At 40.2% G+C, this 58,881-nt stretch overlaps 1 protein-coding gene and 1 long non-coding RNA gene across 2 annotated transcripts; both read left to right on the plus strand.

The window, feature by feature from the left end:
* Nucleotides 1-800: 800 nt before the first annotated feature.
* Nucleotides 801-58,615, plus strand: soat1 (sterol O-acyltransferase 1). The gene is made up of 16 exons (XM_073063318.1): nt 801-1,028; nt 1,495-1,622; nt 20,538-20,596; nt 26,216-26,361; nt 26,905-26,964; nt 27,166-27,273; nt 27,916-28,198; nt 34,469-34,544; nt 35,229-35,313; nt 36,152-36,197; nt 37,849-37,978; nt 39,437-39,534; nt 40,143-40,241; nt 55,357-55,492; nt 56,714-56,859; nt 57,129-58,615. The coding sequence occupies exons 2-16, from the start codon at nt 1,520-1,522 to the stop codon at nt 57,183-57,185; spliced, it is 1,632 nt and encodes a 543-aa protein (XP_072919419.1). The 5' UTR covers nt 801-1,028; nt 1,495-1,519; the 3' UTR covers nt 57,186-58,615.
* LOC140737127 (uncharacterized) lies at nt 20,614-23,802 on the plus strand. The gene is made up of 2 exons (XR_012101062.1): nt 20,614-22,697; nt 22,989-23,802. It is a non-coding gene; the product is annotated as an uncharacterized lncRNA (long non-coding RNA).
* Nucleotides 58,616-58,881: the final 266 nt, after the last annotated feature.

Here is a 58,881-nt window from a genome sequence, read left to right on the forward strand (position 1 = left end):
AAAGAACATGATTTTAAGTGATTGAAGGAAATTAAAGCGGGAGTGTCACAAGTGGAATTTTTTTAACACCGTGTTTTAAGCGAATGGAACACACTGCAGAGGGTAATTATTGGTCTTGGCAGCGATATCCACATACTGTGAATCTCTGAGGTGAAACTCGGGGAAAAATGCTGTCTACGTCCCACCAAAAATTATGAAAGAATTGAGGGGGCGCTATGGTAGCTTTGTGCCGGCCGCTCCGCTGCGGGGCATTAGAATTCAAACCAGCGACTTCATTTATACGTGTGGGGTTTCACTGGGTGCTCCGGTTTCCTCCCAAAGACTCACCGGGTAGATTAATTAAATAGTCGTTGTAAATTGTCCCATGATTAAGTTAGGCTTAAATCGGGGTTGTCGGGGATTGTTGAGGTGAAAAGGCCTACTCCGTGCTGTATCACTAAATAAAAAAAATATACCCAACAAGTCTAGTTGTTTATAGACAAACAACAAAAATGGAGTAAACTTTCAGGGGTAAAGGCAAAATGCGATTGATCGAATGATTTAATGGCATTTTCCCCACACGAAACCGTGTCCGCTGTTAAATATATAAAATTATTTAGGAACAAATATAATAATTATGCCGATAGGACACTTTGTATTAATACCAGTTTTTAAGTTATTCTTTTGTATCCTTCTCCGCGCTGTTCGCACCCGACAGACAATGAAGGACGCGATTAAACAAAGGTGCAAACCCCGTGCTGAGACGGGGTTACTAGCGGACACGGAGAAACACCAGATTGATCTCCACCCCGCGCAATCTCGTTTCTGAGCGTCTCTGCGTCGGCACACAGACGCCGTGAGTCATGTCCTGTCGGAGCGCCGACACCGGGAACAGCTACATAGTATCGGCGGCGGCGGCGGCAGCAGACGGCGAACAGCCCGAGTAACCTTGCGAGGCCGCCCGCTCCTCTCCTTGCTTACGGGCTCTGTGCGTGGCGGGCGTTCGTACCGGGCCAAACGAGGAGCCGGGCAATTGTTGCCGGTTTCAGGTGCTGTATCCCTTCCTGTTCCTAACTTCTCTCCCTTCCATCCCAATGTACGCTGGCTCCAGATCACGTGTTATACCTTCTGAATCCATGGACCAGACTCCTCGTATGTAGGGAAAATGGCCCGACGACGGGAACCTGGCCCAGTAGCTGTTTTCTTCCCTCTTTACCAATTTCCGTCTCAAATAATGCCCTATTGAGCCATCTGACTCATGGAACCTCTTTTAAAAACTGACCTCTGACCCGTTTAAATTTTCGAGATGTTACTAGTTAACGTGTTACTTGTTTTGGATTAGACATAATGCTCTAGGGAACATCCTTCACTAACTTGTCTGACGGTGAAAGCAAAAGTTTTGATGTGAAGTGGCTCGGTGTAAGCTTATTTCAGCTGCAACGTTGAGCTCAGTTGTCCGGCCTCCAATTCATTGCTTTCGGTTATTTTAAGTGTCTTTCCCCCCACTTTCGACAGGAAGCTGGTGGCGAGCGGGGCGACAATGACGCTGAGAAGCCGCCGTGTTTCTGCTAAGTGTTTGGATGAGGGTGAGATGAGATCTTCAGAGGTACCTGGGGCGGACTGCGCCCGATTGCTCAGTAATGGTGAGTTTATCTTCCTCCCTCGTGCTCGGCTGCATTCCGTTTCATGTCAGAAGGAAACGATGAAGGTAGCTTTGTTCGATTCTATAATTTTAAAAAAATGCTGGAGATTGCTCCTTTGGTCAGGAAGCATGGAAATTAGAGAAACTGCAGGGTCTCGACCATTCATTTTCCTCTACAAAAAGTTGCCTGATCTTTTCCCTTTCCCCGACCCACGAGTTCCTCCAACAGTTTTTTTTAAAATTTTGCTTTAGTCGGGTAGCTTGTAGGGCGAAAGTAATGCAACTAAACCGATGACTTTTGATCAGACAATGAATCTATTGTCACCAAGTTTACAAGGTTCAGGCAGTTTTGTATTTGTATGAAAAAGCTGCGAAGTCCCAAGTCAATGTACGTAGTCCAGTATGTGTAGTTAATGGCCATTCATAACAATTGTTTTGTCCCATTGCGGTAAAAGTGATTGGTTAAAACAAAACACTACTGTGGACTGGTGTTCACTGGAAAATGCTGAGGTGACTGCTTCAAGATGTATTGATTTTGGTAGAGAGTTAACAGGTAAAATATGATCTGTGAATTTTCGTGTGTCATTGGGCATCTGCTTGTCAGGCGGTCCTAATGACTATCCTTCCATATGGATGTTGAGCTTTTAATGCTCGGATAGTAATGATATCGGATGACTGATGTTGATGACTGCCTCTAACAGTGTATCTTGAATTTTGGTGAAAATTCAGTTCCGTAAGGGTAGCGTAGCGTGTAGACTTTGTTTTAGCCGCTTGACTGATTCCAAATCACTTGAAAGTTGCATGAATTTTTTAATAGATAAGTGTGAGGGGGTTCATTTTGGTAGGTCAAATATGATGGCAGAATATAGTATTAATGGTAAGACTCTTGGCAGTGTGGAGGATCAGAGGGATCTTGGAGTCAGAGTCCATAGGACACTCAAAGCTGCTGCACAGGTTGACTCTGTGGTTAAGAAGGCATATGGTGCATTGGCCTTCATCAACTGTTACAGCTGTATAGGATCCTGGTCAGACCCCACTTGGAGTACTGTGCTCAGTTCTGGTCACCTCACTACAGGAAGGATGTGGAAACAATAGAAAGGGTGCAGAGGAGATTTACAAGGATGTGGCCTGGATCAGGGAGCTTGTCCTTTGAGAATAGGTTGAGTGAATTTAACCTTTTCTCCTTGGAGAGATGGAGGATGAGAGGTGACCTGATAGAGGTGTATAAGATGATGAGAGGCATTGATCGTGTGGATAGTCAGAGGCTGTTTCCCAGGGCTGAAATGGCTAGCATGAGAGGACACAGTTTTAAAGTGCTTGGAAGTAGGTACAGAGGAGATGTCAGAGTTAAGTTTTTTATGCAGAGAGTGGTGAGTGCATGGATAGCTACATGAAGCTTAGAAAAATTGAAGGCTATGGGTAACCCTAGGTAATTTCTAAAGTAAGTACATGTTCGGCACAGCATTGTGGGCTAAAGGGCCTGTATTATGCAGTAGGTTTTCTATGTTTCTATTTTTAGTTCTATTTTCCTTCCAGAAGAGATCCAACAGTTGAAGAAGATATACCTTCACTATGAAGGAAGACTGTAGGAGTTAATGGAAGCTTCTGGAGGAAATTGTTTTTTTAGCCAATTGCTATTTCTGCTTCTTAAGTATGAGGCCCAGCAGATGAGCAGTTATAAAATTGCAAGAGTGAGGAGAGTGTAAAGGAAGTTAACATGCAATAGTTCCTTTAACATATTCCTGTATTGCACAAGTCTTGGAAGTATGAGATTATTGATTATCGCATGTGGGCCCAGAGTGTTCTGAGGCATAGTCATGATGATGGTTTTCATGAATCAGGGGGGAGGAGCTGCCCATTCAGCCACTTAAACATTAAGTGAGGTAATACTTTCATGTGTTGCAGAAGCAGATGAGAGGAAATTATCAGCCTTTTTCCATTGCTTTCTTAAGTAAATGCCCAAATCCTACCCCTGGATTTGTTTATACCAATGCTTTGCGAGGACAAAATTAAACGCTGTGTACTTGTTTAAGCAGCTGGTTGTAAGAGACGAGTAACTAAGAAGAGATTCTAGAAGTTTGAAAGAATGTGCAGAGAAGATTTAACTGAATGAGGGAATTGAGCAGATCAGCAAAAAATGTTTTCTCTCTGCTTATGGTAAAAAGATTGAGTGACAGTTTGGTGTCCAAGACTGATGAGTGTAATGGGTGGTTGATTGAATCTCTTCCTTTGATCAAGATTATGCTTAGACTGCGCAATTAGCATAAAACTTTATCCATTAGCATACATCTCAGGAGGCAAATGATGTGGGGAAAGTCTCCAAGTGAAAAGCAGTTAGGGTTTGGAACCTGTCACGTACGTGGGTGGAGGAGTTTGGGGTTTAGGTACGCATGGCAGAGAAGAACTTGCCAGGTTTAAGTCAAACTATGAGAAATGGATGAGGTAGATGGGCATTTGAATGAGTTGGGTATGGAGGGATATGCAACTGGCATATGGGTAGAGTGCTTGGAGTGGGCATGTTGGGCTGAAGGACTGCTGAATGGTGAGTCAATAGATAGATACTTTATTCATCCCCATGGGGAAATTCAACATTTATCCAGCCTCTCGATAACCTAAAACCTTCAGTGCAGGCAGCATCCTTGTGAATCTTTTCTGTACCTGCTGCTGGTTTTTGCAAAAGAAAAAGCAATGGCAGAAGTATTTGTTATATGTTTAGGAAGAAAGAACATATAATCTGAAGTTAGATAAATTGATAATAGTTGCAAGATGAGTTGTTGTTCATTACAGTGCAGTAGGCCTGAGGCAAAAAACAATTGGGATGGGTATCAGGTAGTGAATGAAAATGGCAGGCAGCTGGAAACCCAGGTCATTCCTGTGAGCTGAGCACAGCTGCTCCTCAGACCAGTCACACAACCTATGTTTAGTTCCTCCAGTGTAGAGGAGACATTACAAGCACCAATCTGCAATATACTTAGTACAGCTAATAGACCCATTTTCCCCCTCTGCCTGAGACATGGGTTAAATGCTGACCTTGGATGGCTATCTGCGTGCAGTTAGCAAGTTCTCCCTGTGACACCATGGGTTTCCCCTGCACGTTCTGGTTTCCATCCACTTCATGAAGGTTTGCGAGTTGTTGGGTTAATTTACCTCTAAATTGTCCCTAATAAAAATGGGATTCAAAGAAGATTAGTGTAAATGAATGGTTTATATGGATTTGGTGGGTTGAAGGAACTGGGATGGACGATGGGCTGAATCCCTGTATAATGGTATTTTAATTCTGTGATATTCAATAGCTGTCTTGTACTTATTTAGTGTTCACTAACTTTTCTGCCAGATCTATTTGTAAACTTACTGAACTAGATGCAGAAAACGCAGTTTTGTAAATTGGCAAGACTAGGGCATCTTAGGTGAGTGGGGGGGGGGGGGGGGGGGGAAGAAGAGATTTGTACGATATTTCATCCAAACAATTTTTGGAAGTTCAGTGTGATTTGGAAACTCTAATGTGATTAGAGAGTTGAGCATCTCTGAGCATTGGGCATTTTGTCCTGTTTGGTTTCTCATGAATAGCAGCTATTATGTGACTTGTTCATGCTCAGTTATTCCACAGAGTCAGTGCTGGAACATTTTATCCCTTGAGCCAAACCCCTGAACAGGACTGATTTATGATATTAAAGCTGAATTTTTTTTTCCTGGTCCCTTTGGGCAGCTTCAGCTGATCGATTATTTTATTTTGTAGTTCTCAATGTACGCTTGTGCATTTGTTAAAGCTGTGAAGTAAGTTGCAGATTCAGCCAGCACCTGAAATATAAAGTGGGGCTGGGTGGTAGGGTTGTTATTTTGGAACAGATTTTCATCAAATTCTGCTTAACCTTTTAATATTTGCACTGAAAACAAGACCAACTAGGTCATTTATTTTCAATACTTCACAAAGCTCAGCAAAATTCTGTAGTAGTTTGAACCAAGTATTTGAGTTGTGTTAGACTTCACTTGTGCTTATTGCAAAACAGTGACTAGAGTACATTGTGTAAACTGCAGATTTTTCTCTGCTTTTGATCTGTTTATATGGGGAATTATATGTAATGTTTCATGTTGAATCTTGTTTAATTAACTGATTTGGTTACTGAGGCTATCCTTCAGCTTTGCCAAGTATTTCAAAATTTTTTTTTACGTGAAGGTGGGTTATGTGAGTTATACAATTGTCATCTAAAGGGATCTTGATAATATCAGCATTTTTCCTTTGGACTTGCTCAAGTTTGCCTGCTAATCAGAATCAGGTTTATTATCACCGGCATGTGACGTGAAATTTGCTAACTTAGCAGCAGCAGTTCAATGCAATACCTATAGCAGAGAGGAAAAAAAATAATAAATAGTAAATCAATTACAGTATATACATATTAAATAGATTAAAAAACATGCAAAAAACAAGTGCTGTATATTTTCAAAAAAAAGTGAGGTGGTGTCCAAGGGTTCAATGTCCATTTAGGAATCGGATGGCAGAGGGGAAGAAGCTGTCCCTGAATAGCTGAGTGTGTGCCTTCAGGTTTCTGTACCTCCTACCTGATGGTAAGAGTGAGAAAAGGACATGGCCTGGGTGCTGGAGGTCCTTAATAATGGACGCTGCCTTTCTGAAACACCACTCCCTGTAGATGTCCTGGGTACCTTGTAGGCTAGTGTCAAGATGGAGCTGACTAGATTTACAATCCTCTGCAGCTTCTTTCGGTCCATACCAGACAGTGATGCAGCCTGTCAGAATGCTCTCCACAGTACCCATCTATAGAAGTTTTTGACTATATTTGTTGACATGCCAAATCTCTTCAAACTTCTAACTGCCCTAAGGTTAATAAGACTTCAAATGTAACTCTCATCAACAATTAAGTTATCAGGTTTTTTTTGACTTAAACGGTTTAAGTATGGAAGCTTAAGGTTTGGAGATTTTCATAAATTTTTCCTTTGTTTCCTTTCATCTGTCTTTTATCTCCTGTGTAAGCCAGTGTTTCCCTCTTTACTGTCATTCATTGTCTTTGGCCTTTCCTTTTTTTTATTAATGTATTCTTAAATTAACAAGGAATTGATATGCCCTGCTAGAACAAAATTTGACAGAACATTGTTGAAAATTCAAAGTTTTATTATCAAACTTTCTATATGTCACCATATAATGCTGTGAGATTGATTTTCTTGTGGGCATTCAAAGCAAACACAAAGAGAAGCAGTGGAATCCATGGAAAAACTACACGCACAGATTGACAAGCAGCCAATGTGCAAATGACCACATTGTGCAAATACAGGAAGGAAAAATACCAAATACTGAGAACATGAGTTGCAGTGTCCTTGAAAGTGAGTCCATAGGTTGTGGAATCAGCTGAGTAATGGAGTGAGTGAGTGAAGTTGTCCAGTCTGATGGTTGAGGGGTAATAACTGTCCCTGAACCTGGTTTTGTGAGTCCTACGGTACTTTCTGATGGCAGTGAGAAGAGAGCATGACCTGGGTGGTAGGGACCCTTTATGGGTGCTGCTTTACTGTGACAGCATTCCTTGTAGATGTACTCAATGGTGTTGAGGGCTTTACCTGCGGTGGTCTGGGCTTAATTCACCATCTCTTGTAGGCTTTTCCATTCAAGGGCATTGGTTTCTATAACAGACTGTGATGCAACCACTCAACGTCCTCTCCTCCACACATCTATAGAAGTTTGTCAAAGTTTTCGGTGGTATGCCAAATCTTCTCAAACTTCCAAGAAAGTAAAGTGTTGATGTGGCTTCTTTGTAGTGGCACTTGCACGCTGGGCCCAGGACAGATCCTCTGACCGAAGCAGTTAAAATGACTGATCCTGTCCACCTCTGGTCCCCTAATGAGGAGTGGCTCATAGGCCTCCTGGATTCCTCCTCCTGATGTCAGTCATCAGCTCTTCTGTTCTTGTTTAGTAACCTCCTTTGATTTGACCAACAACAGAGATGTTGTCAGTAAACTTAAAAATGGCTTTGGAGCTGTTCTTAGCCTCTTGCTCATAAGTGAGTAAAACCGAGCTAAGCACACAGCCTGGTGGTTCTCCTGTGCGTCTGCGGCCTTCTGCTGCAGTGCAGCCCAGGGTTGTTTGTTTTTGATATTTAAATTGATGAATGCAACAGCGTCATCAAATAACAGCCAATATCGTTGGTGGTCTGCTTTTTCACTGCTGCATTTTTATTTTAACTGGACTTACTTTTTTGTTCCTTTTTTAAAAATTAAATAGTTTTTGTAGAGTGTGTTTTGTTCTTTCACCACTCTTTTCTCCACAAGGTGTTGCCTCAGATATGAAGTATGTTATGAACTGTATTTTGAATGCCTTTAATTCTTTTCCTCTGGACTAATTGTGTTTTATTCGCTCCATCCTCTGAGTTACACTTGTTGGAGGTAGTGGACTTTACTCAGGTGTTTATATGCTTTTATGTTAAGGTTTTAAACTGATGACATTGTGAGCTTTCTTCAGTCCTTTTAATATCAGGTGTCCTTTGTGTAATCCAGAGTAAATCACTGATTTAACAGGGCTGAATCAATTGCTATTCTGTTCACATCAAGCAATTTTTAATGCTATTTGCTCAAGAATTGGAATTTAAACTGATTTAAATTCTCACATGTGCTGAGGTGTAGTGGGGAAAAGTTGTCTTGCATACCATTCATACAGACCTGTTCAGTATAATAGTGCATAGAGGTCACACAAGGAATAATAGTGCAGAATGAAGAATTGCAGCTTAAGAGAAAGTGCAATGCAGTTAAATAATAAAGTGCAAAGGCATAACGAAGTAGGTTGCGAGGTCAAGAGTCAACAGTTCTACGGAACTGTTCAGTATTCCCAACGGTGGGATGGAAGCTGTACTTGAGCCTGATGGTATATGCTTTCAGCCTTTTGTATTTTATGTCTGATGGGAGGAGGAGGGAGAAACGAGAATGTTCTTGAGGCTGGGGTCTTTGTCTATGTTTCTTGCTGCCTCAGTAAAGCAACCAGCGTAATCAGAGTCCGTGGAGGGGAGGCTGGTCTCCATGATGTGTTGAGTTGAGAGCAAGGAAATCCTCTTGCATTTGTACAGAGCCCTGGTGAGACCACACCTGGAGTATTGTGTACAGTTTTGGTCTCCAGGGTTAAGGAAGGACATCCTGGCTGTAGAGGAAGTGCAGCGTAGAATCACGAGGTTAATTCCTGGGATGTCTGGACTGTCTTACGCAGAGAGGTTAGAGAGACTGGGCTTGTACACGCTGGAATTAAGGAGATTGAGAGGGGATCTGATTGAAACATATAAGATTATTAAGAGATTGGACAAGATAGAGGCAGGAAATATGTTCCAGATGCTGGGAGAGTCCAGTACCAGAGGGCATGATTTAAGAATAAGGGGTAGATCATTTAGGACAGAGTTAAGGAAAAACTTCTTCTCCCAGAGAGTTGTGGGGGTCTGGAATGCACTGCCTCGGAAGGTAGTGGAGGCCAATTCTCTGGATGCTTTCAAGAAGGAGCTAGATAGGTATCTTATGGATAGGGGAATCAAGGGATATGGGGACAAGGCAGGAACCGGGTATTGATAGTAGTTGATCAGCCATGATCTCAAAATGGCGGGTACTGGCTTGAAGGGCCGAATGGTCTACTTCTGCACCTATTGTCTATTGTTTCTTGTGGTAGCAGGCACTGCTGTTGGCATATCATGTTGTGGTACATCTGGATAGCATGCTTTCTGTAGTGCTTTTTGATTTTGAACATGTCCTCAATGCTATGGAGGTTAATGATGCAACTGGCTGAATTGACAACTTTCTGCAGCTTTTTCCGACCCTGTGCCCCTCCATATCAGATGATGATGCAACCAGCTAGAATGCTGTCCATGGTACACCTTCGGTGATGTGCCAAGTCTCTTCAAACTCCTAATGAAATATGGCTGTTGTCCTGCCTTCTTTGTAATTGCATCAATATGTTGGGCCTAGGATAGATCCTCAGATGTTGACACCCAGGAACATGAAACTGCTCACTCTTTCCACTGCTGATCTCTCAACGAGGAGTGGTGTGTGCTCCTTCCTGAAGTCTACTATAAATTACTCAGTCTTGCAGACATTGAGTGCCAGGTTGTTGTTTTGACAGCATCTGGAGCTTGTTAATTGGAACTGAGGGTATGACTGTGTGGAATGCTGAGCTGTTATCAAGCAGCAGCCCGATAATGCTATTGTCCAGGTGACTGAAGGGTAAAGTGGGAGCCGGTAAGATTGCATCTGCTGCAGACCTATTGTGATGATAGGCAAATCGCAGCAGGTCCAGATCCTTGTTTAGATAGGAGTTGATTCTGGTCATGACCAACCTCTCAAAGTACTTCATTGTAGTAGATGTGAGTGCGATCGGGCAATAGTCATAGAGGCAGGTCTGCCTGCTATCAGGCAGTACTATGATTGTCACTCTTTTGAAGCAGTTGGGAACCTCTGATTGCAGCAGTGAGAGTAATTATGTCCTTGACTACTCCCGCCAGTTGGTTAGCACAGGTTTTTAGTGCCCTTCTAATTACACCACTGGGGCATTTTACGCCTCGTGTGGGTTCATTTTCTTCAGAATCAGAATCACTTTATTGCCAGTATGTGACACATACCACGATTGAAGGTGATTCAATAAAACAGGAGAATACCATAACAAATAACACAATGCCAACAACAATCTACAAGACAATAGTGCAAACAGCCTTCAGCAATCAACAATTAGCAGTATGGTCATGTGCAAAATATCAATAATCAAATGTAAGGATATGAGCAGATTAAATAATTATCAACAGAGAGCAGGAAAGGCAAGGATGTAGTGTAGGGATAGTTAGGGTATTACACCTGAGTGAGTTTTTTTTCAGTAGCTAAATAGCTACAGGAAAGAAGCTTTGGAGATGATGTGTAGTCCTGATGGCAATTTGGTGAATTGGTGACTGCTAGGGTTGGCGGAGTCAGCAGAAAGTTTTTCAGCTCTTCACTCTGGCAATGTCTTCTAACGTTGGTTACTGACAGCCAGTGATCTCCGTTGAGTGGTGGGGGGTTGGGGGGGGCGGAGAGAGAGGAGGCTGTGGGAAATCAAAAAGTGTTGCTTTCAATGATGGCTGAGTAAAAGTTCAGGATACACCCAGAGATTTTAAGTTGAAAGAAGTTCTGACATTATCCTGTAGGACAGATCACAGGGTCACTAGATACTGAAGGGATTAGCACAGGTGTACTTTTATTCTCTGTTTCAAAGCATGCATTGAAGGCATTGAGCTCATCTGGGAGGGAAGCATCACAGCCGTTCATGGTGTTAAGTTTCACTTCGTTGGTATGCCTGGAAACCCTGCCAGATCCGATGTGCATCCAATTCTGTCCTTAACTTCAAATGGGATTGTTTACTCACTCTTAAAATGACCATCCGCCCGTCATAGCTGGACTTTTTAGTATACTTCTGGATCACTGGCCTTGAATACCACAGATCTTGCCCTCAGCAGAATTAGTATGAGGGCAAGATGAAAACTGCACACAATAGTCCAAGTGTGTACTCACCAACACCTGTATAGCTGTTTTTAAAAGAAAGTAATGTTACTGTACTTGCATTAAGTCAAGTCAACTTTTATTGTCATTTCGACCATAACTGCTGGTACAGTACATCTTAAAAATGAGACAATGTTTTTCAGGACCATGGTGTTACGTGACACAGTACAAAAAAGCTAGACTGAACTACGTAATTTAAAAAAACACAGAGAAAGCTGCATTAGACTACAGACCTACACTGGACTGCATAAAGTGCACAAAAACAGTGCAGGCATTACAATAAATAATAAACAGGACAGTAGGGCAAGGTGTCAGTCCAGGCTTCGGGTATTGAGGAATCTGATAGCTTGGGGGAAGAAACTGTTACATGGTCTGGTCGTGAGAGCCCGAATGCTTCGGAGCCTTTTCCCAGACGGCAGGAGGGAGAAGAGATTGTATGAGGGGTGCATGGGGTCCTTCATAATGCTGTTTCCTTTGCGGATGCAGCGTGTAGTGTAAATGTCCGTGATGGCAGGAAGAAAGACCCTGATGATCTTCTCAGCTGGCCTCACTATCCGCTGCAGGGTCTTGTGATCGGAGATGGTGCAATTTCCGAACCAGGCAGTGATGCAGTTCCTCAGGATGCTCTCAATACAACCCCTGTAGAATGTGATGAGGATGGGGGGTGAGAGATGGACTTTTCTCAGCCTTCGCAAAAAGTAGAGATGCTGCTGGGCTTTCTTTGCTATGGAGCTGGTGTTGAAGGACCAGGTGAGATTCTCCGTCAGGTGAACACCAAGAAATTTGGTGCTCTTTACGATCTCTACCGAGGAGCCGTCGATGTTCAGCAGGGAGTGGTCACTCCGTGCCCTCCTGAAGTCAACAACCATCTCTTTTGTTCACATTCAGAGACAGGTTGTTGGCTCTACACCAGTCCGTTAGCTGCTGCACCTCCTCTCTGTAAGCTGACTCGTCGTTCTTGCTGATGAGACCCACCACAGTTGTGCTATCGGCGAACTTGATGATATGGTTCGAGCTGTGTGTTGCAGCACAGTCGTGGGTCAGCAGAGTGAACAGCAGTGGACTGAGCACGCAACCCTGGGAATGATAGACTATGCACCACACTGAAACCAAACAAATCTTTCTTTTTATTTCTTTCCAAAATGCCAGTTTTTCCAAATCTGTATCCTGGTTAATTGGAGCAGCCACTTAATTGGGATATCCCTTGAAGAACAAAAACTAATTGAGAAGATAGCTGGGATTCCCTTCACTTATTTGAGACACAATGCTCCCTTTGACTGTAAAGGAACAAAATCAGTGCAGACATCAAGTGCCCACTATCCGCACAAGGTTCATTTACAGTCATCAATTAGGAAGTAATACATAGTTTTAGAGTATGTCATGGTATTGATAGTGTTGTAATTTCTTCTGTGTTTCATTTAAAAACGTAATTTGCTACTCCATTAAATGGTAGTTTGTCTTTTTTATATACTTAACTATTTCCATGAAATATCAGCTAATTGAGGCAGCTGCTTGAATTGGGCCAAAATGTCCCAATGTGTCCCAATTAACCAGAATCCACCGTATCTACCTTGTTGTTTTTCCATCCAAAGTGCATGACTTCAGAGTTATCCATTGAAGTTTCTTTTGCTTATTCATTCCATTTATGTAAGTCGACTTGAGTCCTCTTTGTATCTGATCATTGTTCAATATCTCACACAGGCTAGTGTCCCATATCCTAGTTATTGATCTTATTGATAGCTGAGGCCCAAACACAGTCTGCAGTTATAGTTACTGGACTAAGCCTACTGGGTGCAATTTGTGGTGGATGTTTACTGTTGGATTGCTGCTTCTCCTGAGGAATGGTTGGAAAGTGTATTTGAGTTGTTCCTCACAAGTACCGTAGATGTCGGATTATAAGCCGCTACTTTTTTCCCACATTTTGAACAGCTTTGAACACTGCGGCCTTTAATACGGTGCGGCTAATGCATGATTTTTTTCATGCCGCCAAAAACATTTTGCCTCGTAACAGTAGACCAATAAAATTGATGAGTAGTTCAGAGGTCCAATGAAATTGTACGATAAATCAAGCGCACTTTCACAATTAAATTATTGTAAATCAGTCATTTGTACTCACCCTCATCAACATGGAAAACACTCGAAGAAAAGCATTGTGCTGCCTTTATGGCAGTTATTTAGTTTATAATATTTTTGCTTAGTAATTCATTTTCTAGTTAAAGTTAGAAGTGTTTTAACTATATTTGTTTTCTGTACTACATCGCGGGATGCTATGACGTCACACCCGGTTTCGCTGCGTCTTGTGGGAAATATACCAGTTTGCGATAAACGGGAAGGAGGGGGGCGAGCGGCATTACGCGAGCGGCATTGGATCTGAGCGAACGCTGCTTTTAAGTTAAAGGCGATCAATAACTTTTCCTGGTAGGCTGCAGTATATATATTTTTTACCAGTCGTTAGGAGATATTGGAATGTTGTTCAGTAAAAAAGTATACGCAACGTATATTTAAAAGTAGCCACGTTACAGGCACGGTTCGAAAAAAAGCATTTGCAATATGTATTTGTTTATGTTACCATATGGATTTAATTAAAAGTTAAAAAATCCTCACGTGTAATATCTTTCTGTGTAAATATCTCATATTACAACGTGGGACACCTGCGGCCAAAAATCCGGTGCGGCCTAAAATCAGGTGCGGCCTAAAATCCGGTGCGGCCTGTACAAGTAAAAAAATTGATTTTCTTTCTAAAATTAGAGCCAGCGGCTTTTAATCAGGTGCGCTCTGTAGTCCGGAATCTACGGTAATCAACAGAGCTGACCTAAGCTAAAGTTGCAGGCTGCGTTAGCAGCTAGGCAGGAGTTGTTTCTTTCCAATACTTGAATATTGTGATGGTTTCATCAAAACTCAAGCATGAAAATGTATCCAAATGCTAAACAGGAAGTTTCTTTTAGTTTCCTTTTATGTTGTACAGTAGTGTAAGCAAGAGTGGTGGTAACTTCATTAGTTAGGATAATCATGTAGAAATCTAATTTGGGCAAGGTGGCAAGTTATTATTCTTATTGTTCATAGGTTTTGGACAGTAGTAGCACAGATGTGCTCTTGATTTCTATGGACCTCAACCTCCAGTTCAATGGTCAAGTTAGAACTTATAGCAAGTAGTGATTTTCCTTACTCTGTATGTTGTAATTTGAAGCAGAAGTCACAAATCAGGTATGTAAAAGAATAAATATATTGCCTTGTGTCTGGACTAGTTTGCTTGATTGGCATCTTGCCCATCCTGTCCTCTAGATTACATATCCACCTATTTCGTGAAACACAGACTGCAAAATTTAGTCCACAGAACCTACTGTAACAGTTTCCAATTATTCTTTAAATTTAGTCTTCTAAACCTGTGACTTCCTTCACTTGGAAAAGTAAGGGTGAACAGTTCTATCTAAATTGCATATACCATTCAGGTTGTTGTTTACCTGCAGCCTCTGCTAGATGGGTTGAAAGGCTACCCTGGTGCTGCAAGTTCCTCTGATTGTGTGAACTTAGATCTAGGTCCTGCAGCTCTGAATTCCCTGTCCTGTAAAACAGCACAAAATTAGTAGAAGAAAGTGTTGCCTTTTATGAGAGTAATTAATAGGGACGGCGAGCTTGATCTTATTAGATATTCCCAAATTTGACAAATTAAAAATGTGGGTAAAATTCATAACCTGGTGATTGAATTTGCAGCTTCCCTTTAAGTACATGTGTCAGCTATTTGAGCTTTGCAGTTCTTTAGAGAACTAGGAGGTCAAGCCCATGGAGTTCTGTGGAAGAGGGGAAAGTATTTTTAGAGTACTGCTTTAAAGGGATCAAATACTAGTTTATCTTGAACTCTATCTCTGAAGTCACTTAGTTTGGAACAATAGGAAAATCTGTTGTTTGTCTTGATACTGAATTTATCCATTTACATCTTTGGCCATAGTACTGTGATAACAAATTATCCCTTGGTCAACAGTAAGATGGATTTTGTCATCCTGAAATTTGCAAAACAATTGAGGAGGAGTCCAGTTCTTGCTCTTTTTCACAACAATTGTTTATAAGGTTAGATAGGATTACTTGAAACTGCAGACTTTTTTCTCTTTGATTTGAGGCATCAAAGTTGAGAGTCCATTTGTGCTTTTCTCAAGAATTTTACCAGTAGAAATTCTCCTAATATTGGTGTCATATCCTTGTCAGATTCTGTGAAAGCTGACAGGTTTTTCTTTGAAGATCTCACAGGATTGTATATGTCTGTCTTTTTGTGGGATGAGTGAAGTCTTTGTTTTAGTTCTAATCAAGCGTATTCCTCCAATCTTTTACTGTACATAGTGCAACTTCCACAATTTTGTGCAGGACTTGTACTTCAGCACTCATGCCTCAGCTCCACCTGGTCCATTGATACTTCCCTTGCATTTCTGAAATCTAGTTCCATATTAAACCTCCAACAAACTCATAGCCAGAGCTATCTTGAATATGCTTCTTCCCCCTCTCCCGCCTCTAGAAAGGACTCCATTCCATTCTGTCTCTATCAATTTGCTCCAAAAGTGAAACTTTCTATGCAGGTGCCTCTAAAACTTCTTTCTTTCATAATAGTGGTTTCTCCTCTACCATAATGGATAGTGTCCTTGAGCACATCTCATCTATTTCCACACCTCTGCTTTCACCCCGTCTTCCTCAGAACAGAACCAAAACAACTTTGTCCTTGCCTTCTGCCTACCAGCCTAAGCATTCAACAATTACTGTCAACTTGAGGAAGCTTTCACTACCAAATGCAGATTATCATGCCCTTTCAGCATCTTTCAGAAGGGATTTCTTTTTTTTTGTGACAACACAGTCCCTCTTCATTCCCCACACACGACTCTGTGAAGTTTTCACATCTAGATGTAGGAGCAATATAGGGCTTTTCACTGCTTCCTTTCCCACCTCCAGGGTAAAGTTGTAGTACATGATTAGAAACGCAGACCTTCGCCTGCATTTAGTTAAATTAAATAAGTAGTACAAGAATAGAAATAAAGTAATGAAGTAGTATTCAGGGATTCAATGTCCATTCAGAATCAGATGGCAGATGAAAAGAAGCTGTTCCTGATCTGTTGAGGGTGTACCTTCATGCTTCTGTACCTCCTTCCTGATGGTAGCAATGAGAACAAGGCATGGCCTGAGTGATGGGGCTACTTAATGATAGATGCTGCCTTTGAGACATCGCTCAAAACTTTCTGAATGTTTAGCAGGGTACTCTTTCTTACATGGTTTTGAAAAGAATCTCTTGGCTTTTTTAAAATTTTGAGTTAAGAACTTTAATCTGATATTGCCTCCAACCTCGTTCAAAATTGTCTCTTCGCCCTTGAAATAGCCCTCCGCAAATCACACCTGGTTTTCTAGTACAGGCCTGGGTTGCCAGACTTGAATGTCACAGATCTAGCCTTCAGCAGACGACGTATCTCCTGATTCATCCACGACATTTGGTTTGGGAATGTACAGTAAGTTTTTGTAGGCACACACTCATCCACACAGGTTTTAATGAAGTCGGTAACAACTGCCGCATACTCATTCAGAGTCAAAGATGAATCCCTGAATACAATAGCAGTCCTGTAGGCACTCTGGGATCGAATGAGTCAATGAAACAGAATCTGAGGCCAAGAAAAGGCAAGAGTCATTTTACTTATTACTCAGTGTCATTTCTTCAGTATTTCTTTCTGTCTGCCTGGTTCAAAGCCCCCAAGAAATTTCCTTTATTACTGAACTCTTTGCGAGAATGTTTAGGTCCTAATGCGAGGCACTATCTGCTATTTGGACAATTTAATTGCCAGCCCAGATAGGCCAGAAAGGCAGCGTGTTGAGAATCGGGTGAGGATTGCTCTGGGCTCCGAGCCGATTTGACGAGGTCGAGAATGGCTTTGACAGCAAAATGTAAACCCGGAGCAGAGTCTGGGTCTGAATGCAAGGTATGATCCGCTGTTCAGACAATCTAAATGCCAGCCTAGTTGGACTGGGGGCTCCTTACTCAGACTGTCCCCAGCTGCTGAGCCTCGTGTCTGCGAACTTTGTTGCGATTTGCCCCGCTAGTTTGATGAACTGAATGCTGGGGTCTACTTTCGGCTGCTCCGGAGATTTGAATCTAAGGATTCTGACTCAGTTTGGTTCGGAATGCTCTTGTTGTTGCTGGCTTCTATTTGCATAATTAGAAAATTATGGGATCTGTGAGCGTGGCTGCTGGAATCTGGTGAGTGAGGTTGGTGATAACGAGAACCATTAGGAGAGAAGTGAAAGGCAGATGGGGAAGAGATTGAAAGGGGACAAGGAGAGTTGACGGGCAGAGTGCCTGGGTAATCGTTTGAAACCATGTGGAGAATAAACTGGGTGATGGTGGGTGGCAGAAAGTAGCGTACACTTGCATCTTTGTCTCCTCTGGAAGGGCTGTTTTGGGTCATGGTTCGTATTGAGGAAGGAGTTTTGAGAACAAGTGTACATTTGCTGTGACTTACAGGGAAAGTGCTAGGGGTCAGGAAGTGAGAGGTGGTTAGGAATGGTTGAATGGACTTTGGAGGGAATGTGCTGTGGAAGGCAGGCAGGGTGGGGAGGAGATGATGTGGCTGGTAGTGGGATATCGTTGCACCTGATGGAAATACCAAAGGATGCTGTGCTCTGTGGAGGGTGGTAGGGTGAAAACCGGATGAGGGGAGCTCAATCTCTAGTGTGTCTGGAAGGAGATGGGGTGAGTGCAGGTCTGATAAATAGAGGAATTGAGTGATATTGCTCCATCAGCTGCAGGTCCCTACTATATGAACACTTTTTAATAGGAATTTCCCTTAAATCTTTTTGATTTCTGTGCACTTTGTAAGGCATTGCCTTTAAGGCACTGTCCTTTGTTTTGTTAGTGCAGAAAACGGTGACTTTTTGTTGTGTCCATGTATAGTGACCTATGTAGTAAGTTTTTCTTATTCCCATTTAAGTTCCAAAATGATATGCTGTTCAGTAATGTTAATTCCATGATATAAACACAAAACAAAGCGTAAGGTGAGCATTGGTGGGTGAGGAAAAATAATCTTTGTCAAGGTTGGATCATAATCAGCATTTGAAGTTTGTATATCAAATTCAGATGTTGGTGATGATCTGAATTCCCAAACATAAATGAGTCTCATGAAATCCCGTTCCATTTGTTTGTATGTAGACTGCTTTGGCCCACTCTTTGCCAGCCATCCAGTGTCCACTGATACCAGCCCTTGGTCTATAGCTTGTTAGACCATTGCATTTCCAATACTCAACTAAATATCTGAATGTGCCATCTCTTCGAACAATAAGTTCAAGATATCAGCTGTCCTCTGGGTGAAAAATTCTTCTAACTCTCTGTGCAGACCCAAGACCAATTCACTCTAGTGTTAGATGCCTCAACTCTGAGGGGGGAAGGGGAACTTTCCAGCTATCTGCACTCACTGTTGGATCCAACTTTAGTCCTCTCTGCTCTAAGGAAAACAAACCAGCCTATCAGCCTCTTCTTATTAATGCTCCATCCCAGGCAGTTTCCTAGGGTGAATCTTCTCCTGCTGTCCACCACTGTAATCACATCTTCTTTTAGTGTGTTAACCAGAACTGCACACAGTAATCTAGCTGTAGCCCAGCTAATGTTTTGTGCTATCATGCATTCTGCTTCAACATTTATGTACCAACAGAAGAAATTTCTATTTACCGATAGGCTAACTAAAGCTGCAATAATCTCTTTAATTATTCGTTTGTTGCCCTTCATTAAAATCATACTGGCCTAACAAATATGTAGTCTTGCCATTACAGTAACTCGTAATCACGAGGAATTCTTGTTCATTCAAATGTTCTAATTGGAGGACATTTCTCTTCAGTTTTTAAAACCAGAGTGACTGGTTGAGAATTGACCTGCTTCAAAATTTAAAATGACAGCCACCCACAAGTTAATTTCCTATCTCTTTTTCTGTTACATCACGTAACACCAAATATTAGCAAATAAAGATTAATTTTGCAATTTTAATATTAAGGATTCCGAAAAAAAAATCTTGCTTCAAATTATTTGTTAACTGATTTGTGGACTAAGATGCTTTAAATTTCCTGATGACCCATTGTGTCATACTTGGATATTATATAGCATGGGGGCAATTCAGCCCTTGTGTAATCCTGTCAGAGTTCTAATGCCAGAAGGACCCTACTGTCTGAATATTAATAAAATTAATTAGTGGCTATTTTCTTTAAGCCTTTAAAGAAACAGTCTTAATTTTGTTGTATAACTGCATGGAATTGGCCCTTTTGACCCACTGAGCCTGCACTGGTTGAAGACCCTATTATGCATTCTCTCCACATTTCCATCATTTCACTCCAGATTCTACCAATCTCTAACGTACCAGGGCAGGAGTGTGTGTGCCTGAATTGGTGACCATTTGCTTAAAAAAATTCTTTCTCATTCCATGATCATTTTGAGCATAATAATTATGGATTTTTTTTAAAGGAAAAAGCCTGAGTCCTGTTGCTTATTTACATGTATTCATTATTTTATTAATAGAAGTGTAACAGACAGATTGAAGGAAATGAAGCATTTTAGAAAACCTGTTAAATTATTCATCTTTTAAAAGGATAATGGAAAAAAAATTCTACATAGAATTGTTATTGTGCCTTATAACAAATATGAATGTAAAAATTGTAAGCTGTAGTGTATATTCATAAAAGATCAAGGAGAGAGAAACAAACACACTTTACTCTCAGTGGAGACTTTTGTTTATTTAGTGACATGTTTAACAATGACAAATATTTATATCTAACTTGTGTTTGGTTGTTTTGAGAGTTGCGCATGTATTTCATCATTAAATATACTACTATAATTAGACCTGGCCATATTCATTACTGAAAACAATGACTCACATGAATGTTCATGGAGACGCTAAACTACATACAGTATGGACCACTATAATATCCAGTGCTCACTCTCGTGCAGCTACTAAAACAAAAGCAGAGTGAAGCTAATGGTAACTGGCCCAGCTGCTTACTTTCCAATGCAGATCTGTATGGCAGGGTGCGTGAGGATTTCACAAGTATCATCCATTGTCAGCTGATCTGAACCACCTAGCTGACGTCAAGCTGACATCAGAATATTTTTTTGAAATCAAACAGTGACGCTGCATGCCACATGCAAAGAAAGTTTTTATGTATGCCATAGTTTCACCATCTCTGTACTAGGGAGTTTAGAGTGGTCGATGAGCTATCAGGTTGCCATCTTGCCTAGAAACATCTTCACTCATAATTTAGAAATCGTAGGATTTTAACTGGAGTAGCTATTTTGTGGACATGTTTTTTCTTTTTTTTGTTTCCTTGCCCCCTCACCCCCCAAAAGAGGTTATCCTAATTGCTTCAAGTACACCTCATTCTGTTTGAGTTTACGTGAGTCTTTGTTTTCTTTCAGGAAAAGTAGATGCTGACTATGCAATCAATAAAAAGATGCAACTGAAGCTGAAGGCTGAGGTAACGTTTTGAATAATTGTTTGATTTATAAACTTTTCCTGCCCAGGCTTTATAATCTGATGCTCCTGTGCCTGTTCACCTAGAGTGGGATCGGGGTAGGTTGTCACTCACAAGGCAACATTTCTTGTCTTTGAAATAGTGTAGAACCAAAACAGTCACTTAGTGAAGGTACTTGAATTGCCCCATGGAATCATTTTTTTTAGATTGGCTTTATTTGTCATGCATTAAAATATTGTTTTTGTCAATGACCAATACAGTCAGAGGATGAGCCAGGTACAGACTGCAAGTGTCGCCATGATTCTGGTGCCAACATAGCATGGCCTCAACTAACTAACCCTAGCCCATACATCTTTCAACTGTGCGAAGAAGCCCATGAGGTCACGGGGAGAACTTTTCCAGTGTCTTACAAACAGCAGCAGGAATTCAGTCCCAATCGTCCTATGCTATAAAGCATTCTGTTAACTGCTACACTATCTTTCTGCCCTACCTTGGATTTTGTTCCAGTAATCATGGAGAAATGATAACGTACCAAGTCCACATAGACCTGCAGGTGCATTGTCCAATGACAGTGAATGCATTTTAAAGTATCTAATTGGCTGTAAAATGCTTCAGGGTAAGAACACTTCTAATGTAAGTCTTTTATCAGTTTAAAACCCTCATTTAATGAATTGTGTTTTAGCTTTTCCAGTGATTTGTAAACTGTTCAAGATCAGCCATAACCTGGTAAACCAAGTTTGACGTGTTATTAGATTTTTAACAAAAAAATCAGTTCTCTAGCTTCCTATTCCTACCATCAAATCAACAAAAGAATTGCAAAGGAAATGTGTAAAGCAAAGTTCAAAGTAAATTTATTATCAAAGTGCATATGTCACTATATAAAACCCTGAGATCAATTTTTCTTCCAGGCATTCACAGTAAATATTAAAACACAATCGAATCAATGCAAGTCCGCACACCATATGGACAAACAACCATTGTGCAAAAGACAACAAAGTACAAATAAAAAACATAATAAATGAATAGTAAATATCGAGAACATCAGATGAAGTGTCCTTGAAAGTGAGTCCGTAGGTTGTGTTAAGTTCTGTGCTCAGGTGAATGAAGTTGTCCCCTCTTGTTGGGGTATTTGTTCCTGAACCTGATGGTGTGGGTCCTCGGGCTCCTCTACCAGCTTCCTGATGGCAACAATGAGAAGAGAGCATGGCCTGGATGGTGAGGGCCCTTGATGATGGATGCTGTTTGCCTGTAACAGCGCTCCGTGCGGGTGTGCTCAATGCTGGGGAGGGCTTTACCTGTGGACTGGGCTGTATCCACTACTTTTGTGTTGGTTTTCCAGTCCAGGGTATTGGTGATGTAACCAGTCAGTATACTCTCCACCACACATCTACAGAAGTTTGTCACACTTTTAAATGTCTTGCCAAATCTACGCAAACTTCTAAGAAAATTAAGGTGCTGCTGTGCTTTCTTGGTAATTCAACTTGCCTGCAAGATCCAGGACAGAACCCATGAGGTGATAACACTAGGGAATTTAAAGTTGCTGATCCTCTTCACCTCTGATTTCCCCCCCCCCCCCCCCCCAAAGAAGACTGGCTCATGGATCTCCGGTTTCCTCCTCCTGAAGTAAATTTCCATCTCCTTGGTCTTGCTGGCATTGAGTGAGAGTTTGGTGTTGTGGCACCACTCAGCCAGATTTTCAATCTCCCATCTATATGCTGAGTCAGCACCTCATTTGATTTGGCCAGTGATAGTGGTATTGTCAGCAAACTTAAATATAGCTTTGGATCTGTACTTAACCTCACAGTCATAAGTATAAAGTGAGTAGAGTAGGCGGCTAAGCACACAGCCTTGTGGTGCACCTTTGCTAATGAAATTTGTGGAGGAGATGTTGTTGCCAATCCGAACTGACTGGGGTCTGCAAATGAGGCGGTCTGGGGGATGATGGTATTGAATTTTGAGCTGTGGTCAATATAAGTCTTCACTGTCCAGATGTTCCAGAGCCGACAAAATGCATCTGCTTTTAACCTGTTGTGACAGTAGGCAAATTGGAGTGGATCCAAGTCGCTTCTGAAGCAGACCCTCAAAGCACTTCATCACAGTTGATGTAAGTGCTACTGGACGATGGTCATTGATGCAGGTTACCCTCCCCCTTTCTTTCTTCAATGGCCTTCTGTCCTCTCCTGTCTGATTTCCCCTTCTCTCGCCCTGTATCTCTTTCACCAATCAACTTCGCAGCTCTTTATTTCACCCCTGCCCCTCCCAGTCACACCTATCTCCTCGTGTTTCTCCCACTTTTTCTCCCCACAACCTTTTAAGTCTACTCCTCATCTTTTTTTTTCTCTCCAGTCCTGCTGAAGGGTCTGCCTGAAATGTTGACTGTACTCTTTTTCCATAGATGCTGCCTGGCCTGCTGAGTTCCTCCAACATTTTGTGTGCGTTGCTTGGATTTCCAGCATCTGCAGATTTTCTCTTCTTTGATTAAATTACACTCGCCCCTCCACCCAATTCTCTGCTTAATAAATGTCCCATTGTATATTTGGATAATCGTCACCATTTCCATTGACTTGAACCTGGAACAAGAGGTTGATAGAAAGCAGCAATAATCTATCTTGGCTTCTTGGTGTTCAGGAAAGTGTACAAATGTCTGCATCCTTTCAACTCGGGAATGAAGTGCCATTGGACCTTTCTGAATGTCTACTGTGTGTGTGTTTAATGTGGAGGACATATTTCCTCTGCATCAAACAGAAGTTCATGTTGAAAAGTGATATGAAGGAAATCTAGAAGATGTATAACTAGAAGTGGTAACTAAATGTTTCTACTATGGAAGAGCATACAGCAGTAATTGTTAAAAAGTGACAAAAGCAGTCTTAAATCTGTGTTGCATTGATTTGGGTCAAAGTTGAGGACTCTACAGAGTTGCTGGTCATCATGGCTGACTAATTGCAAATGAATTTAATTTTTGTATCCTTTTCCCTTACCTTCATACTTATTTTCCCCTAATTCTTTCATTAAAGATATTGTTGCTAGTTTTTTCCTTTTTGCTTGTTTTTTCTTTCCGCTCTTTTCTATAAGTGTATACCTCAGATAAATACTTTGTGGAGATTTGTGATATATACGATTATATGATATATATGCACAATGTCTGAAATACATCTTATGGAAATGTTTGTTTGATGATGAACTTCAATAAAAAAAGATATTGTTGCTAAGTGCTTTTGTCATTATTACATCCATGATGAAAAGGGTTGACAGAAGCAGAGAGAATTCTTAACAAACATTAGCTCCAAATCTAGTTTTATGTGGGATGATCAGTACAGATCTTTTAAAATTTTACATATTTAGAATGATTAAAATCAGATTTTGAAGTATTTGTTTATTGCATTGATTGTCTTAAGATGCTTTTTAAAATTTTCCTGCATAGTCAACTGAAAGCTTTGACCATAAAGGTCCGTTGGTCATTCACAAGAGGATAAAATTCACGTTATAGAGTGGGAGCTAGAGGTATGTGAAAGGGAAAGATGCTGAACATGTTGTCATTCAACATTAGCAAGTTGCTCTTCTGGGTGCAGCATTTGTAACCTTTTGTGTTCCTCTGTTCTGTTGGATTAGTTGCTGTGTTGCTGGTGGAATTTAGGATTAGTTAGAAAGTCTTTGAACTTCGGGGATTTGGGAATAGGCCAGATAAGTGGAGGATTACAAAATGATATAAAGTGCTTTTGAAAAGTAAGTGCAGGAATAAACCTGCTGGTGTGACAAATTAATGGTGTGAAAATCACTAGGGATTATTGTCAAGGACCAAATTTAATTCTCCATTGGTGGATGAAGAACAGCTCTTAGTTATTTGTCCATATTTGATAATCTATTGAATTCTTTGATCAAGTAACAAGAGGGTTAGTCCAGATGCTTTGGCAAGAGGTTCACTTACAATGTTTTTATAGCTCCTAAACACTAATCATTCTTAAGGACTTCAGACAACTTGAGTCCTTGAATGAAATTTAGCCCTGTTTTGATTACTTTTTCAATTCCATCAAACCTTCACACCATTAGAGCCAAATCTGAACTGGAGCAAGTTTGATAGGTCAGTTTTTTTTTTATTCATGTGACCTAATGTTGCAATCTCATGCTACAGTTGAAGAGGAAGCACACAGATAATTTCTAGTTTACTGTGGTAGTTCCCTCTTGCAAATTAGGTTTACAGTCTGAAGCAGAAATAAATGGAGAGACGATAAGAACATTAAATGAAGAAAGCTCTTCTAGGCAAGGTCTTGTTTTATTCCATTAATTCTTCACTTTGGGTTGTAACGTAGAAATGCTCAAAGTACTTGTGTTGGATAATTTTGATGGACTTGATATTTTAGATCAGTGATTTTGTATCAGAAGTATTTCTAACATCTGCCTTTCCTTTAGTCTAAAAACTGTAGGGTTATAGAGCTCCCTTAGCTTCCTCAAACCTTAATTTAAAAATAGCCAGGAGAGTGATACAAACCGCAGCTGTTGACTATTTTGCTTCGTTGAATAGAAACAACTCTTGTCTCAAGCTTTGTGGTTCAATGTAGAGACACGAGTATTGATGTCATCACATGATGCTCTGAAATGATTTCCTTTGTATCCATCTCCACTCTGAGCTCTATGCTTTTTATCACATTGAGTACTGCTCCAATTTTCCAGTTATCTAAATTAACTGGGTATTAACTTTTCTTTGATTTTAACACTTAGACTCCTGTGAACATCCTTGCCAATATTGGTTTTGAATTCCTCTAATCCACTTTTTTATCATTTATGCCTTTTTCTATAACTTCCATGTGTAAAACTGTTTTTAATGTCTGCTAGATTAATGCAAAACCATGTAATAGCAATGCAGAATCTGACATATTTGCCTTTTTGTAATATTCCAGCCTTCCAAGAGGGCGTACACAGCAGCTCAACTGAAAGACTGTCTTCACTCGTTGAGCACTTAAAACTGTACTGAGGGTATCATTGAGGGTTTGAGTTCAAGTCTTGAGAATTGGCTATAATCTCTAATCTTTTGATTCTGACTTTGGTAACGTTGACTGTCACTGTCAATTAACTCATTGCAAACCAGTTGATAGTTTGTTATGAATTGTTAAAAGGAAACAGAGCCTTTGAAATCTAACCCCTGAATTCCCATCACATTACCAGACTCTCCCTCTGTAGGGATAGTGGCATAGTGGTTTTCATGCTGCCTGTTGATACCAGATGTTAATTTGCAATGATTGCTCTATTAACCTCGGAATAAGTTAAGATAGGGTTGGCAAGAATAAATTTTAACAGGTGTTTTTACTAGGACACTATTGCAGACAGTCTGTGAACCATAGCAAATAGAACTTGTGGCCGACTACAGAAACATTTTCTCCAGAGTGATTTCTCCAGTCAAATGTGCAAGCAAAGGATAGGTTTAGAACTGTGCTTTAAAATCTCTCTCTTATTATAGCAGTGTTCTTCATCAGTGGGTGTGGTAGGTGAATTATCCCTTTGTCTCCATTTTTTGGATAGCGGCAGGTTCACTAAATCAACCTAAACTGCAAATTATATTCAAAAGATAATGCTTCAATCAATTTGAAAGCCTTTTCTGTCATTAACTCTATTTGTTGTTTGCTGTAGCAAATGAAGACTGATTTATTGAAACAGTTTGATTCTCATTTTAACCATTTTGTGGACGATTTGATTGAATCTACCACCTTGGAACCCTCTGTTACTCCCTTCTTGTCTGCATCCACGACTAAAGATCATGCAGTTATGGCTAACAGGTAAGGAGTGATGAAATGTATATTGATCTGTGCTAACATTGAGCTTCCTTTTCCAGCGTTGTCTTAGTCCTTTGTCCCTGCTGCGTGCTGATTTTCAGAAAACAAACCAATTTCAGTATATATTTCTGTACAGCACACATAAAATGCTGGAGGAATTCAGCAGGCTCGGCACGAAACGTCAACAATACATTTTTCCATAGATTGGCTGGCCTGCTCCTCCAGCATTTTTTTTGTTTGTTTGTGTGTGTGTGTGTGTGTGTGTGTGTGTGTGTGTGTGTGTGTGTGTGTGTGTGTGTGTGTGTGTGTGTGTTTTTTTTTTGCAGCATCTACAGATTTTCCCCTGTTTGGTATATTTCTGGAACCTTGAGAGAAGGTGCTGAAGAATAGTAAAGTTACCTGTGATGAAATGAACTGTGAATTCTATTTTGTTTACTGCTTATTTTTCTCTACATTTTTGCCATAGTTCATACTCACTGGATTATAAAGAAGGATAACTATGTTGTGCCACTGGGTTCTAATTACAGTAAATGTATCTATTCACAGACAGACAAGGGCACCCCCAGAAAAGGGAAAGCACTTCATGTCTCGTCGATCTCTGCTTGAGTAAGTATTGTTTTAGAATGAGATGCAGTTTCAGCTATCAAGATTAGGAAAACTGAAGAAAACAGCTATGACAATTTTTTATAAAGTTGTATTATAAAATTATGGCAATCTGGATCTGGACCTATTTTTGAGCTGATTGCTCACTGTACAATTGTGCTTATAATAAATTTCCATATTAAGCCCTATTTCTCTTTTCCTCAGTGAACTCTTCCAAGTGAATCACATCCGAACCATTTATCACATGTTCATCGCTTTACTGATTCTGTTTATTGTCAGTACCCTGGTGATGGACTTCATTGATGAAGGAAGGTAAGAATTTGGGAGAAAAAGTGCCAAAGATCCAAGTCTGTATTTTAATAATGTTTTTTTTTTTTAAAGTGTCTACTGAAATTAAAATGCTGAAGGACACTTAAGTCCAATACTGTGGAATATGCTAAAGGTTTAGAGCAAAGCCACATTTTGACTACTGAATTAGAAGCCTCGATTAAAACTAGGATTGGATTGAGAAAATAACACTTTTAAGTAAAGTGTGACTTCAAGCATGCATTTCTTTCTACCTGGCGTTCAACTGTACACGCAGCTGTTTATCAAATTGAAATGTTGTGCCTGTTAAAGGCTTACTGAGTCTCCTGTTGAGTGTAGTCAGCATTAGATGTAGCCCCTAACAGTAATCTAGGAATGCTACAACAGCGTAAAGGTTCACAGTTGAGTCACCTTCTGTAGTTTTTCGTTCTTGGAATATAGTTAGAACTAACAAAGCTAGCCCCAAGCAACACTCATCAGGATGCTCAAGGAACTCAGCAGGTCAGGCAACATCAATGGGAATGAATAGAGCTAACTCTAGTTGACTTTGAAGTCAGTAGTAAGCTGCTTGAACTACTTTACCAGGAAGCTAGCTAAACCTGATTGTATATAGATTTTGATGTACTGTTCTGTTTTTTTTCCCTGCAGGCTGGTCCTTGACTTCGATCTATTGGTTTATGCCTTTGGGAGGTTCCCAATTGTCATATCCACTTGGATTTGTATGTTCCTGTCTACACTACTCATTCCATATGGCTTATTTCTGTTGTGGGCATCAGGATACCAGGCAGCAAAACACAAGGTTCTGCGGACAATGTTCTATGGTGCATTGTTCCTGTCATTTCAGACACTAGGATTGTGGGCTGCCCCAGTTTATACTGTCATCCATTTTCAGCTACCTCCTGCCTCCCGCTTCATTGTTATCTTGGAACAGGTGGGTAACTTTTGAAGTCTTAAATGATGCTTTATCACCATAGATTTTTTTTTCATGTCAAATGAAAGGAGTTGTCTCCTTGAACCTGTACCATTTCTAAAATCATGGTCATTTGATCAGTGAGTTTTTTGATCCAGTAGCTTTGGTACCAATACAAGAGTCATTGTTGTTGGCGAACCATATTGGAAGAAGATGAAATTTGATGTTGCAAAATACACGAATTAATCTTAAAACAAATCTGTTATTGGAGATGGTGAATTACTTTTGGTGGTTATCTAGAGAGATTGTGACTTCCGATGTATGGATTGCTATTTCATGTACACCCATTTGAGGGTTATTGTAGGCATACTTCATTTCATATTAAGTGCACCATACAGTGTGAATGATACTTGTCATTCGAAGCTTCGCAAGTTCACTTGCCCTCGGTGAACTGTTGAATAACCATTTTTGTAATAATGTAATTTACACTATATGTAGCATTTTATGTTTGAATGGAATGGAAAAGTCTTGAAATGAGAAGGTCCAAATTCTGAATCAAAAAAGTTACTTTTCGTCATCATTCCCAACTAAGTAGTAATGCCGCACAATTTTTTTGGCTTGAATTTGAATCCATCTTGCCCGGGAATAAAAACTTGACAAAATTTCTCAGTTTTGAATTGGACTTGTAACTTAATTCCTTACTCCTGTAACTGCCTCTGGAGTGTCCATTTCAAAAAGTACATAGATCACCATAAATAGTTTAAAGATTCTACTTTCAATGCAAGAAGAAACCCAATTTGAGGGTTAATTACTGGAGGGATGGTTTTCAGAAGTGATTATTTGTAAACTTGGATGTTGTGCTATGGTTGGATTGTGACAGCGTGCAATTCTGGTGGACATCCGATAAAGGTAAATGAATCTGGAGAAGAGGAAAATATTACAAAGATCATGCCTATACTTTTCTGTAAAAGAAGTAAAACCTCACCATTCTGGAGATCTCTTTATATAAAAAGAGAAAAGAAAACTTTTTGGGGTATATGTTTGTGAGTGATTTCAATTGCAGGGAAGTGCAACATTAGAGGCACCCAATAAGATGGTGGGCAGATATCAGAATGGGGAACTTCAGAAGAAACTGCATTTGTCATATTGCATATGAGGAACTTGATACTGCAAGATGTGATGGAAGGGAATTACGCACCTTTAATATCTCTCTGAAGCAGTCCACTGTCTCTGCAAGCTTCAAGTCAGCCACTGTTATCCTGGTGCCCAAGAGAGCAATGGTCTAAACTATTACTGGCCAGTGGCACTGATTTCAACAATCATTAAGTGCTTTGAGCAGTTGGTAATGGATCGTAATAAAATTCCACCTTCTAGCTACATTGGATACTTCACAGTTCAGCCAGTCCACTGATGCCATAGCTTTGTCCCTTTACCCTGTCCTAGAAAGCAATGCCTCATATATCACAATGTTGTTCATTGACTTCAGCTCAACGTTTAACACAATCATTCCTCAGGCTGGTGGGTTGACCATCCTCATTGGGACTTGACAGTCCACTCTCTAACCGGATCTTGGTGGAAAGACCCCGATCAGTCTAAGTTGGCCGCAACACCTCAAGCTCAATCACGCTGAGCATTGATGCCTCCTGCTCAGCCTGCTGCTGACTCTCAATTGCACTGCCAGATTTAGCTCAAATTGTGTAATCAAGTTCACTGATGGTACTACACTGGTTGGCCTCATCAGCAACGATGATGACTTGGCATACAGAAAGGAGTTAGAGAGGCTTGTTTAATAGTCATAACATGGATAAGATAAAGAAGATGACTGTGGACTTCAGGAAGGCACATGTTGACCACTGTCCATCGCCCTGCCATGTAGAGGGTGAAAAGTACAGGGTTCCTTGGTGTGCACATCTGGAACATCTGTCGGTGAAGTGTCATCCCTATTATCTGCCATGGGAATTCACCTCGGTAATACTGATAATGGTTTACATTCCCCCCCAGGCGGACGTGGAGTGTGCTGTGAATACACTGTATGCCAACATCAGTGAACTTGAGACCAGGTATCCGGAGGCTTTGCTCATTACAGCTGGGGACTTTAACCAGGCCAACCTCGGAAAAACGCTGCCAAAGTTATACCAACATGTCTCCTGCTCCACTAGAGGCCCGAATATACTTGACCACTGCTACACAGCAGTCAAGGATGCCTACCGTTCCGTCCAACGACCTCACTTCGGAAAATCGGACCATCAGGCCGTACTCCTGCTCTCAGCTTACAAACAGAAACTGAAGTGGGAGGTCAAGATGTCAAAAGTGGTGTCGCGTTGGACAGAGGAAATGGATGAGGTCCCCCATGACTGCTTTGAATGGGTGGACTGGTTAGTATTTAAGGACTCGGCAGCTAACCTCGATGAGTATGCTTTAGCTGTCGTGGACTTTATCTGGAAATGCACAGAGGACTGTGTGTCTCGCAAGACGATCTGGGTATTCCCTAACTGGAAACCTTGGATGAATTATGAGGTCCAGTCCCTTTTGAAGGCTAGAGCTGCAGCTTTTAGGTCCAGAGATATCAGTCGCTACAGGGAATCCAGGCGTGAACTCCGGAAAGCCATTAAGGGCGCCAAGAGGCAATATTGAGCCAAGTTGGAAGCCCAGGCTAACCAGAGGGATGCCAGTATACTATGGCAGGGTCTAAATGAGATCACTGGGTGCAAAGAAAAGGCTGGGAATATCAATAACTGTAGCGCTTCTCTTCCTGACGAACTTAATGTATTCTACGCAAGATTCGAAAAGAAGAGGAGTGTTCTCCCCCACCCCCCCCCCCCCCAGATGAACTGGACCTGGTGGCATCGAGATTCATCGTCACCGAGGAAGATGTTAGAAGAGCCTTCCTGAAGATAAATTCAAGAAAGGCAAGGGCCCAGATGGTGCCCCGAGACGGGTTCGCCGGGCCTGTGCAAGCGAGCTAGCTGGAGTGTTTGCTGACATCTTCAACTGCTCCCTGCTTCAGTCTAAGATCCCCTCGTGTTTTAAGAAGGCAACGATAATCCCGGTGCCGAAGAAAAGCAAGGTGGCATGCCTGAATGACTACCGACCTGTGGCTCCAACATCAATTGCTATGAAGTGCTCTGAGCGATTGGTTATGGCGCACATCAACCATAACCTACCGGTCAACCTCGATGCTTTGCAATTCGCCTACCGGAGCAACAGGTCAATGGCAGATGCCATCTCTCTGGCGCTACATTCCTCCTTAGAACACTTGGAGAATAAAGACGCATAAGTAAGGCTACTTTTCATCGACTACAGTTCTGCTTTTAATACTATCATTCCAAATAAACCGATTCCTAAGCTCCGAAACCTGGGTCTTAGCACTCAGATCTGAAGCTGGATCTTCAACTTCCTCACAGCCAGGACCCAGGCTGTTTTTTTTTGAAATAAAAAAAAATAGGGGACAAGCTCTCCTCTACAATCACTCTGAGCACCGGTGCCCCACAAGGCTGTGTACTCAGCCCCCTGCTGTACTCACTGTACACCCATGATTGTGTAGCCAAGTTTCCATCAAACTCAGTATATAAGTTTGCTGATGACACAGCAATTGTAGGCCGTATCTTGGGTAATGATGAGTCTGAGTATAGAGAGGAAATTAAGAACCTGGTGGCATGGTGCGAAGACAATAACCTATCCCACAACGTCAGCAAGACGAAAGAATTGGTTGTTGACTTCAGAAGGAGTAGCGGACCGCACAACCCCATCTACATCGGTGGTGCGCAGGTGGAACAGGTCAAAAGCTTTAAGTTCCTTGGGGTGAATATCACAAATGACCTGACTTGGTCTAACCAAGCAGAGTCCACTGCCAAGAAGGCCCACCAGCACCTTTACTTCCTGAGAAAGCTGAAGAAATTTGGCCTGTCCCCTAAAACCCTCACTAATTTTTATACTTGCATCGTCGAAAGCATTCTTCTAGGGTGCATCACAACCTGGTATGGAAGTTGTCCTGTCCAAGACCGGAAGAAGCTGCAGAAGATCATGAACATAGCCCAGCACATCACACAAACCAATCTTCCATCCTTGGACTCACTTTACACCACACACTGTCTGAGCAGTGCTGCCAGGATAATCAAGGACAAGACCCACCCAGCAAACACACTTTTTGTCCCACTTCCCTCCGGGAGAAGGTTCAGGAGCTTGAAGATTCATATGGCCAGATTTGGGAACAGCTTCTTTCCAACTGTGATAAGACTGCTGAACAGATCCTGACCTGAATCTGGGCCGTACCTTCCAAATATCTGGACCTGACTTGCACTACAGTACTTTCCCTTTTCTATTTTCTAATTATGATTCATAATTTAAATTTTTATTATATTTACTTTGATTTGTACTTCAGGGAGCGCGAAGCGCAGAAACAAATATCTCAGTGATGATTGTACGCTCTAGTATCAATTGTTTGGTGACAAAGTAACATAATGGATTATCTAACTTGGACTTAAAGCACCTCCCCACTAGTCAAGAAAGCACAGCAGTGGCTACACTTCCTGAGGAGGTCGAGGGAGGCAAGGCTTCCTCTTAACAGCTTCTACAGGAGCACCATCAAAAGTGTCCTGTCTGGCTACGTCATTGTGTGGTACGGATGCTGAAAAGATGGGACTGCAAGATGCTACAGAAAACAGTAAAAACCACCTAGAGGATTATCAGGGTCTCCCTCTCTTTCTCGCCCCCCCCCCCCAGGTGATATTTACCTGGGGTGTTGCAGATGAGAGGCCTAAAACATTGAGGATTCCTACTACTCATCCCACCACTGACAGGAGGGAGGTTCAGAGGCATCAGGACTAGGTCTGCCAGACTCTTCTTCCCTCAGTCTGAGAGACTAATGATGACCCTGCCACCACTGAGGTCTTGTCACCAAGACAGGGGACTGTTTACCCATGCTGCATACTACATGCACTTTGAATTATTTATTTAAATTTAATTATGGTTATATTTTTCATGTTGTGTGGGTGCGCCGTGGTCTGGAGGAATGTTTTGTTTGCTTGTGTATTTGTACAGTCAGCAATGAACGTGAATGGGAACTTGGGATCCATTTTACGGGTTAGTTTGATCAACACGATAAATAAAAGACTAGAAGGCTTGAGCTGATATATTCATTGAGAAAGGAAAGATGGAAGCATGTGATTGAACTTGGAGCTCTGCTCAGAAACAGTCCATGGCTGTTTTATGTCTGTGTAGATCTGCATTTTGATTAGTTACTGAAGTTTGCACAAATGTTCATAGAATGCTGCAGAATAGACCCTTTTCATCTATCCACGGCAGATTCCAAGTACTTATTTTGCAACAAAGCAAGTATCCTCTATTTTAAAATAAATAACAAGTTGCAATTGCAATTCACTGCCACTTAATATTGTATTCCACTGTGAGTACAAGGGTCAGTACACTAACTAAAAGAGTGTTCTTCTGCTTTTCTGTTCTGTGACCCTTGAATTCCTGCCCCCCCCCCCCCCCCGCCGGGGCAGTTCATTGCACTAACAACTGTTTACTTGCTGCAAATGTTCTCAAATGCTTGTATTTCCAGGAACTCTTGGCACCCGTTTATATTGTTGATTTGCAGTGATTGTGGCATTGTTACATTCGCTGCCTCTGCACCTTCATGAGGTTGCAAGTTCAGTCAAACGCCAAAGGGCTATACATTTGGATGGTATTTGCTCAGCAGTCATTGTCCTGTATGCAGGGAATCTCCCATGTGAAGAATGTGTGGATAGCTGAAAGGAATTGCATGTCAGTCATTTCAGATTCTTGCTTTTGTCCTTTCCATACCACATGATGGTATCAGTCAACTTCACACATTGTGTCCTTTTTGTTTGGTACAATGAATGCTTACTGGCCCATCTTGGATTTAGGAGATGACTAAATCTGCAGTTGGTTGTTTAGTAGGTTAGACCAGGCAAGGCTGGCATATATTCTTCTTTGAACAGTATGTGAATTAAGTCTTTTTAGGTTCATGCTGTCATTATTTATTTCTTTGAATTTAAATTCCCTGTCTTAATTTGAGCTCAGTGCTCCAGTAACTTAACCCCACACTACTGCATCATGTCTTCATCATCCGCGCCCCCATTTAGATGGGGAAAAGAACTACACCTGTCATCTTGGTCATAAATTAAACTTACTCCTCGTAAATGGAGGTTGACATCAGAGTAGAAGTATTTGGGAAGACAAGTACAAAATGTTTGAGATCTCTTGCAGTACTGTTACACGATCTAAGTGAGATTCTTGGGGTTTGATCTTTGGTTTTGATTTCTTTAGGTCCGCCTGATGATGAAAGCACATTCCTTTGTACGGGAGAACTACAGTAGAATGGCAGTGAACAAAGAGAAAAATAGTGAGTGTGAATATGTTGTGTTTTGATATCTGCTGGCTTGGGCTAATAACTTGGAATTGCACAAACAACAGATACTTGAAGTAGTCAGGGAAATTATTTTTCATATTTAAAAAGTGTCCTTTAACGCTTTCTGTTGAGACTTGCTTGTGTTAATTAACTGACTGCTCTATGATAGGGTGTAAATAGCTGATAACCAATCTTGTCTTAATGCTCCCAAAAATTTAGATCCTACTGGGTTATTATCTTTGACTTTTTGATCCTTCCTCCCTCAAACTATAAGGTTAGTTGCTCATTGTGCATCAGGTCCAACCTATTAGACATTATTGATTATGCTAGTGCAGCTACAAAACTTTAGAAGATCTAATTTTTGGTCTATTTAATCAATCCGTCATGTTTAAGATTGTCTAAATACTTCCATTATATGATGCTGACCTATTGTACTTCAGATCTTTGTGTGAAACAAACAGCCATAGGAAATAGAAGTGATTGAAAATGACAAATTGTGAGAAATATGTTAAATATGTCTTGCACATTTATAGGAAGTGAAGGTCAATATTGTACAAAATATTAACATACTAGATGCATTTATTATTCTGCATTGACTCTAGAATTCCTACCAGTTTATTTAATTCTATCCTATTGTAATTCTGTTCAGATGATCTGAAATACTAATCCTCATTTCAGGTGGAATTCAACAGGTACCGCAGTTTTCCCATTACCTCTACTTCCTTTTTGCTCCTACTCTCATCTATCGGGACAACTACCCCAGGTAAGCACCAACTGCTCCAGTAAATGACAGCTAATGTTCTTTACCTAATGAAGACAAATAGGATACAGTCTCCTGAAGTGAGAAAAGAGTAGCCAACGTTTCGGGCCGAGACCCTTCAGGAATGGGGGAGCCTGCTGAGTTCTTCCAACATTGTGTACGTATTCTTTGATCCACAGCATCTGCAGTTTTATTTTTGTGTTTTGAGTCTCCTGAAGTGTTGCTCTATTTTATATTGGATTATCACAATTCATTTGCTCAAACCTGTTCTCCCATTTAGTAAGATTTAGAATAAATTATAGGTCAATTCCATTGATATTCCTTGATCATTCTTACCCACAAACTTTTGATACAGGTTTAATGGCGACTTCAATTCATCCAACAGGTTAAACCTTTGGGAGAATCAGTTCCAGTTTCATTCAAAGCTATGCTTCTGTACTTTGGTAAAAGCAACTCTGGAAGTGTATCACTTGTTGAAACTGGGATACCAGATTTTAAAACAGTGGCTCAGAGGGTATTGGTACAAGACTATCAATCAATATTGCGGGTTATACTGACTTGTAATGCTCAAGCCCAGCGTTAGTTTCACCTGATCTGTACAGTTTTACCTCACGGTACAAAGTTTCAGTTGCACCTCACGGTACAAAGTTTCAGTTGCAGTTGGCATGAAGTTGCTAAGACCAATATCGATATTGCTGTTATGTTCATAAGTTTCTTGATTTCATCAAGTCTAGAATTTAAAAAAAATCTATTTGCACTTTAGATTGAATAGAAATATCAAAACAAAGACTTGAACTTTCGTAATTATTGCCTTCTAATATTGAATTTTTCTTTGGTACAGGAATCCTACAATTAGATGGAGCTATGTTGCTACAAAATTTGCACAGGTAAAACTTGACATGTTATTTCTGACAAACTCCAGTGTTTCTGTGGCTTGGGCAAAGTTTTTATCAATAGTGAAGCTGCAAGCACTGACCAACAGGCAGCCTGGGAGTACCTAGACTGGCTGAAAACCATTGTGCGTTGTAGATACCCTCCAAGTTTCATTTACAAATTATTTGGGGAAAGTTACTCTGTCATGCATATTTATCTGCCAAGAAGAAAAGTGTCAACTGGATTTCAGGCTGCCGGCAATGTCTAATGCACTTGCTTTGGTGGTTAGTGCTTCAGGAGACAGCGTGCTGAAGCACATACTCATCAACATGGAGAAAACCTGAGTGAAGGGATTTGCTTTCGAGTATGAACTTGTAATTTGGATACCAAAATAGGGGCCTGGATTAAAAAATGCCACCTTCCATTACTGGGTCACTTCATACTTTTTTACTTAGTGGTTATGGGGAAAATAACATTGTCAAGCACTTCGTATTCAGTTCCCCAAGCCAACCAGAGTACCCCTTGGCCTCTCCCTCCCTGTTTGCCTTCCTGTGGCGGTGGTGTGCCTGAGCTTAATAAATTATATAGAGGCCTTGACACGGACCAACAAGGTAATGAGCTCATTTTAAGAGAATAAGTTTGGGAACGCAGCTGTTGATGAAAAATATGCTGCTCAATGATCTCTTGATATAAATATTATATGAAGCAAAAACGAGCAAAACGTTAACCTTGGACCTCCTTTTTAAGGAGGGATGAGTTATATCCTGGTCCATCTTCCCATTAGGGTGAGCTAAAGCCTGGCTCATTCAGCAGTTGCTCCTCTGTCACTTTCTCTAACTTGTACTATTGCAGTTGGCAATTCAGTGTCAGTATGCTTTGTATTAAGTTTCTTTGTATTTTTTTACTTTTTAATAAATGTTTTTGCTAGTACTCTATTCTTATCCTCAATGCACCCTTATTTATTGTATGAAGATGGAAAAATAATGCTTTTGATAATATATCTCCATATATTTAAGTCTCAACCTTTTTTTGGGAACCGATTCAATTAGCATTAGTTTCTATGAATGCTTCTGATGCTAACTGAGGTCCTGGTGTAGAATGACGCCCTTTGATTTTGTTTGTGGAGTTCTTAGGATCTTTGGCCACTTCTGTAAATTAAAACAAATTGCTGCTTTATTTTTGGTACTGTTAATTTAAGCAGATGGAAGCAGTTTTGTTTTCATTTGCAATGAAGCACAGAACAAGTGTTTTATACAAAACCAGATTCTAACAAAAATAAATATTGGGAGGTGAGTGGTGTTTCCACCATATGTTGTGACCATTGACCATCCAGTAAAAGGTAGCTGGGCATGTGGTTTTATTTCTATAATGCTGAGTTTTTGCATTTAATATTATTCATTTGTTGTATTCTAACTATATGGCATTTCACTCATTAATGCTTTGTCCAGAATTGAGTAACGTAAGTATTTGTTGTCCAACACATTGACAAATGTCACTTCTGCCTTTGGCACAATATTCCTTTTCACATTTAGTTTCAGTAAATGTAGCATTGGGCTTGCTTAGCAGGTGGCAGTGCTGTCATTGGTTAAATAGCATAAAAGAAGGATATTTTTTATTTTTTAATACCATCAGCTGATTTTTGTAACTTTTCAAATTTCTTTCCAGGTGTTGGGCTGCCTATTTTATGCTTACTATATTTTTGTGCGACTTTGCATTCCATTGTTCCGAAACATCAGCCAAGAGCCATTCAGCTTGAAAGTCCTGGTTCTTTGCATTTTCAACTCCATTTTACCAGGTAGAGATAATTCTTGCACACATCCTGAAAGTGCCACCTGTAAATATCAATTGTATTGTGAATAATACTGCACCCATAGTACTTAATCCAAAACAAAAGGGATCAAGAAGTTGAAACAGTCACCTATTTGGTCCAATCTTCAAGATTACTGGTGTCAACTGTGCTGCTAACTCAAACCTTTTAATTGAAACTGGAAACTGCTCATCTCATTCAGGAACTATACACTTATTACAAGTGAAACCAGTATCTGGTTTAGATTATTTAAAATATCCCTTGTAATGTTGTGTGGCAACACAGATTTGTGCATGAATAGTTTGTTTTGGATGTCATCGGTGCAGTAAAGTTGCTGAGTTGCTCTCGTGCGAGTCTGGAGGTTGAAGTCTGAAGATCAGATACGGTCAGGAAGTTGAGGGCCAAAGATGAAACCCTTGATTGGTAGATTTTGGGGTTGATACCCAATTGTTGAAGTACAGAGCACAACAAGTCCAGAGGTAGAAGTCTTAAGGTGAAAGACTGAACATAGAAGCCTGAAGAGCTTGCAAGAGCCTGGGTCACCGGGGTTGGATGTCCTTGCAAGTTTGGAAATCAAGGCCTGAAGGTCAAGCTATTATTGGCGAGTCCTGGGATGGTCCAGATTTGGAGGCCCACAGTCCTGGAGGTCCGTCTGGGTGGAAGTGAGTGTTGGAAAGGGCCTTATTTTGCTGTTTTGTTGATGCCTGTGTTCTAATGAACATTGTGGGCATGTTGGCACTGGAATGGCACTTGTAGATTGCTCCCAGCACATCCTTGGTGGTTGATGCAAATGACACATTTCACTGTATGTTCCAATGTACTTGTGATAAATAAATCAGCAGCATCAATTTTAATATTCAACTAAATGAGATTAGCACAGACATTAAGACATTTTGGTCAATAAAATAGGATGGAGGGGAGGACTGTTGGCTTCAAGGAGAAAGGGATGGGCATTAGGCAGAAATTTCTATAACTAGACCATTGATTAAATAAACAAAAGAATAAATATTTCAAGGGTGGAAGGGCAAGTCAAGGTCACTGAGAGATTGCAAAATGAATTTGAAAATGTTAATTGGGAACCAATAAGGAAAACAAACATAGAGCTGATGAATGAATAGGACGGACCTGATAGGAGTTAAAACAAAGGCAGAAGAACTTTGGATCACCAAGTTATGGAGTCTTGCATTGCTATCTTGTAGAGTTATTTTGTACTATCTCTTATAAAGGGTGGATCTAATAAGAGATTTTCTCCAACTCTGTATGCAGTGCTCATTGCAGGTTCTTGGACAGTGCTTTTTCTGAATTGGGGTACTTGTCAATATAAAATCTGCTGCTGCTTCCCTAAGGTAGCCATTGCAGGGAATTGAAGTTAAGGACTTTGCAAATGTACTAAGACCCTGCCAGTTGTGGCAAATATCACAGGCTGTGCACGACTTTGTTTTTCAGGTGTGCTTGTGCTGTTCCTGGCTTTCTTTGCATTTCTCCACTGTTGGCTAAATGCCTTTGCTGAAATGCTGCAGTTTGCTGACAGGATGTTTTATAAGGTAACCTTTTGTTGTTTCAAATTCTTGGATGCACATGATGTTCTGTGGTTTCTTTAATCCTGTCTGATGTCTTTGGGTTGTTAACAGTATATACATTTCATCAGAAGTGCTTGCAATCACATGTATATGTCTCTCAGTTCCTGTAACATTGGTACTTCCTTTTCAGCCCCTTTTTTTTGCTACAAAGCTAACGTCATCAAAAAAAAGGGCTCCATAAGTATTGGTTGGGCAAGTGTTTTCTAAAATACTGGCTGAAATTTGCTGACTGCAGTTTGTATGCTTCCTGCAAATTGGTTGAGATGGGGGAAATGCTGTTGTATGCGGTTTAAAGTGAGACGGTGGCTTTTGGCTCACACCCCATTTGCATTCCCCTTAACAGTTTTGGATCTTTGTGGGGAACAAAGCAATGGAAGAAATTTGAACAGAGTGAGAGCGGGCATTACTTAAGTACTTCTTTGAACCAAAGCCGACTTTGTATTATTTTAATCTCTCAAATGTAAAGATGATTTCAACTAAAAGAATCATAAAGTATGCCATAGGCAAATCAAATTATTGAATAAAGTGTTTTGGATTTTGAGCCTTATGTTGTCTTTTCCATTTCCATTCAGGACTGGTGGAATTCCACATCCTTTGCAAACTATTACCGGACCTGGAATGTAGTGGTCCATGACTGGCTGTACTATTATGCTTACAGAGACTTTCTCTGGGTAAGGAACATTTTGGTCTGCTTGACCTGTATGAAGAGTTGGTGTGCAATTGATTCACCTGCTCTAAATTAATCGGCCATTTGTGCTGCATTGTAATTTCCCCTCTGAATTCTTTACTGAAAGTCGGATTTGGTGAGTGCACTCTTGAATGTGGGAGGAGCCTGAAAGACTTGTGATCTTCTCAGTAGCATACATAGAACATGTCATTTAATGTGAAAATAGAAACCTTTTTTTTGCCAAATCCTGTTTCAGAATAGGATTTTTTTTTGGCATTTGGTGATTAAAGAACCAGTGCTTTTGATAGAAATCTGGAGCTTCATACACAGCTTTCCCTGTAGACTGGAGTTTTGACATTTAGATTACTTGTGTTTACAGCTGTTGCTGGAGCAGCCAGAGGTGCTGGTCCATAGAGGTATCATTGATTGGGTAGGATGGGTGATGGTGTCCTGCAAATGGTGTTCAGGGAGTTGGATGCAAAATTAAAGGACCTCTAGGGTTGTGTTCTCAGAATTGCTACTACGTGTTAGTGAGGCCAGAAAGCAATTAAATGTTACAGGGAAGTTCTTTGTATTTCATTAAAGAAAATAACATTATAAGTTCTAGACCACTTTTCAAATAAAAACTTGATACTTTGTAGCTATATAGCCCAAAGCATGTTTAAACAAAGATAACAAACAGGTGCCAATGATAGAACATAGAAAACCTACAGCACAATACAGGCCCTTTGGCCCACAATGCTGTGCCAAACATGTACTTAATTAGAAATTACCTAAGGTTAGCTATAGCCCTCTATTTTTCTAAGCTCCAAGTACCTGTCCAGGAGTCTCTTAAAAGACCCTATCATATCTGCCTCCACCACCATCACCAGCAGCCCATTCTACACACTCACTACTCTCTGCATACAATAACAACTTACCTCTGATATCTCCTCTGTACCTACTTCCAAGCACCTTAAAACTATGCCTTCTCGCATTAGCCATTTCAGTCCTGGGGAAAAAGCCTCTAACTATCCACAGATAAATGCCTTTCATCATCTTGTACACCTCTATCAGGTCACCTCTCATCCTCTGTCGCTCCAAGGAAAAAAGACCGAGCTCACTCAACCTGTTCTCATAAGGCATGCTCCCCAATTCAGGCAACATCCTTGTAAATCTCCCCTGCACCCTTTCTATGGCTTCCACGTCCTTCCTGGAGGCGACCAGAACTGAACACAGTACTCCAAGTGGGGTCTGACCAGGGTCCTATATAGCTGCAACATTACCTCTCGGCTCTTAAACTCAATCCTGCGATGATGAAGGCCAATGCATCATATGCCTTCTTAACCACACAGTCAACCTGCACAGCAGCTTTGAGTGTCCTATGGACTGGGACCCCAAGATTCCTCTGATCCTCCACACTGCCAAGAGTCTTACCATTAATACTATATTCTGCCATTATATTTGATCTAATAACTATATTCTTCCACCATATTTTCATGATATTGAGATGAATGAACTAAACTGATTAAAACAGAAACTGGTATAGGAGGAATCAAACTGGGTGATGGACAGCCAAGCTAAAAGGTGAGGGCATGGCAGATGTGACAGTTTATCCTTTAAGTCGTCAATCTCGCACCATGGCAAGAGTGAGCATAGCAATAAGACAAGGTGGTTATCCTGCATCAGCAAGGTCTCTCCCAAGCAGAAATTTGTGGAGTTTCAAGATGTGTTGTCCAAGTTCTTCTGAAGAAACACAAAGGGAACGGGAAAAGTTGAGGACCAGAAGTGCAGTGATCGACGATGGAAGCTGAGTTCAGAGGATGAGAAATATATCAAACTTGACATCCCTCCTAAATTGGAAGAACTCAGCACTGCTTTTGGCTTTGTCACTGGAACCCAAATATACTCCTCTGTAGTCTTGTCAGAAGTGGTCTTCATGGAAGAGTTACTGCCAAAAAGCCATTCCTCGAAAGTGGAAGCAAAACCAAGATACTCACCTACGCACAAAAACACTAGGACTAGTGGGCTGAGCAAAGGCAGCAGGTGTTCTGGGCTGAAGAGTCAGAATTGGTTGAGACAGGAAAAAGTTTGTCCCTAGAAGTGCTGGAGGCCATTACATGATGAGTGTCTGCAGCCAACACTAATGCACGGTGGAAGTTCTCTGCAGGATTGGGGCTGCATTTTTTTGCAAATGGAGTTGGTGATCTGGTCAGAATTAATGGAATCCTCAATGCTGAGAAGTACAAGCAGATTCTCATCCATTACATAATACCATCAGGGAGGCATCTGATTGGTCCCAGCTTAATCCTACAGTAGGGCAATAACCCCAAACACATGGCCAAGGTCATAAAGAACTACCTTCAGTGAAAAGAAGAACAAGGAGTTCTGCAAAAGGTGGAATGGCCTCCACAGAGGCTTGATCTCAATATCATCAAAGCTGTCTGAGATTACCTGGAGAGACAGAAGCAAGCAAGATAGCCAAAGTATGCGAAAGAACTGTGCCAAGTTCTCCAAGGTTCTTGGAACAACCAGCCAGCCAGTTTTCTTTATAGTAAAGTACTGTGCTTGGCCTTTGACATGGTGCCACATGGGAGGTTAGTCAAGAAGGTTAATTCACTTGACATTCAAGGTGAGGTAGTAAATTGGGTTAGACATTGGCTTCACAGAAGCCAGAGTGGTAGTAAATGGTTGTCTCTGATTGGAAGTCTGTGAATAGATATCAACGATCTGAATGATGTAGTAAAATGGATCAGCAAATATGTTGATGACACCAAGATTGGGGTTGTAGTAGACAGTGAGGAAGGCTGTCAAAGCTTGTAGTAGGATCTGAACCAACTGGAAAAGTGGCAGATGGAATTTAACATAGACCAATGTGAGGTGTTGCACTTCGGGACGGCCAATCAGGATAGGTCTTGCACTGTGATCAGTAGGGCACTGAGGACTGTGGTTGAACAGAAGGATCTGGGAATAGAGATCCACAATTCCTTGAAAGTAGCATCACAAGTAGCTATTGTCATAAAGGAAGTGCTTTTGCCACAGTGGCCTTCGTAAATCAAGGTACTGAGTACAAGAATTGGGATGTTATGTTGAAGTCGTATGAGATGTTGCTGAGGCCCAGTTTGAAGTGTTGTGTGCAGTTTTGGTCACCTACTTACAGAAGAGATGGCAGTAAGATTGGAAGAGTGCAGAGAAAATTTACAAGGATGTTGCCAGGACTTGAGGACCTGAGTTACAGGGAATGGTTGAAGAGGTTAGGATTTTATTCCATGGAATACGGAAGATTGGAGAGAGATTTGATAGAGATATACAAAATTGAGAGTTTATAGAAGGGGTAAATCCAAGCAGGTTTTTTTTCCACTGGGGTTGGGTGAGACTACAGCATGGGTTTGGGTGAAGGGTAAAAGGTTATAATTTTTAATGGGAACATGAGGGGGAGACTTCACTCATGGTGGTGAGAGCGTGGAATGAGCTGTCAGTCTAAGTGGTGGATTTGAACAAGTAGAGGAAGGAAGTTTGGATAAGTACATGGTTGAGAAGGGTGTGGTCCTAATGAAGGTCAGTGTGACTAGGTAGGTTAATGGTTGCCACATACTAGATGAGCCAGAAGGCCTGTTTCTGTGCTCTAGTCTTCTATGACTGGCTAATATCCATGTGGTCTGAGATATTTTGTATAGTTGCAACGTTGACTTTCCTAATCTTCAATTTATCACCCATGCCAATCAAGGCAAGCATGCCATACGCCTTTTTTATTAAACCACTTATTGATTTGCATAGCCACTGTCAGTGATCTCTGGACCCGACAAACCCACTCACTTAATTCTATTAAGGGACTTTTCATTAGCTGTAGGTTTTCTCCTTCTGTTTGACTTCCCAAAGTGCAACATCTCATACTGCCTGGATCTGCCACTTCTCTGTCCATAATCTGTAACCAATCTATATCCTGCCATGTTCTTTAATAGTTCTTTACACTGCCCACCACTGCATAAATGGCTGCTTGTCATCAACAAGCTTCCTAATTCACCCATCTGCATTTGTATCTCAAACACGTCCCAGCTTTGACCCTTACAGAATACCACTGGTCATAGACCTCCAACCTCCATAACAGCCTTTACCCCTACTGTCTTCTGTGGGTTCTGAATGAAAACTTTGTAATTCACTCTGAATCCCATGCATCGTTATCTTCTGAATAACCTACCATGAGGAACTTACCACATGCTGTACTAAAATCCAAGTAGACAATGTCTGCTGCCTTTATTAAACACCTTTATCAACTCCTCCAAAAAGAACCATTGTCCTGCAATGCACAAAGCTATGCTGGCTATCTGTAAGCAGGCCATGCCTTTCCAAATGAGCATAATTACTATTTCTCAATATCCTCTCCAATAGCTTCCCTACCACTGATGGGAGGATAGCTGGCTTATAATTTATCTGGATTGTCCCATCTTTCCCTTCTTGAACAAGGGCACAATACTGTATTTAGTATTCTCCATTCCTCGGATCTCCACTATTGCTAGTGAGGATGTAAAGATCCCTGTGAAATCCATGTCTCCTCACCTGCTGCTTTGAATATTCTGGTATAGCCAGTGAAAAAGAATCTTAACTAGGAGGTTAGAACTATTGATTACTCTTTAACTTGCATGCTGTAGCATATTAATCGAGTATATTCAAGATGCAGTGAGTTTTTTGGATTTGAAGAGCACAGGAAATATGGATTGGAGGTGGGAGGATCAGCCTGAAGGTAGTGAAAGCAGGGATTGTATGCCTTAGCCCTGTTGCTAGTTTTCCTTCCTCTTGGCCTAATTGAAACTATGAATTTCTAAATTTGTAGTTGTATCTAATGGGTGATTTACGGTACTAACAATGTACTGTATATGGCAGCGCACAGTCATGACAGACTTAATTTTCCATTCCTCACATGTGCACACAATGAAATTAAACCATTTAATCTGCCTGCTTATGCTAAAATCTATGCAATAAAGTGCAAGTCAGTTAATTGAAGTTTTATAAAATACATCTCAAAATTGTTATCCAAACCAAAGTTGTTTGGCAAATATTTATTTGCCCTTAGAATTTAAAAGCCATATTACATCAAGAAAAGGCTGATGTCAGAGATTGGGACAGGGCAAGAACTAAGATTAGGCATTTTAACATTTCTGTGTTGTATATCATAGTGAGTGATAAATGAAATGGCAAGAATTGTGGTGATCAATGAAAGCAGACACAAAGATTTAGTACTCAAATTGAGTTCAGTGTGGAGTTTTAGAACTGAACGATTATAAACAGTTTGCTTTATTATTACTCTAGTCTGAGGGGTTAATGATTTTATTTTAAACATTTGGCATGACTGTAATGATTGTTTAAAAGGCATCCTTGAATGGGTTTGAGTGTCAACAAGGAATTACAGATTCACAAGATTATTGTTTTGAGATTAACACCATGTAGAGCACCCTTTATTTCTCATCCACTGAAGTTCATACTTGCTGCTTGAAAATTAACATTCTTCCTCTTACATTTGAATGAAGGACTTAAAATACATTCAAAACAACAAGTCCAGTTTTGATACTGTAGTCTATGTAGTGTCTTAGTTCCCGCATAGAAATAGGCACTGTGGCCCAATGAGTTTACATTGATCATCAACCACTTATTTACAGTAATGTTACGTTATTCCAGTTTATCGCCACACATCCTTATCAACTCTCCCCAGATTCTACCAGACACTTACACTCTTTGTGTGTGGGGGGGTGGGGGGGGGGTGAGGGTCGTCGATGTGTAAGTGGCCAATTAATCTATCAACCTGCATGTCATTGGGATGTGAGAGAAAATCAAGTATCCACAAGAAGCACATGTGATCCATACAGACAGGATCTGAGGTCAGGATTGAATCCAGTAGTTTGGCGATGAGACCACAGCTATACTGCTGTGTCACTGCTTCACCAAGGAGAATGATATATCTTAAGCATGTTATGTCTGTGTAGGTTTCAGTAGAAGACTAGAAAATCAGGTTTTAGCATGTTTGCCTATTGTGAAATGGCAAACTGGAACTCTGTCATATTTTTTTTAACCTTCAGTAGTACCCAAAATCAGGTTTCTTCCAAACACACATGCATTCTGACACAGCTGCACATCAGCAATTCTGAGGACAAGAATGTTTTCCCTATAGTTGTACATACTGTATGGAAATAAGCATGCAATACCTGTTTCATTTTCCTTTCCTTTGTATTTTTCAGTACATTTATTTCATAGTATGCAAGCCTCTTTTCACCAAACCCTTTACAGCATGTGAGAAGAATGTTAATTAGATCTGTGTATTCATGTTTGTTGTTATTACTGCTAAGGAATGCTGTAAATTCAACACCAGTGAACTTGGTCACAAGCAGGCCATGTGTATTGAAGATTATTCTGAACTTTGAAACTGTTGTTTGAATTTTAGACATCCCTTTGGAACAGTTTGTATTTGTACAAAATGTACACTTACTGATATTCCCCATAAATGTACTACCAAAATCTATTTATCCTTGGCCTTGATTTAGTTATCTACAATAGAATTGCTGCTGGATTCTGTAATGGTCAACAGCCCTTCAACGTCCTCCCAACTACTTAGCTATTGGTATGTGTTTATTGTTGAAACAGGTACCAAGATACGCTGAAAAGCTTGCCTTGCAGACCAAATCATTACACAGTATATTCAGCTAAAGTAAGGTAAATAGATAATTGAAGCCAGGAGTTTATCTTGCCACATCAGCCAAAACTAGTGGCAACTTGATTGATAGGAGGTAGCATGAAATAGAGAAGGGTAGCCTACATGTCACTGTTAGGGTTGATGATCTGTGATGGAGCAATGACTTTGGATATCTAAGGATCTATTGATTAAAAATGCTTAATCTCTTTATGTAATATGCAGATTTTGTATTATTGCCATGCATGGTTGATAAATTTGAGAGAGGATAGCTCACATTTTGTCATAGTAGGTAGCTGTTGGCTATTTCTACAGCGGTTTGAATGTGGCACGACAGCCCAAGCGCGAGGAGATCAGCCGGTGAGGAGAGTTTGAAAGGACAGATTTATACAGTGGGCGTCAGAGTAGAGGGAGACAGTAGGAGGGCTTTGGCTCAACAGGGCATCAGTGATAACAGGTCGAGGTGACGTAGGCTATCTGTGTGGAATACAGACAGAAAGTATGTGTGTGAGGCCGGTTTTCAGGGGAGGATAGGCGGGTGATAGAGAAAGGACGCGCTCAGACTGATGGTTTGAGATGTGTCTATTTTAATGTGAGGAGTATCATGAACAAAGTGGATGAGCTTAGAGTGTGTATCAGCACTTGAAGATATGATATTGTGGCCATTACAGAGATTTGGATGGTGCAGGGGCAGGAATGGCTACTTCAAGTGCCAGGCTTTAGATGTTTCAGAAAGGACAGGGAGGGAGGCAAAAGAGGTGGGGGTGTGGCACTGTTGATCGGGGATAGTGTCACGGCTGCAGAAAAGGAGGAAGACCGAGCGATTGTTTACTGAGTCTCTGGGTGGAAGTTCGGAATAGGAAGGGGTCAATAACTCTTCTTTTATAGACCACCCAATGGTAACAGGGACATCGAGGAGCAGATAGGGAGACAGATTCTGCAAAGGTGTAATAATAACAGGGTGGTTGTACGGGAGGTTTTAATTTCCCAAATATTGATTGGCATCTCCCTAGAATGAGGGGTTTAGATGGGGTGGAGTTTGTTAGGTGTGTTCACGAGGGTTTCTTGACATAATATGTAGATAAGCCTACAAGAGGAGAGACTGTACTTGATCTGGTATTGGGAAATGAACCTGGTTAGATGTCAGATCCCTCAGTGGGAGAGCATTTTTTAGAGATAGCGATCATAATTCTGTCTCCTTTTCCCATCTCCTCATTAGAGAGGGATGGGCACAGCCAAGTTAAGGAAACGTTTAATTGGAGTAAGGGGAAATATAAGGCTATCAGGCAGGAACTTGGAAGCATAAATTGGGAACAGATGTTCTCAGGAAAATGAGCGGAAGAAATGTAGCAAATGTTCAGGGGATATTTGCATGTCATTCTGCATAGGTACGTTCCAATGAGACAGGGAAAGGATGGTAGGGTACAAGAACCATGGTGTACAAAGTCTGTTGTAAATCTAGTCCAGAGGAAAAGAAGAGCTTACGAAAGGATCGAAAAAGCTAGGTAATGATAGAGATCTAGAAGATTACCAGGCCAGCAGGATGGAGCTTAAGAAAGAAATTAGGAGAGCCAGAAGGGGCCATGAGAAGGCCTTGGTGGACAGGATTAAGGAAAACCCCAGGCATTCTACAAGTATGTGAAGAGCAAGAGGATAAGATGTGAGAGAATAGGATCAATCAAATGTGACAGTGGAAAAGTGTGTATGGAACAGGAGATAGTAGAGGTACTTAATGAATACTTTGCTTCAGTATTCACTATGGAAAAGGATCTTGGCGATTGTAGGGATGACTTGCAGCGGACTGAAAAGCTTGAGCATGTAGCTATTGAGGAGGAGGATGTGCTGGAGCTTTTAGAAACCATCAAGATGGATAAATCACCGAGACAGGACGGGATGTACCCCAGGCTACTGTGGGAAGCGAGGGAGGAGATTGCTGAGCTGGGGGTGGTCTCAAGATGGCGCTTATAGAGTGAGACTGTTTTAGGCTTAGCTCCAATCCTTTTACTTTTTTCTACCTACAAACACCCCCTAATTGACCTGTTTATACCTATTCTAAAGGGGTTCATACTTATGAAATCTTTTTCAACTGTTTGAATCATTTTCAACTTGTTAAAATGTCTAAACCACGAGAACCTAAGGAATCAAAACAGACGAAAGAACCGTTAACTTTGGAAGCAATGGCGATACTTATCGACGAGAGACTTGAAGAACTGGAGAATAAATTAACCCCAAAGCTTTCTGCGCTCGATGAAATCTCAAAGACAGTCGATGCAAAACTTCAATCACTTACACTGGATTTACAACAACAAACAAGAATTTTAGTTCTTGAAGATGCCACTCGCCAGAGAGATTGCAAAATTGAAACTCTGCAACAACAGCAAGCTTCGACTTTTCAACTGCTAGATCGTTATAAATCTAAAATCACTGATCTTGAAAATCGGTCTCGAAGACAAAATCTCCGGATACTTGGGCTTCCGGAAAATTTTGAGAACGGTGATATGACTGTATTTTTCTCTAAATTTTTAATGGACGTCTTCGGCTCAGAAGTACTGGATACCCCTCCAATATTCGACCGTGCACATCGCATTTCTCGTTTTCAACCAGCTTCAGGTACAAAACCACGACCAGTGATTCTCCGGATTCATTATCCTCATACCAAAGAACGTTTGATTCGGGCTGCCTGGAAAAAGGGTATAATCAGCTTTAAGAATTTTAAATTTCGTATTCTGGAAGACTATAGTCCTGAAGTTTTAAGGGCAAGAATGGCTTTTAAATCGGTTATGTCGGAAATTCATCAGAAAGGCTACAAACAAGCGCAGTTACTTCCAGCACAATTGAGAATTACTCTCCAAGATGGGACTCATCGGCTGTTCAAATCTCCAGCGGATGCTCAAAGATTCCTTGAAGAATAGTACTTTTTTTTACTACGAGTTGACTAATGTATTGTAATTTTACTATTTGTATTAAATTTTCTTTTTTTTAAAATTTTATTTAATTGCATTTTTAAATGATTACAAGTGTAGAAAAAAAAGTATGTGTCCCTTCCCCCCTCCCCTTAACCCCTCCCCCCTAACTTCCCTATATAAAAAAAATTAAGAAAGAAAAAAAAGAAAGAAAGAGTGCCTGGTTGTTGGAAGGTCTCCACATGCTCCATGGAGTTCTTAATAACTTTAGTATATATATTTATTTCTTTCCCCAAGTAACCATTAATTTCCTCTTCAGAGCACCTATATATTTAATCCTGTCTTTTGTAAATAAGGGCCCCAGATTTTCAAAAATGTTTCATATTTATCTCTTAAATTATAAGTAATTTTTTCTAATGGAATACAGCCATAGATTTCTTTTTTCCAACAATCTATACTTAAATATGTATCTGATTTCCAAGTAATTGCAATAGCCTTTTTGGCTACAGCCAGTGCAATTTTTATGAATTCTTTCTGATATTTATTTAGTTTGAGTTTCGGTTTTGTCCCTTCAATATCACCTAGTAAAAGTAATATTGGATTATGAGGAAGTTGTATTCCCGTAATTTGTTCCAATAAAAGTCTTAAATTTGTCCAAAAAGGTTGAATACATAGGAGATTGTTTTGAGGGAGGTATATTAATGTCATTCGATCAATTAAAGAATAAATATAAAGTATCAAATAACACTTTATTTTGTTACTTTCAATTAAGGGCTTACATAAGAGAAAAACTAGGTCAAACAATGTTATTGCCGAAATCTAAAGAAATAGAAATTTTAATTCAAAAAGGAAATATTAAAAAATTTATATCTTGTATGTATAATTTGATTCAAAAACAGGCAACTAAACAAGGAGTCCATAAGTCAAGACAAAAATGGGAAAGTGATTTGAATATTAAAATTGAAGAAACAAATTGGTCAAGACTATGTCTTGATAGTATGACAAATACAATAAATGTTTGGTTAAGATTAGTGCAATATAACTTTTTACATCAATTATATATTACACCACAAATTTTCTTTTCTTCATGTTAATAATTAGCCTATAGATTTGGATCTTTTATAATTTGATGATTTTTGTGTGATGGCTAACGGTGTATTTCTTACACACAGTAAAGGTCCGTTTTTGTTTTGGTTTATCCTGAGTTTTTTTTTATATTATTATTTTGTTAGTTTTTAAAGTAACTCATTAGGTTCTTCCTTTAAGTTCATATACATTTAAAAAATATTTTTAACGCTTAAATATTAAGGTTTTTTAAATTAAAAAAACTTTTCTAAGATGTCGTTTCTTTTTCCCAAAAGACCTTAGTGCTTGGATACGTCATATCCGTTCGGATGTGTCTGAATAAGTTTAAGGACTTTCTTTTAAAATACTAATACAATATTATCCATTTATGGGTTTTAACGTTTTAGTTTTTTTCTTTTTTTTCCTTTTAATCCTTTTGTTTTTTATATTTTATATATATATATATATATAAAACTAATTTTATAGTTTAATCTTTGTTATATTAACCCTTAAAATATGGGTGGTTTGTATCTGTTTTATTTTACTTTTTTGTTTGAGTTGCCGTCTTGAGACATGGTGGTAAAATTAGTTTTGATTGCCTGCTTGCCTCTTTTTGGCTTTTTTCCTGGGGTTTTGAGGGTGGAGGGAGGGGGACTTTTCTTTTTGCTTGCTTCACACTTAGTTTTACTTCATGGGCTGACTTGAAACTACAAAAATGGTTGCAGTGTCATGACTTCCGGTTCCTCCTTGAACTTACTTCCCTCTTCCGGATTCATGAGGTCATCTTTTGTTTAACCTTATATATTAATTGTAATAAATATTGGCAATATGGATAAGATTATTAATTTTGTTTCTTGGAATACTAATAGTTTAAATCATCCGATCAAACAGAAAAAAGTATTCAAAGTATTCCACAGAATGAATGCTAATATTATCTTTGTACAAGAGACTCATGTGAGGAAGGTGGATAGTCAACGTTTTTTTAGGTTTTGGGAAGACAACAGTATCACTCGAATTCCCAAGCCAAAGTAAGAGGCATTTCCATTTTTATAGATTCTTCAACCTTTTTTATACACTATGAAACAATTTCGGACCCAAGAGGTAGATTTTTGCTTATTACTGGTTCACTTTTTAATCAAAAAGTTGTTTTAGTTAATGTTTATGCTCCAAATACTGACTATCCTGAACTTTTTAAGTGTTTATTTACATCCTTTCCTAATTTGAATCAGTACATACTGATAATGGGTGGGAATTTTAACTGTTGCTTAAACCCTTCGATGGATAGATCTAAGCCCACCCAAGCTCTTCCGAATAAATCGGCCTCTCTTATTAATTCCTTTATGGTTGATTCCGGAATCTCCGAAATTTGGCGTTTTTTTACATCCCAATGACAAAGAATTTTCATACTTTTCCCATGTTTATCATAATTATTCAAGAATTGACTACTTCTTTATTGATCATCATTTACTTACAGATGTTATTGATTGTAAATATGATTCTATTACCATTTCTGATTATGCACCTTTGAAGCGACAGCGCTTCTCCCTATAGATGCTGCCTGGCCTGCTGTGTTCTGCCAGCATTTTATGTGTGTTGTTGTTTGAATTTCCAGCATCTACAGATTTCCTCGTGTTTGTTCTATTATCCTTAATTATTTGGATGGAGGTACGGAGTTATTGACGCTATTGTGTATATATGACATAATGCAATGGCCCATGTTGGTTAGGTTTTTTTTTCCTTTTTTGGGGGGATTTTTATTTTCTTTTTTACTCCCTTTCTCCGTAATTACTATGAGTTTGGGAGGTTATTATATATGGATTATCATCTATATGAATGTATACTTAACCTGTTAATTATGTACTTTCAAACTCTCTGTATTCATGTTTCATTTATGTTTGTTTAAAATTAATAAAAAGATTTAAAAAGAAAGAGATTGCTGAGCTACTGGCAATGATCTTTGCATCGTGAATGAAGACGGGAGAGGTTCCAGAGGATTGGAGGGTTGCGGATGTTGTTCCCTTATTCAAGAAAGGGAGTAGGGATAGCCCAGGAAATTATAGGCCAGTGAGTCTTATTTCAGCAGTTGCTAAGTTGGAGAAGGTCCTGAGAGGCAGGATTTATGAACGTTTGGAGAAGCATAATATGAGTAGGAATAGTCAGCATGGCTTTGTCAAAGGCAGGTATTGCCTTACGAGCCTGATTGAATTTTTTGAGGATGTAACTTGAACACATTGATGAAGGTAGAGCCGTAGATGCAGTATAAATGGATTTCAACAAGGTATTTGATAAGGTAGCCCATGTAAGGCTTATTGAGAAAGTAAGGAGGCATGGGATCCAAGGGGACATTGCTTTGTGGATCCAGAATTGGCTTGCCCACAGAAGGCAAAGAGTGGTTGTAGATGGTCATATTCTGCCTGGAGGTTGGTGACCAGTGGTGTGCCTCAGGAATCTGTTCTGGAACCCCTACTGTTTGTGATTTTTATAAATGACCTGGATGAGGAAGTGGAGAGATGGGTTAGTAAATTTGCTGATAACACAAAGGTTGGAGGTATTGTGAATAGTGTGGAGGGCTGTCAGAGGTTACAGTGGGACATTGATAGGATGCAAAACTGTGCTGAGAAGTGGCAGATGGAGTTCAACCCAGATAAGTGTGAAGTGGTTCATTTTGGTAGGTCAAATGTGATGGCAGAATATAGCATTAATGGTAAGACTCTTGGCACTGTGGAGCATCAGAGGGATCTTAGGGTCTGAGACCATAGGACACTCAAAGCTGCTGAGCAGGTTGACTGTGGTTAAGAAGGCATACAGTGTATTGGCCTTCATCAACCGTGGGTCTGAGTTCAACAGCCGAGAGGTAATGTTGCAGCTATATAGGACCCTGTTCATAACCCACTTGAAGTACTGTGCTTAATTCTGGTCGCCTCACTACAGGAAGGATGTGGAAACCATAGAAAGGGTGCAGAGGAGATTTACAAGGATATTGCCTGGATTGGGGAGCATGCCTTGTGAGAATAGGTTGAGTGAACTTGGCCTTTTCTCCTTGGAGCGACGGAGGAGGAGAGGTGACCTGATAAATGTACAAGATAATGAGAGGCATTGATCGTGTGGATAGTCAGAGGCTTTTTCCCCAGGGCTGAAATGGCTAGCATGAGAGGGCATAGTTTTAAGGTGTTTGGAAGAAGGTACAGAGAAGATGTCAAGGGGTAAGTTTTTTAAGCAGGGAGTGGTGAGTGTGTGGAATGGGCTGCCGGTGGCAGTGGTGGAAGTGGAAACAATAGGGTCTTTTAAGAGACTCCTGGATGGCTACACGGAGCTTAGAAAAATCGAGGACTATGTGCAAGCCTAGGTAGTTCTAGGGTAAGGACATGTTTGGCACAGCTTTGTGGGCCAAAGGGCCTGTATTGTGCTGTAGGTTTTCTACGTTTCTGTGAATGTCTGTGTACTTCATTGGTGATGCAATCTCATCAGGTATTTGTAATTCAGGTGGAGATGCACTATTTGTCATTTAATTTGGAGTGTTTGTATTTTAAATTTTTACTCTTGTATCTTTGTAATCATGTGGAGATGGTTTTAATGCTTGACTGAGATATCTGCTTGGATTTGTCAACAAAGTGTGCTGCAGAGGCTTGTGATCCTTGTGAGTCATCAAGTTTTAGTCATACCAGTACTGGGGAATCTGTCAACTTCATAGACGGTTGCAACACATGTCTGTAAATAACAGTATGTCTTCTGTAAATTTTGGTTTCTTCTTGAACAGCTTGAATGCACACACATTGGATTCCACAAACTGCAATCTCAGAATACCTCTTCCAGTGTTTAACAATTCACCTTGAATCTGCAGTAAATTCCGCAACAGTTTCATCTGAATGTTGCTTCCAGGTGCCAAAGCTGTGGTATCTGAAGGTTGGGAATGCTCTTGAACCAGTTTTACTCAGTCCGCAAATGTTTCCATTGGTTTGAGCCAGCATGGTTTTATGAACTTGTACATCCTACTGATAATGTACTTGTAATGAAATAGTATACCTTTTTTTCTACATATCTATTTTGTGGCTTGACAGAATCATGAAGAAATCCAAGTTACTAACTGTGGTCATTTTGACTGATGCAAGCTTAAAGGCTTTCTCAGTGGAATTCATCTTGGTCTGGTGAAAACATGCTGAACCACAGCTCCAGAAAAAGAATTCTATATCTCAACAAGAGTAACTTTTCCTCCTAAAAATACAATGGATAGTTCTTGTAGTTAATTATCATAATGGCATCCTTCACTTGATCCAAGTGTTGATGACTTGGATGGAGCCATGATTATGAGAGCAATAACCTTTGTCAGCTATGGGGAACAGCCTTCAAGAGTGTGGATGTGAAGGATTTATACACAGGTTTTATTGATTATCTTGGTGCCTGAAGGTTATCATTGTAGTCACTTGACCAAATTTGTAATACTCACATTTTGAAATGCCTGATTTAACACAGTTCAATCTTTTGTCTGTTTACAGTTGTTCACCCACCGGTTTAAAGCTGCAGCTATGCTGTCAGTCTTCACGGTGTCGGCTGTGGTCCATGAGTACGTGTTGGCTGTTTGCTTTGGTTTTTTCTATCCAGTGCTCTTCTGCTTGTTCATGTGCTTTGGAAGTAAGTACGTTTTAATTTTCAGCTTTCGCTTCAGTAAGTGTTCATCTTTGTCAATTGTACCACGTCATTGCAAGAACTTGCATTTCTCACAAGTTCCTCTTCCTCTATTCCCCACTGCACCCTCCCCCCCCCCCCCACCGTCACCCATCACCATAATTGAACTTCCCAAGGTTCAGAATTATCATCAAAAAATTATCTGTTGGTTCATCCAGAAGTAATTGTTGCACCATTACCAGAGCTACTTTAAGGTCAGATACTTCAAATGACCAGCAAAAGTTTCATAGCAGAGTTCCACGCTGGAATGTGCATTAATTCCATTGACTCACTCAGCTATAAAAAAACCTTTGCTTTCTTAATTCACAGAATGTGGAAATGTTGAACAAAGGAATCCACTCAGACTGTGCCCGCTGACCTTTGAATGCCTTATCTGTTCATTTGGCATGCCTGCTTATCTGACTATGTACTAGCTTCACAGTAGGTTAAAGAGGATTGTGAGTAGCACATAGTGCTGGAGGAACTCAGCAGGCCAGGCAGCACTTATGGAGGGGAACGGTCAAATTTTTGGGCCAAGATGCTTCAGGACTGGAAAAGAAGAGGAATGGAAGGCAGAGTAAGGCATGGAGAGAAGTACAAGCTGGAAGTTGATAGATAAGACCAGGAGAGGAGGAAGGTTGTTGAGGAGGGGAATGATGTGAGAAGCTGGGATGTGATGGATGGAAAAGGTAAACAGTTGAAGATGTAATCTGGTAGCAGAGGACAGTGGACCATGGAATAAAGGGAAAGAAGTGGGAAACCAGAGGGAGGTGATGGACAAGTCGTGAGGGTGGGCAGGAGAAAAGGGATGAGAGCCGCTAGAACGGGAAAGGGGAGGGATAAAAGTAAAGAAGTGTCTATTATAGGTAAGAGAGGTCTATATTCATGTCATCAGGTTAGAGACTACCCAGATGGAATAAGGTCTTGCCCCTCCAATCTGATGATTTTGAAGTTGCCTATCATTTTAAATGTTTTGTTGCTAATGATAGTGAATTATTTTTGAACCTGTAACCCTTCAATTTAAAAATTATTTCACTTTGCTCATTCATTTTCTTGTGATGTGCTCTTCAATCTTTTAAAAGGTTGTTTTATTTGCTATTCAGGTAGCTACCAGCTTGTTTTGTAAAATCAGTAACTCATTGTTTCAATTAACTCTAAATGATTAACTTGTAAACATTTGTTCTGTAGTGGCTTTCAATTTCGTCCTGCATGACCGTCGGAAAGGGCCTGTTTGGAACGTGGTGATGTGGACTTCGCTGTTCCTGGGTCAGGGCATGTTGGTGTGTCTATATTCTCAGGAGTGGTATGCCCAGCAGCACTGTCCTCTTACTAATGTAAGTCCATATGTGGAAATAAACATCGAGTTTATTCTGAGAATAATCATGATTTTGAGTTGAGCGGTGGATTCCAATAAGCTGCCTTTCATTTGACTGGATCTTTGTCTGTAGAGGAAATGATTATACATATCTCACAATTAAATTTTGCCAATAGAATGCTTATACTAAATGAGCAATGCCATCACAGTCTTGGTGTCTTTTACTTGTTTCATTTGTTGAGATTTTGTTAACATGAGATCATTTGAAAATATTTTTTTCCTCCCCAGCCATCCTTCTTGGATTTGTTGAAACCCCGGTCTTGGACCTGCCGCTTAAAATCGTAATGGAAAGAAGCTACTGTCCTTGAATCTACAGAAAACTGGGAACATTTCTTCGGATTGTGGCAGCACTTTTCATAAACCAAATGAATGTTTTTCTTTCACCAGATAGTGCCTGCTTCTTGTTCTGTCTTGGGTTCTGGTCATAAAGTTGGATATTTTTCTGAAATATTAATCACAGGACAAATACCAATTTAGTGCTATACATACTGTATTAAGTATCAGACTTCTCTGTTTGGAGGTGGGAGGAATGCCAAAAACAAAACACTGAAGAGTGACATAAAGGTTTTTAAAATTGCTTCTCCTTCCCTTCACATTGCCCCCACCAGCCATACAAAATGAAGATAAAGTTGAACTTGAAGGTTTACGTGTTACGAGCAAAGATACATGCATAAATAAGTGTAGAGGTTGTGTGTCATTTTACAGTTCAATACTACAGTGCAGCTTGAAGATTAAATGTTGTTTAGCACTGTAATGCATTTTGTGCCACAAAGATGACAGCCAGATTTGAGGCCAGCATTCCTATTGATACGTTTCATACCTTGATTAGCAGCTCACATGGAGAGAAGCTGCCAATGTTTTGAGCCAGTGACTTTGCTGAGTATTTCCAGCAAATTCTACTTTTGTTTAAAAGTATACTCCTCAGACCTCCTGAACAAATGTTTCTCCACCTTACCCTTTTGTGTCATATCCAATTAAACTTTTCTCAATGCATTCCAATCAGGAAGCTGGGAATGAAAGTGGGACCTTTATCGTCTCGGTTATACATATTTGCTTACTATGCTAGATTCACTTTGATAGATTTCAAATACAAATGGATGGAAAACAGGATGTACTGTAGGTGTTGGTGAATAATTTCACTATTGACTAAGCAAAGTATTTATTTTAAAATGGGAATGATTGTAAATAAACTTTGAGTATTCTTCTCATGATGTCTCTAGCAGCAATTGGCTGTATGCTCTGTTTCTGCACTCATGGGTTTTCACCCTAGGACAGTAATTGTTGAACTTATTAATATGAAGGAAAATATTGTCAACAGCAGAATTAATTTTGACAAAATGTATTCTGTCTTAAATTTGTGTATTTAAAGTTCCAAAATCCTGTCTGCTTGTTCAGTTGTGTCAAATTGTCTGCACTTACCCAATAGAACAAAGGTAGCCTGAATCTAGTGTAGTAAGTTAGTTGTTAGAAGAAGTTAAGATCTTGGTATATTACGCATTAAGTTTTGGTTATGAATCCAGAAATTGAACCGAAAAACCTGCTATTAAGCCGGATCAAGAAAGTACTTCATTTGAGTTGAGAGCTAAGAGATAATGGTGGCTGTTTATTATAAGAAGCATTTTTGTATGCATTTTATTGTACTTTTTCTGTACTTTGTTCTGTTAATTGAATTCTTGGATTGGAAGCATAATAAATTGAACTCCCTAATCTTTTCACTCTTCTGTAAAGAGTGTTTCATAAGCCAACATTACCATTACTTAGCACCAAACAATATATAGCCCTGAAAATGATTTGGATTTTGAGGCCTTTCCTCTTAACATTTTACTAGCTTATCCAAGTGATTGCTAATGTAAATGGAATTCCCTCATCCTATCTTGGGAAATAACCCTTGAACACTGCCTCTGTTAGTAAAATGTTATGGGTTTTTTCCCCAAATATGGAACTAAATGGGATGTAGTTGCACTGCAGTATTTTTTATTAT

Source organism: Hemitrygon akajei, chromosome 12 (genome assembly GCF_048418815.1).
Source record: "Hemitrygon akajei chromosome 12, sHemAka1.3, whole genome shotgun sequence".
NCBI lineage: Eukaryota > Metazoa > Chordata > Chondrichthyes > Myliobatiformes > Dasyatidae > Hemitrygon > Hemitrygon akajei.

Excerpts from the sequence above, each read along its gene's own strand:
- soat1 (XM_073063318.1), top strand. The coding sequence starts at position 1,520 with ATGACGCTGAGAAGCCGCCGTGTTTCTGCTAAGTGTTTGGATGAGGGT. Across the intron at positions 20,597-26,215 it reads AACTGAAGCTGAAGGCTGAG|CAAATGAAGACTGATTTATT; the intron begins GTAACGTTTTGA and ends TGTTTGCTGTAG. Across the intron at positions 35,314-36,151 it reads TATCGGGACAACTACCCCAG|GAATCCTACAATTAGATGGA; the intron begins GTAAGCACCAAC and ends TCTTTGGTACAG.